At 47.7% G+C, this 70,622-nt stretch overlaps 3 protein-coding genes across 5 annotated transcripts in view; 2 read left to right on the top strand and 1 right to left on the bottom strand.

The window, feature by feature from the left end:
• On the top strand, positions 45,409 to 62,361 carry XYLT2 (xylosyltransferase 2). Of its 2 annotated transcripts, none has more exons than XM_018064889.1 (11): positions 45,409 to 45,543; positions 52,226 to 52,715; positions 52,991 to 53,166; positions 53,461 to 53,663; positions 54,126 to 54,206; positions 54,408 to 54,624; positions 54,710 to 54,886; positions 55,187 to 55,449; positions 55,737 to 55,932; positions 56,526 to 56,859; positions 61,633 to 62,361. In XM_018064889.1, exons 1-11 carry the CDS (start codon positions 45,409 to 45,411, stop codon positions 61,638 to 61,640), a joined length of 2,280 nt encoding a protein of 759 aa, XP_017920378.1. In that variant the 3' UTR covers positions 61,641 to 62,361. The 2 variants fall into 2 exon arrangements, with proteins under 2 accessions (XP_017920378.1, XP_017920377.1); XM_018064888.1 differs by lacking the exon at positions 61,633 to 62,361 and adding an exon at positions 58,327 to 59,478.
• On the bottom strand, positions 65,500 to 70,561 carry MRPL27 (mitochondrial ribosomal protein L27). The gene is made up of 4 exons (XM_005693669.3): positions 70,475 to 70,561; positions 68,316 to 68,447; positions 67,831 to 67,898; positions 65,500 to 65,907 (listed from the first exon to the last, which is right to left on the bottom strand). The coding sequence occupies exons 1-4, from the start codon at positions 70,512 to 70,514 to the stop codon at positions 65,701 to 65,703; spliced, it is 447 nt and encodes a 148-aa protein (XP_005693726.1). The 5' UTR covers positions 70,515 to 70,561; the 3' UTR covers positions 65,500 to 65,700.
• The window catches only part of EME1 (essential meiotic structure-specific endonuclease 1), a 6,537-nt gene continuing 6,375 nt past the window's right edge, over positions 70,461 to 70,622 (top strand). Inside the window, exon 1 of one of the 2 annotated variants that reach the window (XM_005693667.3) lies at positions 70,461 to 70,619. The gene's annotated coding sequence lies outside the window, so the exon portion shown is untranslated. The other variant, XM_013972393.2, reaches the window with a different exon arrangement.

Here is a 70,622-nt window from a genome sequence, read left to right as displayed (position 1 = left end):
TAGTCCAAAGGGTCGCAAAGAGTTGAACATGCAAGAGTTGAACACGGCTGAGTGACCAAGCATGCATCTGTACCAACACTTATTTTCTGATTTTTTGATAGTAGCTGTTGTAATGGGAGTAAGCTAGCACTTCTCAGGAGTTTTGATTTCCATTTTCTTAATGATGAGTGATGCTGAGCATCTTTTCACACGTTTACGGTTTATTCGTACATCTTCTTTGGAGAAACATGTATTTAAGTGCTTTGCTCGTTTTAAAAGAAAGTTTTTTGCTCTTTTGTTGTTCACCTTTAGGAGTTCCATAATATATATTCTGAATATTAATCCCGTATCAGATACATGATTTTAAAATATTTTCTTCCATTCAGTGAGTCCTTATTACTCTACTGCTGTTGTCTTTTGATGCATAAAGTTTTTGTTTCATGAAGTCCAGTGTGCCTAATTTTTCTTTTGTTATCTGTATCTTTAGTGTTATATCCAAGAAATCGTTTGTAAAGGTTTTTCCCTATGGCTTTTAAAAAATATTTTTAGGTCTTACATTTAGGTCTCTGATCCATTTTGAGTTCATTTTTGTACATGATGTTAGGTAAGGGTCTAACTTCACTCTTTGGTATGTAAATATCCAGTTTTCTCTGCACCATTTATTAAAAGATTGCCCTTTCCTCCATTGAAGGGCCTGAATTCCCTTGTCAAAAATCATTTGATCATATATGGGAGGGTATATTTCTGGACTCTCTATTCTATTCCATATTTGTTTTTACGCCAGTGTCACACTGCTTTGATATCTGTAGCTTTGTAGCAAGTTTTGAAACCAGGCAGTGCGAGTCCTCCAGCTTTACTTTTGTTTTTCAAGATCGTTTGGTTATTTGGAGTCTCTTGAGATTCCATGTAAATGTCTCTTGAGATTCCATGTAAATCTCTTAGTATCCTAAGAGGTTTTTCTTTTCTGAAAAAAAAAAATTGGGGGATTTTGAAAGGGATTACATTGAATCTATAGCTTGCTCTGGGTAGGACTGACATCTTAATTTTATTAAATCTTCGTGAGATGTGTTTCCATTTATTTTCTTTAATTTCTCTCTGCAATGTTTTGTAGTTTTCATTATACATCTCTTTCACCTCTTTGGTTAATTTCTAAGTATTTTCATATTTTTGATATGATTGTAAGTGGGATTATTTTTATGATTTCCTTTTCATTTTTTTCATTGTTGTATATAGAAATGCAGCTTATTTTCGTGTGCTGACTTTGTATCCTGCTACTTTGCTACTTTGAATTTGAAACCAAGCAGGACCCTATGGTGCCCTCCCAGGTACAAAAGCATTTCTGTCTGTCCCTGGAGACCCCAACACACACCATTTCTTGTTTGGGGGAAGAAGAATTCAATCTTCTAGATCGTCCCTGAGTTCCTTTGGGGTTCCAAATGGCATATCCAAACAGCTACTAATTAGAGGAATGAGGGAATGCAGAAAGAATCAATAGTGTGACAGTGTGGCAGGGTCCCAGTTCCTGCCAAGAAACATACATAACTATCTGATACATATCTCTGAGCTCTTCTATAGGACCTGAGGCCCCCACCCAGGTGGGGATGATAAGTTTAGAGTATAAGCACATGGACCACAGACTGGCTGGAAACAGAAGGAAGATTTCTGGAACACCACTCTGTTACCTCACTACCAACCAATCAGAGGAAGGTCACACCCTGCAGACCTCTCTCCAAATTTTGCCTATAAAAACTTTTCCCCCAAAACCATCAGGGAATTTGGGTCTTTTGAGCATGAGCTGCCCCATTCTCCTTGCTTGGCTCTTACAATACCTTTCTCTGCTCCAAACTCTGATGGACCTTTCCCTGGTGGCTCAGACAGTAAGGAATTCACCTGCAGTGCAGGAGACCTGGGTTTGATCCCTAGGTCAAGAAGATCCCCTGGAGAAGGGAATGGTTACCCAGTCCAGTATGCTTGCCTGGAGAATTCCATGGACAGAGGAGCCTGGTGACTGAACGACTTTCATTGTTTTCAACAACAAATTCATTTATTAATTTTATCATTATTTTTTTGTGGAATATTTGGGGTTCTCCACATATAAATCAAATCAGCAAATTTGGAAAACTCAGCAATTGCCACAAGATTGAAAAATGTCAGTTTTCATTCCAATCCCAAAGAAAGGCAATGCCAAAGAATGTTCCAATTGCTGTTGAGTTGCACTCACTAAACATGCTAGCAAGGTAATGCTCAAGATCCTTCAAGCTAGGCTTCAACAGTACATGAACCAAGAACTTCCAGATGAACAAGCTAGTTTTAGAAAAGGCAGAAGAACCAGAGATCAAATTGCCAACATCTGTTGGATCATAGAAAAAGCAAGGAAATTCCAGAAGAACATCTACTTCTGCTTCATTGGCTATGCTAAAGCCTTTGACTGTGTGGATCACAACAAACTGTGGAAAATTCTTAAAGAGATGGAAATACCAGACAACCTTACCTGCCTCCTGAGAAACCTGTATGCAAGTTAAGAAGCAGCAGTTAGAACCAGACATCAAAAAACGAACTGGTTCAAAATTGGGAAAGGAGTACATCAAGGCTATATATTGTCATTCTGCTTAGTTAAATTCTATGCAGAGTACGTCATGCAAAATGTTGGGGTGGATGAAGCTCAAGCTGGAATTGAGATTGTCGGGAGAAATATCAATAAACTCAGATATGCAGATGACACTATCCTAATGGCAGAAAGCCAACAGGAACTAAAGAGCTTCTTGATGAAGGTGAAAGAAGAGAGTGATAAAAGCTGGCTTAAAACTCATCATTCAAAAAACTAAGATCGTGGCATCCAGTCCCATCACTTCATGGCAAATAGATGAGGAAAAAGTGGAAACAGTGGCAGATTTTAATTTCTTGGGCTACAAAATCACTGCGGACAGTGACTATAGCCACAGAAGTAAAAGATACTGGCTCCTTGGAAGAAAAACTATAACAAATCTAGACAGCATATTAAAAAGAATGCAGAGACATCACCTTGCCAAATATGGTCCATATAGTCAAAGCTATGGGTTTTTCCAGTAGTCATATACGGATGTGAGAATTGGACCATAAAGAAGTCTGAGAGGCAAAGAATTGGTGCTTTTGAACTGTGGTGCTGGAGAAGACTCTTGAGAGTCCCTGGACAGCAAGGAGATCAAACCAGTTAATCCTAAAGGAAATCAACCCTTAATATTCATTGGAAGGACTGGTGGTGAAGCTGAAGCTCCAACACTTTGGCCACCAACTCATTAGAAATGACTCTGATGCTGGGAAAGATTGAAGGCAGGAGAAGAAGGGAGAGACAGAGGATGAGATGGTTGGATGGCATCACCAACTCCATGGACATGAGTTTGAGAAAACTCTGGGAGATAGTAAAGGACAAGGAAGCCTGGCGTGCTGCATTCCATGGGGTTGCAAAGAGTTGGACATGATTTAGAGACTTAACAAACAAACAAAAACCATATAACATCATGTCATTTGTGAACAGAGATGTTTTCAATTCTTCCTTTCCAGTTCAGGTGATTTTTATTTCTTTTTCTTGCCTAATTGCTCTGGTTAGAACTTCCAATACTACGTTGAATAGAAGGGACAAAAGCAGGCATTCTTGCCTTGTTCCTGATCTTAGAGGAGAAGCTTTTAGTCTTATGCCATTGACTATGATGTTCCCTGTGGGTTTTTAATACATAGCTTTTCATTATATTGAGGTGGTTACCTTTTCTTGTTTGATGAGTGCTTTTATGGTGAAACGGTGCTGACGTTTGTCAAATTCTTTTTCTGTATCAATAAAGATGATTGTTTTTTCCTTTCGTTCAACAAGTGTAGTGTATTACATTGATCAGTTTGCATATATGAAGTATCCTTGCTTTCAGGAATAAATCCCACTTGATCAAAATGTATAACTTATTTAATATAGCACTTAGTTAGGTTTGCTACTATTTTGTTGAGAATTTTTGCATCAGTGTCCATAAAAAAACATTGATCTATAGTTTTCTTGTAGGCTTTTTGGTCTGGCTTTGTTATCAAGTAATTCTGGCTTCATAGAATAGTCATTTAAGCACAGAAAGTTTACCCTTTTCTTCAGTGTCTTGGAAAATTTTGAGAAGGATTGGTATTGGTTTTCTTAAAATATTTGGTAGAATTCACCAGTGAAGCCACCAGGACCGTGGCTTTCTTTGTTGGAAGATTTTTGATTACTGATTCAATCCCCTTACTAGTCATAGATCTATTCAGATGTTCTGTTTCTTCAAGATTTAGTTTTGATAGGTTTTGGGTTACTGGGAGGGGAGGAAGGAGAGCCACAACAATGGCTGGCCTCATCTTTATACCTCTAAGGTCAGAAGCAGAAATCAGCAGTTAAAGCGCAAATTCCTGGTTTTTGGTAGACAGGGTCCTTTAGGCCCACTCTGGTTTCTGCAAGCTATTTGCACACTGCTCCAGGAACATGGACACAGCTGCCTGCCACCTGGCTGAGGATGGGGGATGGGCACCTGCTACTGTGCTAATAGGTGAAACTGACTGAAATTAACTATAATTTACTGTCTGAGCCTTCCCTTGGAAGTAGCAAGCCATTAATAGATTCCAGAGCTCCAAAATGGTTATATCAGGCAGATTCTGCCAGTGCAATTATTGTCTAAGTAAGGAGACACCTTCCTATTAATTCCTGCTCCATCATCTTCCTAGAATCTTATCAGCAGGATTATATTTTAATAATATCCCCTTGAGGATGTTCAATTGTGTTAGCTGAGATTTGACCAATAATTTATTCAAAACTTGCTTTAGTTTCCTGCCAACATTTTTTTCAGAACAAAGGATGTTAAGAACTTTGATTAGAAGCTCAAGAAGACTATTTTGTATTCAGGGCAACAGCAGAACTTTGATTAACAATTAAACTCCAAACTTGTTATGCTACACATTTTCCCCCATATACTTCGTCCCCTAGGACGAAGTCTCTAAGGAAACTGCTCCTCCCATAATGACTATGGGACTGGGGAGCAGCCATTTTTCACAGTGGTCTATCTCTTTGGCCACAGTTGACTGGTTCAGGGGTGGGCACTGATCCAATTTAGGCCTATGAGAGCCCTTCCATGAGAATTTTGGATATGAACTCAGGGAGTCTGTCTATAATATCTAGATTGCTCAGTTAAGAAAGCTGCTAGATGGAGAACCTAGAGCTTCTGGGACCCTTGTTAGTCACTACGTGAAGAAACTGTTTACCAAGTTCAAGCTCATACTAGTCATCACAGGACAGGTCAGTAAATTGAGAGATGAGTTGTTAGGGCAAGGAATATGGATTTTATTAGGAAAGCCAGCAGACCAAGAAAGTAGTAGGCTAGTATCCCAAAGAAACTTCTTCCCCAAGTTAGAATTCAGCCTTCTTTTATACTCAAAGGGGAGCAGGTTGCAGACTTCTATGTGCCTGAATCCTTTGTTCTTGCAGCTGTTTACATGGGTCTGATCACAATTGTTTCTATAAACCACCAACAAGACAGTTGTTATTTTCTGTCTGCAATTTTTTATTCTCTATATGAATGGGAAAGTGTTACGCCTTGAAAGGTCAAAGCCTTGAGAATGGGCTATCATGCGTATTTCAGACTATAGGCAGCATTCTTTTACAAAGGTGCACAGCCAGCATGAGTAAGCACAGGCAACAGAGCACAAAGGTCAGGACCAAAGGGATAGATCCAATATGGAATCAGGGTTACTCTTCACTGTTACAAAACCTGGTTGCGTGAAAAAGAGGTCAATACTCAGAGGCAAATGGAGACAAGAGACAGGGTGCTGAGGCCCATCAGATGCCTGCAGAACCCAGAGAACTCTGGGTTCTCTGGGTATGCCTGACTCCATTTGTTCCTGAGGTCCCGCTGCCTTCCCATTGCCTGTCTACTCTACCTTCTTTGGCAACCAATAGCTATACATCTCACATTTTGTTCAAGCTAGTATGAGCTGGCTTATTGTCACATGCGACCCAGAGAACCCAGAATAGACTGCTTGACCAACTCCCTCACTTTACAGATGAAGAAACAAATTCTGGAAAAAAAAAAACACACAAAAAAACTATGACTTCCCTAAGTATAAGAGGTTAGTGGGTGGCCAGGCTGCAATGGTGGTGCCGTGTGGCATTTCCAACACCCAGGGGAGATTCCCAGTGGCCTCAGTTGGAGGGAAATATATCCAAACCTCTTCCTATCCACAAAACAGAGAGGAAAGGATAAAAATAGACCATCAAAACATAACTGGAGGCCTGGGACCTGGGGGTTGGCACAGGAAATTGAGAATGAGAAGAACAAAGCCAGACTTGGTACAGGGGAAAGCTAAAGGAACACTACACTGTTTGTGCTGAACTCGCATGCAGGGAAGACAGGGTAAAGGGAGTCTTCACCTCTTTGCAGAATACTCGTGCAGGATTCAGATTCAGCCGAGCTAATAGATCTCCTCCTAGCCAAGGCTCAAGGGAGATCAGATACCCACCCAAGTGTTGGCCACCCATGGGTTCGCCAAGCCTTCCAGCCTTTTGAAGTCACCCTTACCTTTAATATAAAATGGGATGGTTTGAAGGGGGAGGCCCAGATGCCCTTTCTGTTGAGTTGCACAACCCCTTGCCAGCTCCTTTAGGTCCTGAAGTTGACCATTTCTTCTTGTTCTCTCACCCCACGCTAGTCACAGCCCTCATTCCTGCTTCCCACATCCCAAGCATCTCTGACAAAGTTGTGTGTATGTGGATTTCCCTGGAGGTTTGGGATAACAGAGAAGGGGAATGGGCTTTGGCAGGTCTGTGGGAGTTTGGGGTTCTCCTGGGCCATGTGATTTATGTGGGTAACAGAGTGGTCACTGCTAAACAGATGTCTCAATAGCCTGGATGGAAATGTGTAGCAAGACGGAGTCTGTAGCCAAGCAAGAACCTGGCTCTTGAACCACAGTGTTAATTAGAACCCAGTGACCTGCTACACTGAAAGCAGGTTTTATAATCCATGAGTCAGTCATATAGGGAAGAAGTAGCAATTATTCAGGAAGAAGTGGCTGCAGGGAACAAGCTGTTGAGAACCCCTTAGAGTTACTTGTTCATTCTCTCAGTGTCTGACTCTTTGTGACCCCATGGATTGCAGCACGCCAGGCTTCACTGTCCTTCACCATCTCCTGGAATTTGCTCAAACTCATGTCCATTGAGTCAGTGATACTATCCAACCATCTCATCCTCTGTGGTCCCCTTCTCCTCTTGCCTTCGATCTTTCCCAGCATCAGGGTCTTTTCTAATGAGCTGGCTCTTTGCATTGTCCTCTGGTATCCTCTGAGTCTCCCACAGTCCAATGGTACATCAGTGGCTTCCCAGGACAAAAGGCAATTTCTAGGCAGGTCCCAGCCCCACCGTCTGCAGAACCTGCCCAGGGGGTCACATCTCACTTGTGTACATGACGTGTGCTAATCATCCTGACCTCAATTGTGTAGCCCTCCCACCTCAGGAATACCGCACCTGTTATTTCCCTGGGCCCTGCCTGAGGCTGGGCTTCTTTTCCTCTCCTTGTGTTCCCAAACTCCAACCTGCAGCCCCTCTGAAAATCGTTTTAACTCCATTTATCCAAGATATTCCATTCCTTGGAGGTCTTATCTTCCATGAACAAACATATTCATCAAGGTGCTTTTCTAATTCAGAGTACTAGTTATTTCTATAAGTCAACTCTGCCCAATTCTGGACCACCAAATGCAGTTCAGAAGCCCTGTACTTTTAGCAAAAGTTTCTAAATAGAAAAAAAATGTCCCCTGCCTCCAAAATGTCAACCTGATCCCTTGTATGGTCACTCTACTTCCATACCTCACACTGGGACATGTATTCTGATAATGGAACAGAACCTTTGAGATAAGAAGTACCCTAGAAAAGCCAGAGTGTACTATCATCAAATCTGTTTTCCATGTATCTACCCCTCACATCTAAAATGTAAATAGATCCATTCCTTAACTCTCCTTTGTCTGGGAAGCCTCAGGACTCCAAGGGTAGTCAGAGTCTCAGTCACAGAAGAACGCTCTGGGGAGCCTTTAGAATCCCAAGAATAAACTGTGAGAATCTGATGAGTTGAATTTCAAGGGTTCCTAACAGTCCTTCAGAACTCCTCAGTGGCAACAATCTATCTGTTCCCACCAGGCTCCTCAGAGGCCCTGGACACAACCTGCATGCCGGCTACTGATTACATTCCTCATTGGGCCTTCTCCTTTTCAGCTCTTATTTGGTGCCTGCTCCACCAGGATGCCTGGGGCAGACCCACAAGTCTCATGGAGTCACTCCAGCTCTGTCTCCTATTGGGGGCCCTTCCAGTCCTGGCCACGAAGGGTAGGACACCCCACTTGGCTCTGGCCTCCTGCAGTGAGCAGGGTCCATACCCCCCCTTGAGCAGGTGGCAAAACACCTGGCTGGTGATGGAGATCTTCTCTTTCTCACTCCTTCCAAAATCAAGGTCAACCAAAATCAAGCCCTGATGCTCTGCTGTTCTTCACTCAATTTTTTTACATTTTGCCTCCTTTATGGAAAAGAGTCTTAAAGCTGAATTTCTGTAGCCGGGATGGACTGTTCAGTTCTGTAGTGTGGCTGGAAGGCAGGTTTGAAACGTGAGGTCTGTGGACCCCCAGTAGCTTCCTGGACAGAATTCAGGAAGCCTGTGAACTGAAACGGGAAAAGGATTACATCTTGATTTTCACAAACCTCTAACTGAAATCTGGCATTTTCTTTATTATGAACGTTGGCAGCAAGCCATGGCAACCAGCAATACCTGTGGATTTGCCACATAGAATCAGATATTGTATATCACCTTATGGTCATCGCAAGTATCTTGAAATATCATTTATACTCAGAAGACTTTAAGATTGGAATCATTATTAGACTATTATTATTTAGTATTTTTATTGAAAAGTACATATTTTATCACAGTTTTAGTTATTGCATTTTAATACAATTTGTGTCCTTTGTTCCAATGTCTTCTATGTCATACATTTAAGGTGCATTTGTGCATTATTCTGAGAAGGGGGGGTCCAGAGAATTCACCAGATTGGCAAAGGGGCTCAGGACAAAAAAACAAAAAGTATCTCTGAACTCTGGGGAGAGTCCAGGCACAAGGATATTTCTGGAAGGAATTCTGCTTTTTGTAGGGAAAGCAAAAGTTGTTTGCTTTCAAGGAGCACCTGTTTATGCAAAGAGACCTCTGCATCGTAGCAAAGAAGGCCTGAGAGTTCCGGGCAGTGGTATTTCTATGGGGTTGTGACAAGCCTCTCCTTCCATGTACCTGTACCACCCACTTGGTCACCTGCCCTTCAGTTCGCTCAGCCTGTGCCCTCACGTTCCCATCGCACGTCTTTTACCCCTTGTCACTTGGTTGACATGTGTCTATTTGTTCATTACACATTTCCGTCAAGGTTCTGTCACGTGGTCTCGTGCCTGGCATGGTGGGTCACACGCCCCTCATACGTCACCTGTGTGTCCACGTATGAAGTTCACATATTAGTTACCTGTCCTATGGGGTAATATTACCCTGTCCTGTTGGGTAATAGTCCCCTCATAAGACTTCCCTGGTGGCTCAGATGGTAAAGCGTCTGTCTACAATGTGGGAGACCTAGGTTCGATCCCTGGGTCGGGAAGTTCCCTGGAGAAGGAAATGGCAATCCACTCCAGTAGTCTTGCCTAGGAAACCCCATGGACAGAGGAGCCTGGTGTCCAAGGGGTCGCAAAGAGTTGGACACGACTGAGCGACTTCACTTTCTACTTTCTTTCTTTCTTTCCCTCATAGGTCAGCATGTGTTTGACATGTAGCTATCAGGGTAACTCATTCAACATTCAGCTGAAAATCACTAGTCAACATATAGGGCTTCCCCTTGTGGCTCAGCTGATAAAGAATCTGCCTGCAATGCGGGAGACCTGGATTCGATCCCTGGGTTGGAAAGATACCCTAGAGAAGGGAAAGGCTACCCACTCCAGTGTTCTGGCCTAGAGAATTCCATAGACATATAACAAAACTTAGCAGAGTAGTACGCATATAAATAAACAGCATAATGCATAATCAATTATATAGCGTGCTAGAGAGTGACGAGTGATGTGGAAAAAATAAGACAAGGGGAGGGGGAAGGGTGTGGGGGGCAGAGTGGATACAACTGTAACTTGGGAGGCCAGGGTGGCCACTTGAAGAGTTATTTGAGCAAAGACTTGAAGGAGGCAACTAAGTGAGCTTTGTTGATATCAAGGAAATACCTAAGGAGAGGGAACAAGAGGTGCCAAAGCCCCAAGGTAGGAGCAGGTCTGGAGTGTTGGAGGAACATTGACGAGGCCAGGGTGCCTCTGTGGAGGGAATCATTGAAAAACAAAAGGACTCTGGAATTCCCTGGCAGTCCAGGGGTTCGAACTCTGCACTCCCAATGCAAGAAGCACGAGTTTGATCCCTGGTTGGGGAGCTAAGATCTCCTGTGCTGCTCAGTTCAGTTCAGTCGCTCGGTTGTGTCCGACTCTTTGCGACCCCAAGAACTGCAGCACACCAGGCCTCCCCGTCCATCACCAACTCCCGGAGTTCACTCAAACCCATGTCCATCGAGTCAGTGATGCCATCCAACCATCTCATCCTCTGTCATCCCCTGCTCCTCCTGCCCTCAATCCCTCCCAGCATCAGGGTCTTTTTCCAATGAGTCAGCTCTTTGCATCAGACGGCCAAAATATGCTGCACAGCAAGGCCAAAAAAAAGAGAGAGAGAAGAAAGCAAGACTGAACTAGTTTCTCAGTCTCAGTGAATTCAAAGTTTTGCCACTACCATCGCCTTTAATGCGGTTTAGCACACGCGTCATCTGTGACATGGGGTCTGGGCCAGCTGTCCCAGGCAACATGGCCCGTTGTCATCCCAGGTCACTTTACTACATTCTGATGGGTTTAACCTCAAGGAAACAAACAAACCCTTCTCTCTGTAAATGGGGAAAGAAAATAAGAATGGGCCAGAAAATGAGAATTGCGTCATCCAAGAGAGGCATGGGCTTCCCAGGTGGTGCTAGTAGTAAAGAATCCCTCTGCCAGAGTGGGAGACACAAGAGATGTGGGTTCGATCCCTGGATCGGGAAGACCCCCTGGAGCAGGGCATGGCAACCACTCCAGTATTCTTGCCTGGAGAATCCCATGGACAGAGGAGGCTGGTAGGCTATGGTCCGTGGTGTTGCAAAGAGCTGGACGCAACTGGAGTGACTTAGCATGCACACACAAGGGACACATAGGGTTGTATGAGAAGGGTCTCAGTTCTGCCACTTAATAAGCCGAGGGACAGTGGTCCCCATGCTGACTTCACTGAATCTGCTTCCACATATGTAAAATGGGGTGATAACCCCCACAATTATGAGGCCAGGTTGCAAAAATAAACTCCCTGCCCCAGCCCCAGCCTGGCATTCAGGCCAGCTCAGCACGTGTCCACACCCTCCTCTGCAGGTCCTCAATGACGTGCAGATCAGGTGCCAGGTGAGATCTCTGCAGGGCTTCTATTTTTAGTCCTGAATTCTTCCGCTTAGAATAATGCTTTATATCTTCCTGGAAAAAAAAAAAGCTGAAGCCTAACCCTAAACAAATAAAACACGTGAATTAGAACTGGCACAGTTCTCCTTGTAACCGAGAGGACGAGGGCAAATGCCCACTTGACTCTCTCCGTTGCTGGCCGCTGCCCTGTGGGACTCCTTGTCCTCTGCTGCCATCACCTGGAAGAGAGGGGGACTGTAGAGACGTGAAGGGACAGAGACTCGGAGAGGGCCACAGCAGGGACCCTTCCCAACACCAGCAGCGCATCTCACATGAAGAGGGGTAGGCTGTTGCTTGAAAAGCTAGTCTTCAGGCCAATTTCATCACCCAGAGAGGGCTCAGTGTGAAGGGTGGGGGTCCTAACAATGACAGACCTAGTCCACCTGCTTCCCCAAAAGAGAAAACAAAGACCAGGCCAGATGTGTTTTTCCCAAGGCTGGACTATAAATTGGGGCAGAGTCAGGATTTGAACCCTGAGCCGTGAAATCTACATCCAGGGTTACTTTAGCGTCTGGCTGCTCAGGGTATATAGTCCTTGGACCAGCTGCCTCTGTATCCCCTGGAGCTTGTTAGAAGAATGTAGGATCTCAGGCACCAATAGAAACCTAGCGAATCAAGCTCAGCATTTTAACAGATCCTACAGCCAACTGGCGTGTATGTCAGAGCATGACTTTGAACACACTGTCTTACGACTCTCCTAGGAGGGTATATTAAGATGCTTTTATATCCCTAAATGGAATACTCCCGTAATGAAATTCAGATAATATAGGAAAATTTAAATTGGAAAGAAATAAACATTTAGAAGGATATTTATACATATTCTTCTAAACATATGCCATTACACACATACACATTTTTACAAAAATCAGATTGTATTCTAAACACTATCTTTGCTTTTTGCTTCAGATTCTTTAGTATGATTTCTCTTTTGAAAGAGTGCCTGCTCAAGGAATATTTGCAAAATGAAAAAATGGAATAAAACAATAGTTATTGGTGTGTTAGTTATCCATTGCTGCATTAAAAATTACCCCCAAACCTAACAGCTAAAAACAACAAACATTGACTATGTCAGGGTGTCTCTGACGACCAGGGTCTGGGAGTGGCCTGAAGGGTGATGCTGGCTCTTGGGCTTCCAGGGCACTGACGGCCAGCTACAGTTAGACACGGTCACCTATAGACTGTCCGCTCCCCCTCTGAGCCCTCACTGTCCCTCTCCTGACCACATACGATAGCCACGTGTCCTGTCAGTCTCCCCACATCTGTCCTTACCCCCTTCTCAACTATTCTTCCATCTACCAGCCGGAGTGAGCTTGGAAAAGGCAAATCCAACCTTGCGGCCCCTACTTAAAATCCATCCATAGTTTCCTGTGGCTCTTAGAATAAAGTATAAAAAAATTAAATAAAGAAAGGTCTACAAGGCCCAGGTGGTCTGGCCCTATGGACATCCCCACCCTCGCCTCCCGGCCGTGTCTCCTTGCTGTCTGTGGTCTAGCCACACCATCCCGCTCCCAGCTCCTCCTGTGTGCCAAGCTTTGTCCACCTGGTATTCTCCCCAGATGTGGTTCCCTCTGACCCGCCTTCCATCCAGGCCCACATACCACCACACTCGCAAGAGTGCGGCGCACGCACAGGCCACTGACCAAGCTGCCGCTCCATCCCCCAGCGCCCAGAAAACGGTCAGCCCTCAATAAATATTGGCTGAACTTCTGTATCTCTGTTATCTTTTATGCCCTGTACTAGTGGCAGATATTTCTCCCAGGTTGTGATTGCCTTTAACTTTGCCTATCGTTTCTTTACCCTTCAGAAGTTTCACAGTTTCATGTGGTCAAATCAGTCAGTTTCTTTTCAGGGATTTTTCTGTCATTTAATGCACCAAAATTCCAGAGTTTTGTAAGAGCAGGTGCCTGAGCAAGGGCCCAGATCTGAGGAATTCAGACTAGGAGGAACAGGAGCTGCTGACACTGATGGAAACTGGCTAAGCACGTAGGTGGGGTCAGGTATGTGGTGGCTGAGGGGGGCGTCAGGCATGTCCTGGGCCTGGCATTCATGCCCTACCATTTTCCTCACAATTCTCACCACTCCTCTAATGGGTCAAAACAGTATTAACACCCAACCCACATCAAGGGAAAGCAGGTCAGACCTGCCACTAGCCAGATGCTATGTTAGGCCCTGGGGAAGTGACATTTTAAGTAAGAATTAAGGGAGGAGTAGTAGTTTATTAGGTGCAGGCATCTGGGCGCACAGTTCATGTGAAAATTTGCCTGGAAGAGGGTTCAGATAGAGGGGACAGTATCTGCGAAGAGCCCAAGGTGGGGCATGTCGAGGTGGCATTCATTAAACCCTCTGCAATCACTGGTCCCTTGTCCAAAATCCACTGATGTGGCAGGAAGAGGGCATTACCGACCCAGATGTATGGCCATGCTCAGGGGGCTCTCAGCCCAACCTCAGCTTGCAGAGAGGACAAGACCACGCAGCTCTGGTCCTGCTGTGCTTCTCTGCTTCTGCCCCGAGAATGAAGGGCAAACCAAGCACACGACAGCAGCATTCCGGCGAAGCCCTTGTCCTCGGGTCCTCGGTTCCCCAGCTGGCTGTCCTGTCCTTGGCTGTGAGAAGGGGCAGCCTTGAACTGGGGCAGTGCAGGGCCAGGTGCAGCTCAGCCTTGCCCAGCCCTCAGCCCAGCAAGGTGACATTGGGAGGGGAGTCTCTCACTCTCTTCAGGGACAAGTCAGAACATAAAGACTATACTCTGACTCCCAGTTGTCGGCAGGAGCCAGGCCTTGTGATTGCATGTTCCTTGCAATCTTAGGTGGTAGGTGTGTTTCATCCTCACTTTAAGGATACAAACTGGAGTCTCAGAGAGGTTCTGGAGTTTGTCCAAGGTTATTCAGCTCCACCTGGGGAGTCCCAGGATCAGGACCCAGATTGTCTGACTCTAGAGCCCATGAGGGAACCAGGATGCCTTGTAGTCTCCCAGACCACGATGGAGGAAAGGTGTCCACGGTCCAGGGGTGGGCACATGTGAGGCAGCACTGCGACCTCAATGCCTGGTACCTCGGGGAGGAGCCTGAGATCAAGGACTTTGACTCCAGAAAGGAAGAGCTTCGTAGGGATACAGGGAAGTAGCTGTGCAGATTTTTCTCATAAAAGTACATTCTCTGCCCCATTGCATTGCTGGAAGAGAGCTATTTTAGTAGCAGCAGAGCTGTGTGGGCCCAAATGGCTTGCAGGGAGGCTGGTAAGCCATGTATGGACAAGGCTGGGGAAACACTGAAATGGGGCTCTTAGAACAAAATGTTAGGTGTGAGGAAGGTTGATGTGGTTTGGGCTGGTGACAGCGGGCAGGAGACCATCTCCCAGAAGGAGAAGGTGCCAGTGCAGGGCATGAGGGGCATAGGTGTGCTGACAAAGAAGGGAGCGAGGCTGCCCCCCCCTGCAGCGGGAGCCCTGCTGCCTGCCTGGTGGAAGGGGCCTTGGAATGTAGACTGCAGACAAATGGGGGTGAGAGTGAGGTGAAGCCACTCATAGAGATCTAGGAACTGTGACAAGCATCCTGCACTCATAAGCTGGGGCACTGAACGATTCCCGGAAGTATTTGTGCATATTTACAAAAGTCCCTTGCTTCCAAGTTGGAATCAAGACTTATTTGGCAAAGAATGTTGTCTTGGGGAAGGAGACTGATTGCCCAGAGACAGGAACATGTAGGTAAATTCGTTTCTCAGAGCTCTCAAACAGCTTATTTGTTGGTGGCTCTGGTATTTTTCTAAGACAAGTAATTGAATTGTTGAAACTGTGGAAACGAGCACTTGTATAAACTTTGGAAGAATCTTAATGCATAAGTCCGGGGGTTTGTGTCAGTTAAAGCTTGTATATATATAACTAATTTTAAACGTGATAAAATTGGGGCTTACATAATTTTTGTGTGTGTGCCAAAAGATTTTCTTTGCAGAAAATACAAATGTAGTTATGCAATATAATTTTTAATTGGAAAAGACTAGAAATATGACCTGTATTAATAGATTTGTTTTATTTTAATTAATTAATAAATTATTTTTAGAGCAGTTTTAGATTTATAGTAACATTCAAGGGAAAGTACAGGAAGTCCTCACATGCCCTGCTCACTCCCCACACCTGCATTTTCCCTGTTGTTAGTATGTCACATTATCAGGAATATTTGTCACAAATGATCCAAAAATTGATGCATCATTATTCCCTGAAGGGTCCACATTATTTACATTAGGGTTCACTCTTTGGCATACATTCTATGGGTTTTGATGAATGTATAAAGACACGGATCCAATATTATGTTCTATACAGAATAATTTCACTGTCCTAAAAATCTTTGCTCCACCTATTGTACATAGATTTTAAAATGGAAGATTTTAGATTTAAGATATTTTCTCCTCCACTTTCCCCTAGAAAGTAGAAATTATATTGTGTCCCCTACCATGCCGTGTCTACCCCCTCCCCATTCTATTAATAGGAAGCAGGACAAATTGATTCTTCACAACCTCAGAAGAGGTGGCCAGGATATGCTCAACCCCTCAATCCCATATGGCCACTTGGTGGACCCTGAGCATGAATACCCTCCGATATTGTAACGGAAGACAGTCACCCACAGCTTCAGCTCAGGGGCTCCTGGATGGATTCCACTCACTTCATCCATATGCTGGGGTCGCTTTCGGTTGAAAGCCACAGAAATCCAACCCAAACTACCTTTAGCAGAGAAGAAAGTTAAGTACCACACAGCGGCCTGGATTTAGGGCTGTCCTCTACCAGGTAAGTTCTCTGTGGTGTCTGGCACTTAGAGATTCCACTCCCAGCAGCACCTTGATCTTGCTGAGGTGATGATGCTGTTCAGCTTTCATGAGCTGAGTGGTTTGTCTTAATCTCGGAGAGCTGCATGCTCTCCAGCTGGGTTTGCCTCCGGGTAGCAGTCAGGTTCTCACATCCCTCCTTCCTTGGGTACATTTTCTAGTTGAAAGTGTAGTTCCCTTGCCTAATCTCTGTTACGTGGAGTTGGGTTGTCTTGTAGGGAGCGGCTGGCTCAGTGCGCTGTCTCCAAGAGCCCTGGTGGATTTTGACCCAACAGCCTCATCCTTGCCACAGAGAAATATTTAACTGTTCCTGTTAAGCTGAACAAGCAGGGCTCCTAACGAACAGTCATTCTAAAGCAGCTTAACTGTGGTTTCCCACTGCCTTTCAATCCTCCCACACTAGCTCTTCCCACCTTGGCTGAAAACCAACTCTGACGAGTCTGGTCATCCTTTCTCCAGTCCCTTCAAGTCACAAAAAAGGTCACTTTAGTTATTAAAAGATCAAATTCCATAAAATACTGGAAACACCAATCTTTCTTTTAAGGAGACTTCTCTGCACGAGTGAAATCTGTGTCTGGAGAGAGGCAGGGCCGCTGGCTTCTGCTGCTTTAAGAAAAGGCTTGTTGCCCCACCTGCTGGGCACCCCGTCATCTCCTCAGGGTTTGTCTCACTGCCCACTGCGGCCTCACCAGGAGCAGACCCCACAGCAGATGTCTGTTGATGTGGGGGTGAACAACTGGCCATGGGCATGCCAAGAGGTACCGCACATACCTGGCCCCTCTGCCCACCCTTGCTGCCTCCCCTGCCCTTATTCATGTGTAGGCCAAAGTCCACTGCAGCCTCTGCTTCCACCCTGAGAAGACTTTTCCCTCTCCCTTTTTGCTAATTGAGATTTCCTTTCCAACCCCTCCAAGGGGTGGAGCTCAAGGTGACCCCCAAACCTGGGTTGTACCTCAAGATGACCTCCTTAACCTTCTCACTGGGACTTACAAGGGGTTTTTTTTTGTGGTTGGGGCTCAACACTCTTCCCATCTAGGGGAATCTCCCACCTTAGTGGAGAGTTTGGCTCCCCAGCCTCACTCACACAACATACTGATAAGACAAAGCTGAACTAACTGCTTCACCATGACCTGGTCAGTCACCACCTTGCACAAAACTATTGGAACCAATAAATTTAGCAAGGTAGCAGGATATAAGATTAATATACAGATATCCGTTGCACTTATTTATACTAACAGTGAGATATTAAAAAGAGAAAAAAAATCCCATTTAAAATCCCATCCAAAAACAAAGACTTCTCTGGTGGTCAAGAAGCTTGCCAAAAGTATCATGCATCTTTGGCTTAAGAGGCTCTGATCAAGAAGATCCCATGAATCCTGGGACCAGACCTGAATAAGGCTGGCAAGTTCCTCCCTTGCTGACCCACAGTGAGAATATGGTGGCCAGCGTTGATGATGTTCACAGTCAAGTTCCAGATGAAGAGGGTGCTGTGTCTAGCAGTGGTTATTGGCCATGTGAAGATGACAGATGATGAGCTTGTGTACAACATCCACTTAGCTGTCAACTCACTGGTGTCATTTCTCCAGAGAAACTCGCAGAACCTCTGGGCTTTATACATTAAGAGCACCATGGAGCTTTCTTGGTGGTCCACTGGTTAAGAATTCACCTGCCAAGGCAGGGGACATGGGTTCAATCCCTGGTCCAGGAAGATTCCACATGCCACAGGACAACTAAGCCTGTGCACACAGCTACTGAGCCCATGCTCTAGAGACTGCATATTGCAACAAGGAGAGCCACTTCAATGGGAAGCCTGAGCACGGCAGCTGGAGAGGAGCACCCACTCGGCGCAACTAGAGAAAGTCTGTGCGCAGCAACAGAGACCAGCACAGCCAAAAATAGAGAGTACAGTGGTTACTCAGTTAGAGAAAGAAGACCACAAGAAAGCCCCAGTACCTGTACTAAGGCACAGCAATAAACCATACGCCCTCCATTACAAAAAAAAAAAAAAAACCCTATGGACTGAAAGAAGATATTTGCAAATAATGCAACTGACAAGGGATTCATTTCTAAAATATATAAACAGCACATACAGCTCAATATCAAAAAAACAAACAACCCAACCAAAAAATGGTCAGAAGATGTAAACAGACACTTCTCCAAGGAAGACAAACACCTAGTCAACAGGCATATGAAAAGATGCTCAACTTTGTTAATTATTAGGAAATTAAAACCACAGTGAGGTATCACCTCACACCATTCTGACCATTACCAAAGTCTGCAAGTAATAAATGCTGGAGAGGGTATGGGGAAAAGGGAACCCTCCTACACTATTGGTGGGGATGTAAACTGGCATAGCCACTGTGGAGAACAGTATCAGTTCAGTTCAGTTCATTTCAGTCGCTCAGTCGTGTCCGACTCTTTGCGACCCCGTGAATCGCAGCACTCCAGGCCTCCCTGTCCATCACCAACTCCCGGAGTTCACTCAGACTCATGTCCATCAAGTTGGTGATGCCATCCCGCCATCTCGTCCTCTGTCATCCCCTTCTCCTCCTGCCCCCAATCCCTCCCAGCATCAGAGTCTTTTCCAATGAGTCAACTCTTCGCATGAGGTGGACAGTATGGAGGTTCCTTATAAAACTAAACTTAGATATATGATCTAGCAATCCCACTCCTGGGTCTATACCTGGAGAATACAAAAGCTCGAATTCAAAATACATACACCCCAGTGTTCATAGTGGCACTCTTTACAACGGCCAAGACATGGAAACAGCCCAATTGCCCATCAACAGTTGATCTGTTTAAGAAGATACTAATAGATATATGATGGAATATTACTCAGCTATAGAAAAGAAAGAAATGTTACCATTTGTGGCAACATAGACGGACCCTAGAGAATATCATGCTAAGTGATGACAGAGAAAGACAAATATAACAGGATGTCATTTATATGTGGAATTTAATGCAAATTAATCGGTATACAAAATATAAACACACTCACAGACATAAAACAAACTTATGTTTACCAAAGGGGAAGGAAGCGGGGAGGGATAAGTTAGGAGTATGAGATAAACAGAAACAAATTACTACACATAAAATAGATAAGCAACAAGGATTTGCTGTATAGCTCAAAGAACTGTGCTCTCAGACTGTGGTGCTGGCAAAGACTCTTGAGAATCCTCTGGACAGTAAGGAGATAAAATCAGTCAATCCTAAAGGAAATCAACCCTGAATACTCACTGGAAGGACTGAGGCTAAAACTGAAACACCAATACTTTGGCCACTTGATGTAATAGCCAACTCATTGGGAAAGCCCCTGATGCTGGGAAAGATTGAAGGCAGAAGGAGAAGAGGGCAACAGAGGACAAGATGGTTGGATGGCATCACCGATTCAATAGACATGAACTTGGACAGACTCTGGGAGATGGTGGGGGAGAGGGAGGCCTGGCGTGCTGCAGTCCATGGAGTTGTAAAGAGTTGGACATGACTTGGGATTGAACAACGACAAAGAACTATATTCAACATCTTATAGTAACCAAGTGTGTGTATACATATACACATACATTTGAATCATTTTGCGGTACACTTGAAATTAACACAATATTGTAAATCAACTATACTTCAAAAAAAATTCACTTCCAAGACTATTTGCTATGGCAGAAATGGGGCGGGGGCAGGGCAGGCAGTGGTAAGTTACCAAGGGAAAAGTAGATAAAAGAGAATACACAGATGATTAAAAACAGAAAACAGGGCTGGCACGGAATAATGATCATAGGGTGCATGAACGGCAGTGTATGATTAACTCAAATTTCTGCATCTAAAGCTTAAAAATGGGGGAAAATAAAAGCAAAGGAGGGAGGAAGGAGACAAGGAAGGAAGAAAGCTGGTCTAGGAAGGGAAGTGTATGAATAGGGGCTGCCCAAGGGTGCCCAGCCTCTAGTCCAGACAGACCAAGCCCGTGTGGGGAAGTCATTGTCTCAAGGGGTTTCTCAGAACCTTCGTCACATTTTTATGAAAATGAGAGGCATGTCAAGAGATTGTACAAGGTCCTCATTTCCCAAAAGGATTCCAGAATTTTAAGGCCACTACACTTGACACCTTTGATTTTGGGATGAATTCAAGTCCAAAGACCCAAATGGAGCCCTGACTTTGCATTCAGCCAGGCGTGAATCATCCAACAGATGGTGGGTGCACATTTAGAAATGAGCCGGTGCACCCTTGGAGCTACCGAGGCTCCTGAGATGAGTCCTGCCCAGCTAAGCTGCCATCTTCAGGGAGTGGCTGGGGGACCAGGCAATGTTTGCGTTCAAGTTTTCTGGCTGCAGGGAGATGTGGTTCTGCAAATTCAAGCAATATTGGAGGAAGGGGCATTATGTGGCTACTGCCAGGAAATGAAAGCAGATACTGGGATCTAGCTCGGCTTCTCTTCCCCTTCCTGGGTCCCTCATAGTCTTCCCAAGCACCTCTTGTTGTCTCTCTGCTTCTCACCTTTGACCTTTTCATAGACAGAGGCTTTCATTGGATTGTTCAGTTACCATCCACAATATGGTGACTTCTGACTGAATTAGCTTTTGGCTCAGTCACTGTTGGCTCATCCAGGCAAACAGTCCTGCTGAAGCACAAGGCTATTTTCTTTTTTTAATATTATTTGTTATTTCTGGCTGCACCAGGTCTTTGCTTCTACGAGAGGCCTTTCTTTAGCTGCGGAGAGCGGGGGCTGCTCTCTAGCTGCAGAGCATGGGCTTCTCATCGTGGTGGCTTCTTTTGTTGCAGACCACAGGCTCTAGGGGAGCGGTCTCCATAGCTGTGACACGTGGGCTTAGTTGGTCCATGCCTGTGGAATCTTCCCAGACCAGCAATCAAACTTGTGTCCCCTGCATTGCAAGGTGGATTCTTAACCACTGGACCACCAGGCCTTGTGGTGGTCATTTTCTTATGCATGGATGCCTGGAACTGGGGTTTGTGGTCTGCCTAGGAGATATATGATGGAAATAGTGGTTCTTAATGTACTAAGTATATCTCTGTATCAAACTGCCAACATCCCCTGGATCATAGAAAAGCAAGGATATTCTAGAGAAACATCTACTTCTGCTTCATTGACTATGCTAAAGCCTTTGACTGTGTGGATCCCAACAAACTATGGAAAATTCTTAAAGAGATGGGAATACCAGACCACCTTACCTGCCTCCTGAGAAACCTGTGTGCAAGTCAGGAAGCAACAGTTAGAACCAGACATGGAACAACGAACTGGCTAAGTGATGACAGAGAAAGACAAATATAACAGGATGTCATTTATATGTGGAATTTAATGCAAATTAATCGGTACTCAAAATTGAGTACGTCAAGGCTTTATATTGTCACCTTGCTTATTTAACTTCTATGCAAAGTACATCATGTGAAATGCCAGGCTGGATGAAGCTCAAAGTGGAATCAAGACTGCTAAGAGAAATATCAACAACCTCAGATATGCAGATGACATCACCCTAAAGGTAGAAAGTGAAGAAGAACAAAAGAGACTCTTGATGAAGGTGAAAGAGGAGAGTGAAAAAGCTGGCTTAAAACTCAACATTTAAAAAACTAAGATCATGGCATCCAGTCCCATCACTTCATGGCAAATAGATGGGGAAAATTTAGAAACAGTGACAGACTTTATTCTTTTGGGCTACAAAATCACTGTGAACAGCTACTGCAGCCACAAAATTAAAAGATGCTTGCTCCTTGGAAGAAAAGTTATGACAAACCTAGACAGAGTATTAAAAAAGCAGAATCATCATTTTGGGGACAAAGGTCTGTCTAGTCAAAGCTATGGTTTTCCCCGTAGTCATGTACAGATGTGAGAGCTGGACAATAAAGAAGGCTGAGCACTGAAGAATTGATGCTTTCATACTACGGTGCTGGAGAAGACTCTTGAGAGTCCCTTGGACTGCAAGGAGATCAAACCAGTCAATCCTAAAGAAAATCAACACTGAATATTCATCGGAAGAACTGATGCTGAAGCTGAAGCTCCAATACTTTGGCCACCTGATATGACGAGCCGACTCATTGGAAAAAACCCTGATGCTGGGAAAGACTGAGGGCAGGAGGAGAAGTGGGCAATAGAGGATGAGATGGTTGAATGGTATCACTAACTCAATGGGTTGAGTGTGAGCAAACTCTGGGAGATGGTGAAGGACAGAGAAGCTTGGCGTGCTGTGGTCCATGGGGTTGCAAAGAGTTGGAAACAATAGAGCAACTGTACCACAACAACAAATGTGCTTTGCTGAAACTGCTTTTAAGTTTTAAACTATTTTAAGGTTGTTCCAACTGACCCTTAAACAACACAGGTTTGAACTGCATGGATCCACTATGCACAAATTTGTTTTCCAATAAATATGTCCACAGCACACATGATGTGGAACCATGGTGACAGGGCCAACTATGGGACATGAGCACCCCTGGATTCTGGTATTGGGGGCAGGCCTGGGAACCAACCCCTCAACAGTTACTGAGGGACACTGGCATTTATTTCGAAAATTTTTAGGTTAACTCTCAATTTGATATGCATTTAAAGAGATGCTTTCAGTGGTTCCCCGGGTGGCTCAGAGGTTAAAGCATCTGCCTGCAATGCAGGAGACCTGGGTTCGATCCTAGAATGGGAAGATCCCCTGGAGAAGGAAATGGCAACCCGCTCCAGTACTCTTGCCTGGAGAATCCCATGGACAGAGGAGCCTGGCGGGCTACAGTCCATGGGGTCGCAAAGAGTCGGACATGACTGAGTGACTTCACTTTCAGTGGTTTATATTTTGCTTCTTCCACATAAATCTTTTGAATTGCTTATGGTAAATGTGACTTGTTTAATGAGCTAAGTTAGTGGTTTTTCAGGATGTAGATGGAGCATGACAACTTGCCAACAGACAGCCAGAGAATTTAGGTCCTTGTCACTCTGATGAACATGTCCTGGCCTGGTTTCCCATGAGGAAACTTTTTGCTTCATCTGATAACCTTGCTTCTATATTTTGTTTTTAGCTTCAAGTACTTGTCTGAGCATGCCTGTTTTTCCAAAGGTGACTAAAAACACTTTTTGAAGAGGTATCCTTCACAAAAGTTAATAACAGAAAGCATTGCATCAAAATTCAAGACATGAATATAATCAAAATCACATTGTATTTCCTGTTGGTCTCTGAAGCAGACATTTAGCAAGTCTTATCTTCAATAGGACATTGAATGCCTGTCATAGAAAATTATCTTTAAATGATTGCTCAGAAAGGAAATACAAAAAGCTCTCATGTCATTTATTATTCATGTGATTTATGTTAAGCTTCTCAGTAGAATGATGAAAACATGCCAATAAATTAGTTCAAGAAATGATGCAAAATTAAATATTAATGAAGTGCTCAAACAAGCACCAATTACACTGCAGTATAAGCTTGTAAATATTTCCATAAGTAATTCTCACTCCATATTCAGGTAGCACTGCAGTCCAAAAGAGAAGAATCATCGTTCATTTATACAGAAACCTCTTTTATTAATAAATTTTCCAATCTACCAGTTTAATCCTAGCATCTTGTTTTTAAAAAGGCAATAAGCCTTTATTATTTGCGCTTAGATTCATAGATCGTGGATAGATTCTTCATCTCCTTTCTGCTTTCTGCAGGGTCAACCTCTCCCTCGGGGTGATGGACCCTGGAGGCACGACCTCTCTCTCGCCCTGTCAGGACCAGAGCACTTCATCCTCCCAGCTGCTGGGAGGACTGACTGTGAAGGCTTGCAGCTGAATTCTTCAGGCATCGTGTCATTTTAGTAAATGCTCAGCCTCTATTTATTCCCCTCCAAATACTATCCTCTGTCTCTCTCAAGGTTATATGGCCTCCCAGTGACTGGTTAGTACAGTGGTGCAAAGGCCAAGTCCTCTTCCCTAAATCTAAGATGACTCTGCCGGGCCGCCTCAGCCCCAGAGCTTCTGTGGGACAACTGCATTGCAGGTCACCTCCTCCTGCTCAGTCCTGCTTCATTTACCCTCTTAATATTATCTTCCCAAAACCACACCCTGATAAATTTCTGGCATGAAAATCTCTACCACAGAATCTATTTCTAGGGACCCAGAACTATGATGATTGGGACTAGCAGTGATTTTAGGGAGCAGACTCTAAACACAGGAGTTTGAAGCTAGAAGTGAAGTGGTACAATTGGTCAGACTTCACTGGGGATGTACTGGGGTGGGAGACTGGTGGAAGAGAAGGCACTGGCGGAGGCAAATTCCCAGCATTTGAAGGGTTCAAGAGAAGTCGCAACATAAAGGCTGTGGAATCACATGGCTGAGGTTATCAATGCTTGAAGAAAGACAACGAAAGCTTGAGGATGCTTAATCCAATTTAAAGCAAAGCATGGAAGTCTCTTTGGCAGCACATACAGAGACTCTCATCTTCTGCAGCTGGAGGGTCGGGCCCGGAACATAACTCTAAGCGGAATGGAGCTCAGGAGAGTGTCGTCTCAGTGAAGACAAGTCTGCTCTGCCAAGACAAGTGAGACTTGGAATGGGAACATCTGGGTCAATGCACTTGAAAACCTTAAACCTCCAGATTCCACTGAACCCTCTAGACCTGCAGAAATGCCCTTTCCTCCCTGCTGAGGGCTAAACTACCATCTTGCTTGAAAGTGATGCGGGAGCCTCTGCTTTGTAAGACAGGAGACATCCCCTTCCAGGCCACCAGATGAAGAACTAGAGTCAAGTCACAATAACATCCAACGAAGGAAGAATTGTAAGAACTTGCCAATATGCACTGATAGGAGTCAGAGAGTTAATATGGAAATGGACCCTGAGGATAAAGACCAAGGAGGCAGAAAACGAAGTTTGATTAGAGAGAATTTATTAACATGGAGCACTCTCCTATGATACAGGACTTCACTCCCTGGCAAGAGCCCCAGGAGAAGTGCTAGGCTAGCTCTTTGAAGCCTGCGAATAACAATGGCCCGTGAATTTAAAAAGCCCAATCCGCCACAGTGGTGGTAGAAGAAGGGATCAAATGGCTCAAACAGGAGGGCCTGCTAGATGGGGTTATCCTATGGAGGGCTTGCAGACTCCCCAGATGACTGTGTCCTCTGGGAGAGCACACCGGATACTCTTAGCCAAGCTGGTAGAAAGAACACAAGCATCGCTGAGAAGCTCACTCCAGTTGTATTCTCCATAGGCCAGAGCTGGGGGTTGGGAGATGCCCTTACAGATCAGTGCTCCCTGATAATAATGGGGATAAGAGGAATCCAGAAGAATAGAGGCCAGAGGGTAGCACTTACCTGTCGGAAGTGGCTATGATTCTCATAAAGAGCAGTAAGGACAGAAAATCAGTAGGAGAGCCATGGAAACAGTTAACAGGACACGGTGTTCGACACATACAGCCGGAAATAGTGCTCCTTCAGTTCAGTTCCGTTCAGTCGCTCAGTCGCGCCCGACTCTTTGTGACCCCATGAATCACAGCACGCCAGGCCTCCCTGTCCATCACCAACTCCCGGAGTTCACTCAAACTCATGTCCATCAAGTCAGTGATGCCATCCAGCCATCTCATCCTCTGTCGTCCCCTCTCCTCCTGCCCCCAATCGCTCCCAGCATCAGGGTCTTTTCCAATGAGTCAACTTCGCATCAGGTGGCCAAAGTATTGGAGTTTCAGCTTTAGCATCATTCCTTCCAATGAACACCCAGGACTGATATCCTTTAGGATGGACTGGTTGGATCTCCCTGCAGTCCAAGGGACCCTCAAGAGTCTTCTCCAACACCACAGTTCAAAAGCATCACTTCTTCTGCACTCAGCTTTCTTCACAGTTCAACTCTCACATCCATATATGACCACTGGAAAAACCATAGCCTTGACTAGACAGACATTTGTTGGCAAAGTGATGTCTCTGCTTTTGAATATAGTATCTAGGTTGGTCATAACTTTCCTTCCAAGGAGTAAGCGTCTTTTAATTTCATGGCTGCAGTCACCATCTGCAGTGATTTTGGAGCCCAAAAAAATAAAGTCTGACACTGTTTCCACTGTTTGCCCATCTATTTCCCATGAAGTGATGGGACCAGATGCCATGATCTTCGTTTTCTGAATGTTGAGCTTTAAGCCAACTTTTTCATTCTCCTCTTTCACTTTCATCAAGAGGCTTTTTAGTTCCTCTTCACTTTCTGCCATGAGGGTGGTGTCATCTGCATATCTGAGGTTATTGATATTTCTCTTGGCAATTTTGATTCCAGCCTGTGCTTCTTCCAGCCCAGCGTTTCTCATGATGTATTCTGCATAAAAGTTAAATAAGCAGGGTGACAATATACAGCCTTGATGTACTCCTTATTTAAAAAAAAATCAGCCACCCCAATAAAAAGCCATAATCCCTTGTCTAGCTCCCAGCTTAAGGTAATACCTGGGACCTGCTGAACAAAGAAGGACCTTTATCTGCTGGCAGATGTGCAGGGTAAGGTTCCCCCAGGTCCTCCCCAGGAAGGTCTTGGGTGATTACTTGAGTGATCACGTACTAGGGAAAGAGAATGACCCAGACCTCTTTCAAGAACTATTGGACACAAAGTCCAAGTTGACATTGATACCCAGAGATCTGAAGAATCACCATGGCCCTTGTTAGAGTGGGGACATACTGGGTCATGTAATGAGTGTAGTCCTAGCGCATGGCCAGCTTTACAGTGGGTCCTCTATGTCCATAGACCCACCTATAGTTATTTTCTTGGTCTCTTAATCTGTAATTGGAACAGGCACAGCTGAGGGTTGGCAGAATCCTTGCACTACTTCCTTGGCGCATAGGGTAAGGGCCATGATAATGAGGCAAAGGAAAGGCAAATGTCTGGAACTGCCTCCCACCCAGTCAACTAAAAACTATATCTTATCCTGGAAGGAATGGCAGAGGTCAGACCTGAAGGGGAGTCTTCATCCTTTCTCCCATTTAGTGCGCCAATCTAACCCCTCTTTCATCAGCTGCTGCTGAGTTGTGCCTCCTTAGATCACATCTATGGATGCCACCTTCCCTGGAGAGGGCATGGCAATCCACTCCAATATTTTTCCCTGGAGAATCCCATGGAGAGAGGAGCCTAGCAGGCTACCATCCACAGGGTCATAAAGAGTTGGACATGACTGAAGTGACTTAGCACGTAGATGCCACCTTGGGATAGAGGCTGGGGGGCTTAAAACCCCCCAGGAGGAAAAAAACAAGTTTGGTTCATGGGTGAGTTGACTTGTTATGTGGGTGAAATGGACTACTTCTGCCCTATAGCTGCACGCAGGGATGGTCTTGGAAGGACCATCCAGGGAGGAGAACTCTCAGCTTCAGGGGCAAATCTAGTAGTCAGTCCACTTTGTGTACAAAGAGAATGACCTGAAGTAAGAATGTACATGGATTCAAGGGTAGTGGCAAGTGGTCAGGGACCTTGAAGGAGAAACATTGGAAGATTAGGAAAAAGGAAGTCTGGGGAAAAGGCATGTGGATGGACGCACGGGAGGGGCACAAAGTGTGAAAATTTTGTATGGTGCTAATGTGATCAGTGAGAACTCGCCTTCCTCCCACCCTCCACCACTAGGGGCTGGGATGCAGCCAATCCTTCCCCAAGCCAGAGGGAGCTCGACGGCCAGAATAGCAGATGTCCACTAAAGTGACAAAGTTATTTTTGGAAACAAATAGCCCAGAAAAATTTCCCTAGGTTTATACTTCTAAGACAGAGTTGAGGGGTTGTTTTGTCCAGGTTCTCACCAAGAGGTAATTAATCAGTCTCCACTGAACACTTTCAAACAGGCTGCTCATTACCTTTCCAGGTGACCTGCCTCCCTTTAGGACAGTGCAGTCACTCAGCAGTTTCTTCTTCTGTAGCAGGTTGGGATCTTCTCCTCCTACCCTCTAAGGAAGGGTACTGCCCCTTCCCATCTTAAGGCTCCAAGCTAAGCTAGGATCTAAAAGAAAGTATTTTGGTAGGAGAAGTGACAGATGCTTTGTTAGCAGAATAACCAGTGAGGTTATGCTTGGAGAAATGATCCGTTTTAATAGGAGAAAGAACTGTTTGGTCAATATTTCCCTTGGTGGGAACTAAAACCCTTTCCCTTACACACAAAAGACCTCCGCTACCATTGAGAGAAAAATTCAGAAGCAGATAGATAAAATGACCCTGAGACTGGTTGAGGGCAGAGGGTGGAGAGGAGAAACCAGAGAGAGTGAGCTTTCCGAAGCTCATAGGGTTGTGCTCAATGGAAAAAGGAGTAAATTTTTCTGGAGGCTCCAGTAAATTTTCTGGACAATCTGTAGGGTAGATTGTCTAATGATACAGTTTTACTTTCCCAGACTTTCAAATTTGAAGGGTTATACTTACCTTTAGCTTAAACCAGCACTAATTATTTTTTAGTGTAACCCAAACTTCTTTTGGTAGAGCCAAACTCATGGCAGTTCCCTGGGGGTAAGCTATTGGCATTAATCAGAAGGGTGGTGCCGGTTACCCCAGTTTTTGACAAGTGCCTTCTCACATAAGAGGCAAGGTGTAAATTATCCCTTCTCTGGGAAATGCCCTTGGATATAAAATTTAATTTTTTTAATTTTTTAAATTAAAATTTTTTTTAATTTAAATTTTTTTTTTAATTTTTGGATATCAAATTTTAAAATACTGTTCATCAGGCTCAAACAGTTTCTATTGAGTATTTCTACAAACATTACAAGGTGCAGCCACAGGCATGGCACCAACTCCAAACCAGCTGGCAACTCTGATGTGCCTCCCTGAAGCTGGCTGCTGCAGTCAGCTGAAATTGTGAAACCAAATCACATCAGAGGAAGACTGCTTACCCAGAAGGAGAGATTTATTTTGTTGTTTAATATTTAAACAGTTTAACATGCCTCCCAATAAATTGTCTGAATGGTTCAGAAAAGAGCGTGTAAAAAATCACATGCAATAAATCCCTCCTTTTTTAACATAAAGAAATAGATGCATAGATTTTATTAGCAGAGCATCTGTTTCTGTCTGTCTACAATTAGCAAGTGTTTAGAGAATCCTGGTTTGAAGGGGCATCCGCATCTCTCAGTCCCCGGCCCTGGGCCTCAAAAGCCTATAGGTACAAATGAGGCCACACCGTCACTAACACCCAAACCACAGAAGTCCTTTGCCCTGGCCGGCAGCACCTCGGAGGCTTGGCCACCCTTCCCTAGAGTTTCTGAAAGAGGGGCCTCAGCCTCTCTGTGCCCAAGGACAAGCCTCTCTCTGAGGCCTCCTCCGCAGGATGCCCAGAACGACATGGCTTCTGGAGCTCTGCGGTGCCTGAGGCCTCTCCTGATGCCCTCAGTCAGCTAGTCTTTGCTGGGGGACCCAGAGCCCTCAGGCCATGAAAGCTGAGACCAGGGGATGCAGGAGCAGCGGGACAGTGACGTCCATAGCTCCACACCACGTCCTGTCGCCTGGACTTCAGAGAGGCAGACAGGTGTCCGGGAGTCTCCTCACATTCTTGAGCGATGGCCCTGCATCTGTCTCCACCAAGGTCCCAGACCAATTCCTCCTACTCGGCCAGGACACGCAGCCACTCCATCCCTTCCCCTCTCCTTCCCCCTCACTTTCTCCCTCTTTTCTATTTTCCTGTGCGTGTGTGTGTGTTCCATGAGGGCAGGGATTTTTTTGGCCTGTTTCATTCACCATTTTATCTTTATTGCTCAAAAGAATATTCAGCAAATAATAGATGCTCAAGAAACTCTGTAGCTTGAATGGGGGGGGAAAAGTGAAGCCAAGAAACCCTCCTGCATTCTCCTTCAGCACAAAAGCCCATACCCCCGTGCGTATCCTTCCAGACAGAGCCCACAGAGTTCCCAAGCCACCAATTTCACAGCTCAGCCAGGACACCCAGCTGCATGAGGATGCTGTGGTCAAAACTGTGTTGTCAGCATGCACTGGCCTCGACATCCTGGGTCCACAAATGGTCCACACAAGTCTCAGGAACTCCAGTTCCCGTCCCACTCAACTACAGAAGGTCCAGCCTCCTCAGACATTGCATGGGGATCCCCAGGGATCCTTATGCCACCCTGTGCTCCTTGCTGCCTCACCTGGCCTCCTGCCTCTACTGCTGCTCTGCTCTCTACCCACCCACTGCCTGTTTTGCCACAGCCTGCTCCCAGCCTCCCTCAAGCCAGCTCTCCTCATGCCTGGCACTGGCAGGGCAGCTGCCCTTGGGTGCACGGCTCGGCCTTGGCCACCACTCCAACTCATTCCTCTCCTTGCTCATCAACCTGCAGCCCCTTGAGCCTTCATTCTGTTCCAGGAGTATAGCTGGCTCACTTCTGCTGCAGGGCTTTTGCTCATCCTGGGACACTTAGCTTCAGGATCTTTGTTGGCTGGCTGGTGTCTTCTCATCTAGTGATCCTAGCATTGCTCCAGGAGGTCTTCTCTGAACGAACCATCTACTAGAGGCCCCAGCCCATCTACTAGGGGCCCCAGTCCCCACAAAACCTCAGCCTCTTTTATGGCCTTCATAACATGTATCACTGTCTGACTAGTTCTCGTTTATTATGTATCTCTCTTCGGTAGACTGTGGTTTGGTTTTTGGTGTAGTCGCTAAGTCGTGTCCGACTCTTGTGACCCCATGAACTATAGCCTGCCAGGCTCCTCTGTCCATGGGATTTTCCAGGCAAGAATACTGAAGTGGGTTGCCATTTCCTTCTCCAGAGGATCTTCCCAACCCAGGAATTGAACCCAGGTCTCCTATATTTCCTTCTCCAGGGGATCTTCCCAACCCAGGAATTGAACCCAGGTCTCCTATATTGCAGGCAGATTCTTTACCAACTGAGCTACAAGGAAAGCCCTTGGTAGACTGTAAACCCCATGAATACAAGGGCTTTGTTTGCCACCGTATCCCAACTTTTAGAATGTTAGTATTCAATTAAAATTCACTGGAAGTTGAATGCTGAATATCCTCCCTACTTGGAGTCCAGGTGAGGTTTCCCTCTCCCAGCTTTAGGCCTATCTCTGAGCCTCTGGTATTCCACAACAGGATCTGGCTCTTCCCAGCCTGCCTGATGGTGGAATTATTTACATCCTCAAGGGAGACCCCACAGCAGTATTGTCTAGCTCTTAGCCCCAGCCATCCCAGATAGAATTCTCCAACATCAGGACATTTTCTAGTGATAGTCATTAGGCATGAAGGTTGTTCTGTGAGAGCATCAGCAGTCTGGTCAAAATCACACCATGCCAAATCCAAGCCAGTTTCCTTTGCTCAGTCAGAGTAAAGACAGGGCCAAGCCTGTGAGCTTCCTCAGAGCCTAGGTGTCCTGATCTGCGGGCATATGAACCACATACATACATACACAAAACACAGACCATCAAAGTCCATTCTGAGAAACTGAGGTTCAGTTCTACACAAACATGTACCTCATTAACGTTTGGAAGCAGACCGCCTACTTCACCTCTGGGCATGGCTTGGTCACTGACTTGAGGGGCCTCCCCAGGAAAAACGAATGGGAACTTGCTGGTCATTCATGTAACTCATATGCCCTCTTGTGTTTTGCCAAGAATAGCAATCAGCCTTGGCACAAAGGTGACGTCAAGTGTCCAACTCAACTGCTTCTACTTTTCAGAAGGCAAAGCTTTCAGGTCCTGCCATCAAGGTTTCCCAAGGCCTCCAAGCCTCCATGCCACCTCGTTACAGCCCAGGTCCGGCCTTTCTGTCATGAAGTACTCTTCGCCTGCATCATTTCCTCTGGTGTACAAACTCCAGGGACACTTGATGACCTGGGAATGGCTTTAGCTGTTTTAGCCTCTCTATGATAATTAATCAAATGCTAAAAGCACAGAAGATGACTCTTTGTTTTCACAGTCAGAAATCAAAGGGGAAGAGGAAACCTTTTAAAATCAGAGCAGACCAGAATAAGAGATGCTGGCTGCCCGGAAAGTCCCCTCCACTCAGCAGGCAAGGGCTGGAGGCCAAGTGACTTGGGGATGATGGGGTGAGAGTGCATCCCTGCAGCTTTCATACCACCCCAGTGCACTCTGGGTGCCTGGCTGGTCACACCTGGGCTCAGCCTCCCAGAAGCCCTGAGAAGCAAGCTGGTGGCTCCATGAAGTAGAGAAGCATGCCAGCACCCTACAGGAAATTCCCTAAAGCCTTTCATTAACTTATTTGCAGCAGTTATGTCTTCTTGAGAATTTAAAAGTGATAAAAAATTTTTTTCAATTTTTCCCCTTTTCTAAAAATCTATCAATGGAGGAGGCACTGAGTCTCCAGCAGTGGGAACTCAGCTCCTGCTTTCCCTTATTCCTCTGGCTTATGACATCTGAAATAATCATTCCCATTGTGTTCCCTGTCAGTTTCCTCCATTCCTTTAATCTGAGCCTGAATGATCCTCTGGGAAAGAGTCATACAAGAACTCTTCCACATAACATGAGTCCCTTGTTTATAGGAAAAAAAAAAAAAAAAAAAGGTGGTATCTCCTTCTCCTGAGTACAAGGTCATTTGAGGAAAAGGTTAGGAACTAGGCAAGTGGATATGAAATGGTCAAGTTCCTCACTGATGAGAGACTGGAGAATGTGGTGTTAGTACCTTAGGCAAATGGGCTCCCTACTCATTCACACCTGAACTAGGCTCTGCCAGCAGGCCCTGACACATTGCCTGCTTCAGGGCCAAGCCAATTATTGCCAGACAAACAGCAGCCCAGAAAACATTCTGAGAAGGAGCTGAGCCACATCCACTCATCTGATTTCTCTGAGAATGAGTGGAAGACATTGTCCCCCACCCCTGCCACTCCCGCTTCTCATATCTTCCCACATGGAAAAATGAAATCAGAGAAATCAGGATTCCACCTTTACAGTCACCCTGGGCAGACAGAATTTCCTCTGTAAGGATGAGGCAGGGAAACCTCATAAGATCTGGGAAGATTCTGCAGCTCAAAAGTTAAACATCCCCCCTCCCCAAGGTTCTGAGGAAGCTGCCTCCCTGGGGGGAAAACCAAAAATATTTACTGTTGCACAAGATTTTAAAAAAAACATCTGAGTATCTGATTCAGATTCTCAATAAGATTCCAGGAGACTCTGGAAAAGATCAAGAAAGTAGAAAATATCACAATAAAGAGGCAGAAATCTGAGAGCAGGAAATGCAGCAGAGAGACAGAAACCACAATAGCTGGGTTAAAACCCATGATGAGCGCTGTAAATAGCAGACAAGACACTGGAGAAGATAAAGTGAACATGGTCACGGGTGAAATGGTAAAGAGATGAAAAGGAAGAGACAGGTAGTTAGACACAGGGGATATACCTGGGAATAACAGGAATTCCAGAGGGAAAAGGATACAGCAAAAGCAGTAATCAAAGACACGGGAAGAGGAAACGTTTCTAGCGCACAGAAAGAACTCAGTTGGAATTGAGAGTATGTTCCGAGTCCTGAGCTAAGTTCATGAAAAGAGGACCACATTCAGACACACTGTGGTGGAATTCTCCAAGTAGAAAAAGTTAAGAAAGTTTCTGGAACACAGACACACAAACACACCCTTAAAACAGGAAACTGAAGGAGGAGATCTAACTCTTAGTTCGTATCCTCAGTTCTGTTGTCTGCTTGCTTGTTTTTTAAAGTAATACGCCCTTAAAATTTTTTTTAAACAAACTTAAACTGGGGAGAGGGGTGATAAATAAGGGTCTTACAGACAAATGGGCAGTAAAAACAAACAGCCTAAATTAAAATGGTTTCAGATTTCTCACAACATCTAGAGAAGTAAATGTTAATTTTTAACCTCAATTTGTTAGAAATACATTTTATTGTTAACATACATAAATAATATATACAATATTTTAACAGCATAAAGGATATAAAACTTTAATTTTAACTTTAATTTTCTCACTCAGATTTCTGGATGTTCATGATACATGATAATTATCTTTACTACATTCAATGCACTTTGATGTCTTCTATCCTTGTCTGGGTCATTTTATATATTTTTAAAATGCACTGACAGTCTACTAACTTGAGTGGATTGTGACCATAGTTTGAAATATACTGATCTAGAAAAACCTAAAGGAAAAGCCATGTTGTCATTCATGATGAAGGTAACAAAAAGACCTCAGGTGCAGACTTTGTTTAAAAAATAATCCCTTCCAAGTACTCTTCTTGAATAAATGTATTCTTCTTGAAAATGTATGCTAGGACACAGGGAAAAAACATCAGATGCAAAAATTCATAAATGAGAAAAAAATCCAGCTTGAAGCACCTTCTTAGAGGTTTAGGGGGAAAACTTTCATACATTCTCCCAGAAAAAGTGACAGTGTGAATCTAGCATCTTTTTTGGCAATATCTTGAAAAAATTAAAGTGTGCATACTCGACACAATCTTGGAAATCTAAAAAGAAAGACACCAGTATGTAAGGATATATGAACTATGATGCTTCTTGTAGCAATAAGTATAGCGGCAAAATAATTAGCAATGGCCTCTATGTCCAATAACAAGTTAATGGTTTAATAAATGATGGTTCATCTATGCTAAAGTAAGGTGGCACCGTGGTAAAAGAATCTCCCTGCCAACACAGGAGATGCAAGAGACATAGGTTTGATCCCTGGGTCGGGAAGATCCTCTGGAGAAGGAAATGGCAGCCCAGTCCAGTATCCTGGCCTGGAAAATCCCATGGACAGAGGAGTCTGGTGGGTCACAGTCCATGGGGTTGCAGAGAATGGGACACAACAGAGCGCAGACAAACGCACGCATACACACATGAGAAAGTAGTTACTATCATAGCAATTTCTAATCAATTAGCTATCATCTCATTTCAAAATAAAGAGGGGGAACTTACTAAAGGGTTTGCATCTGACTATTTGTGTGAGCAGAGAGAAAGATGTAGAAGGAAAAAAAAAGAAAATTGTCAAGGCTGATTAATTCTGGGGGGTGGGAGCAGTAAGGAAAGAAAGGGAGCTCACTGGCTCTTTGGAAACACTTTGCAACGGGCTTGTTGCAATAAATATGCCTTACTTTGAAGTCCCTAACCCACTTTAAAAATCATCAGGCTTCCCAGGTGGTCCAGTGGTTAACAATCAGCCATACAGTGCAGAGGACACCGGTTCAATCCCCTGTCTGGGAAAATCCCACGTGCTGCAGGGCATTTAAGCCCAAGTGTCATAGCTACAGAGCTCACGTGCTGCAACTACAGAAGCATACTAGATTCCACATGCTGCAACTAAGACCTGGCACAGCCAAACAAATAAATAAATTTTTAAAAATTATCCTTTTGGTAAAGGACATTAGACCTAACTTATAACTTATGGTTATAACTTAGTTATATAACTTAAAGTTAAAGCGTATACGTTACTCTAAACAATTTTTTAATAGTTTCAAATTGAAGATTCAGAAAAAGTAATTTTCTTTCAAAGGTATTAGCTATTATAAACAAAAATGATGGACTTTATAACCCCAGATAAAATTAAGAAATAGTGGGAACCAGTGGGGGAAATTGTGATCCACACAAAGGCTTTGGCATAGCAATAAAGCAGAAATAGATGTTTTTCTGGAACTCTTGCTTTTTCCATGATCCAGCGGATGTTGGCAATTTGATCTCTGGTTCCTCTGCCTTTTCTAAAACCAGCTTGAACATCAGGGAGTTCACGTTTCACGTATTGCTGAAGCCTGGCTTGGAGAATTTTGAGCATTACTTTATTTTCCAAATAGGAAAAGGAGTATGTCAAGGCTGTATATTGTCACCCTGCTTATTTAACTTATATGCAGAGTACATCATGAGAAACGCTGGACTGGAAGAAACACAAGCTGGAATCAAGATTGCCGGGAGAAATATCAATAACCTCAGATATGCAGATGACACCACCCTTATGGCAGAAAGTGAAGAGGAACTAAAAAGCCTCTTGATGAAAGTAAAAGGAGAGTGAAAAAGTTGGCTTAAAGCTCAACATTCAGAAAACGAAGATCATGGCATCCGGTCCCATCACTCCATGGGAAATAGATGGAGAAACAGTGGAAACAATGTCAGACTTTATTTTCTGGGGCTCCAAAATCACTGCAGATGGTGACTGCAGCCATGAAATTAAAAGACGCTTACTCCTTGGAAGAAAAGTTATGATCAACCTAGATAGCACATTAAAAAGCAGAGACATTACTTTGCCTACTAAAGTCCATCTAGTCAAGGCTATGGTTTTTCCAGTAGTCATGTATGGATGTGAGAGTTGGACTTATGAAGAAGGGTGAGCACCGAAGAATTGATGCTTTTGAACTGTGGTGTTGGAGAAGACTCTTGAGAGGAGTCTTCAAGGAGATCCAACCAGTCCATTCTGAAGGAGATCAGCCCTGGGATTTCTTTGGAAGGACTGATGCTAAAGCTGAAACTCCAGTACTTTGGCCACCTCATGCGAAGAGTTGACTCATTGGAAAAGACTTTGATGCTGGGAGGGATTGGAGGCAGGAGGAGAAGGGGACGACAGAGGATGAGATGGCTGGATGGCATCACTGACTCGATGGACGCGAGTCTGAGTGAACTCCGGGAGTTGGTGATGGACAGGGAGGCCTGGCGTGCTGCGATTCATGGGGTCGCAAAGAGTCGGACATGACTGAGAGACTGAACTGAACTGAGCTGAGTGGGGGAAAATTTATTTTCCACAACAAGGAGCAAAATATAAGTTCTATATGGACTATGACCATTGAAAGTAGTGAAAGTGTTAGTCCCTCAGTCATGTCCCACTCTTTGACGGACTGTAGCCTGCCAGGCTCCTCTGTCCGTGGCATTCTCCAGTCAAGAATGCTGGAGTGGGCTGCCATTCCCTTCTCCAGGGGATCTTCTTGACCCTGGGATCAAACCCTGGTCTCCTGCATCCGCAGGCAAATTCTTTATTGTCTGAGCCACCAGAGAAGCCCACGATCAATGAATATCATATCAAAAACCTCTGAAAACCTTTAGGGTAAATAAAAGCAGGATTAATAAAGAATTCTAATTCTTGTTTTCTAAATTATTAGAGATGACAGTAACCAATCTGTACAGCACTAAAAAGAAAATTAAGAGCCAAATGTGTTAGGGCTAAAACTAAGACCCAATATTAAGTGCTGCCTTGATTCCTGGTGAAACTGAGAGGGCCTTCAATGGCCTAACTCTAAGTTTCCCTCCCCACTCTGCTCCCTCCAGTAGGGTCCCTAGTTAAACAACCCTCTTTATCAAGGGGAGCAGGATAAGGTCCTGCTTAATACCCAGAAGTAGGCTTCAGTTCCCTCTCACCTGCACGATTATTCAAATAAGCCAATAACAGCCTCTCATGAAAACCAGGGTTCATCTCACACTTTTGATACTATAATGTGCACCTCCCCAGGCTGTTCACTCTGTTTCTGAGCATAACCCCCAGATGGCCCTGCAGAGTGTGCTGTGCCCTCCTGTCCTGGACAGTAAATATATATGACTAACAAACTGCCCAGAATTGGGTATCAGGTATTCAGCCATCCCTGTAACTCCAGAGTAGTAATCTTTCCCACACCAGTGGAGTGAACAGGAGGTGATTAAAACACAAGAAGTTTTTTTTTTTTTTTTAAAGCAGAAGGCATCAAATTAGTTGACAAAAACTGTGCCAACCCTGGAACTGCAGAGAGAAACGGAAAATAGGAGATTTTATCAATTCAACAGTAGGTAGAAAAGGAGGGGAAAAGTGGAGAAAAAGGATGGTAAGCAGAAAATATAGCATAACAGTAAAAGAAAGTCCAAATACATAATTAATAGCAATAAATATGACCTGCTTAAGCACACTTAGGAAGATACACATTACCAGGCTGGGTACTTTTTTCTATATCTGGAATAATCTCAGCTATTATATCTTCAATATTACTTCCCTGCCATTTTCTTTGTTCTTTATTCTGTAAGTCCTATCGGACATATTTTGGAGTCTCACCCTCCTGCTCATTGAACTGCTCTCTTTTATTTTCAATCTCTTTATTTCCCCTTGCTGCATTCGGTGTAGATTCTTTAGAACTATCTTCTAGTTCACGAATTTTATCTTCAACTACATCCAGCCTAAAACTCATCGTATCTTTGAGATTTTTTAAATTTCATGACTACCTTTTTATTTCTGAGGTTTATAATTGCTTACATTTTGTATCTATATGTTCATTTCATTTTCATCTGAATTTGAGCATCCTTATTTTCAAATCTTTGCAAGTTTAGTCCAAAAAGTAACTTTCAGCTATAATTTTATACTTAGGTTGTTGAGTTGGCTGTCCTTTTTGGCATTTGATTTCTTCATGAGTTTATGCGCTTTGGAAATTTGGTTTACAGGCTCATAATGACTGGGAGGTTTTGATTCTGCTTTGTGCTCTATTTCTCTTCTTTCTTGTCTTGTGGATTTAGTTTTATGGTTATATCCACAAGATTAGTCCAGAACATGACTTTTGAACACAAGGTCACTGTGAACTTGTGCTCTTCATTAATTTGGGGGTCCTGTAGATTCAGGCACAGGGTTGACTCAGTTCTTGGTTATGAGGGTATCTTTCCTCTGCTGCCTCCTTGGGCTTACAGTTTTGGCCACAGTTCCTGAGAGCTGGTCGGTTATCCTTTTTATTTTAGCATCCATTCACAGGTAAGGGGGCCTCACTCCAATCCCTGGTTTCAGCGGGAAACCAGGCTAGTTTGTCTGGCTCTATCCTCTAGATAGAGCAACATTTTAGCAACATTTTAGCTCCCATTACCCCCACGGGTCTTTGGCTTTGGTCTTACCACCAGTTGGTTCTTCTTGTCTCCTGAGATGTTTATCCTATTTTTAGCTTGTTTATGTATTTTGAAACTTTTTCTCTCATTTTTATATGTTTAGAGCATAATGGCTATGTCAAAGCATGAACTTTACACTTTCTTCTTGTTAATGTTTAAGTCACTTGGAGATAGAGTTTCTGCTTCTCACAATGGAAACATACTAGCAGATGGAGCTTGGGGGTAAAAGAGCTGAGCACTGATACTTAAATCCTGGGAGTCCAAGTAATGGGCATTCTGTCTGGGCTTAGGGGCCTGGGTAAGTCTTCCCAGGTGTTGCTAGTGGTAAAGAACCCACCTCCCAATGCAGGAGACATTAAGAGATTGGGGTTCAATCCCTGGGTGGGGAAGATCCCCTCCAGGAAGGCCTGACAACCCACCCCAATATTCTTGCCTGGAGAATCCCATAGACAGAGGAGCCTGGTGGACTACAGTCCATAGGGTCGAAAAGAGTACGTCATGACTGAAGTGACAGCAGGAACACACCGCAAGGGCCTGGGTAGAGATGTGGAAAACCCCATCAGAACTTCTAATTACAGACCAGCTTCCTACAGCGACCCCATGTGGCAGTAACATGATTTGCAGGAGTAGAAGGTCCTACCCAAAGTGCTTTCCTACTTCCCAGCTTGGAGCCAGGAGCCTGACACCTCCTTTGTGAACTGCACGTGGTCACCACAGGCTTTTTAGACAACTCAGAGGGCTAAAGAGAAAGATAATACTGGATATGGGCTCTCAGCTGGCTAATTAGAAAACTGAAAGAGCTATGACCCTTTCATTTTGGAATAATCCATACTGTTGACATGCAATACATACAAAATAATGGAGAAAGGAAAATAGGAGAGATGTAGCGGAGCATTTAAATTCTTCTTCAGAAAAAGACTCATAAATTCCAATATTAACCCCCCAAAAAAGAAGTACAAAATTCTGAATAGATAATAACCAAGAAGAAAAAATAAAATAGAAGTTACTGAAGAATTAGCTCCCTACAAGACTCCTGGGTTTTATACTTTTGTTGGCAAGACTTTTCTAATGTTAAGAGACAGCAGTGTCTATTGTTGTTATTATACAACAATCCCTGCTGCTGCTGCTGCTAAGTCGCTTCAGTCGTGTCTGACTCTGTGCGACCCCATAGACGGCAGCCCAGCAGGCTCCCCCGTCCCTGGGATTCTCCAGGCAAGAACACTGGAGTGGGTTGCCATTTCCTTCTCCAATGCATGAAAGTGAAAAGTGAAAGTGAAGTCGCTCAGTCGTGTTCGACTCTTTGCGACCCCATGGACTGCAGCCTACCAGGCTCCTCGGTCCATGGATTTTCCAGGCAAGAGTACTGGAGTGGGGTGCCATTGTTGCATAAATTATTTCAAAACACAGAATAAAGAAATAATGCACCTCAATTTATGTTATAAACTCTAATTCTTAAGTCTGGAAAAGAAAATCATAGACCAGGGGTTGCAAATTCAAGTGTTGATAAGCACTAGAACCGAATATAATTGGGTGAAGTTGACTGATGTGTGAAATGAGAGGGAAAAGTGGGAACTACAGGAACAGGAGGGTGTGCACCTCTTATTCAAGAATTCAAAATGAAATGCTTCAAAACACTGCTCTGGTCACATAAACAAGTCCCATGGGTCACCAGTTTGCAGCCTCTGGTATAGGTCAATCTCTATTATAAAATAGATGTAAAAATTCTAAATAAAATACTAGCAAGTTAAACTCAACCTATACTACAATTTTTAAAAAAATCTACTAGGATTGAGTTACATTTACTCTAAGGGATGCAAAAATTCTTTAATATGTGGAAGTTATTTTTAAAACAACCATCATCTTGGGATTTCCCTGGTGGCCCAGTGGCTAAGACTCTGCTCCCAGGGCAGGGGTCCAGGTTCTATCCCTGGTCAGGGACCTAGATCCCACATGCCACAACGAAGGCCTGATGCAGCCAAATAAATAAAAATAAATTAAAAAAAATAATAAAACAGCCATCATCTCATATTAGAAAAACACATATGATTATTTCAATAGATGTTCGAACCTAATACCTTGGCAGAGGCCCAAGAATCCAGAGCTGGGTTGTGTTGAGCTGGCCAAAGATGTCCCAAAGGTAGCATCTAGGGGTAAAACCAGGATCATGTCCGGCAGACAGACAGCCTAGCCAAGTGTCAGTCCAAAGAACTGGACAAAGATGTAGAAATTAGATAAAGGCAAGAAGACAGGACCCATGGAGATGCTTGGGAAGCGTAGCCCAGACACGTTACTGCAGGGACCTCCCTGTGGTCTGGTCCTGAGCCAAGTTTGAGCTCTAGCTGCTGGAGTTAAAAACATCCAGCATCCACATATCATAATATTTCTCCTAAAGCTAAGGTCTAAGGATAGTGCCATCATATGAGAAAAGACATATCACAGAAGCAGCCCAGTTTAAAACTAAAACTGCTTTCCTTTCCTGCTCTGATTTTCTGAGGAGTCATTTTGTACTTTCAAGACTTTCTACAAAAAAAGAAACAAAATGCACAGAGAAAGTTATAAGGGAACCTGACAGAAGAGGGGATGGTGGGAAGCAATGAACCTTGTATTTTTTATGGGCAAATCTAAATCGATCAAGGCATGTTATACCACAATAACCAATTTATCCTATTTTTTATTTTTCAATATTTTTGGCTGCATTACACATCTTGTGGAATCTTACTTCCCTGGGCCCCTGCAGTGCAAGTGTGGAATACTAACTACTGGACTGCCAAGGAATTACCAATAATCCATTAAAAAACAGTAAAATCTATACAGGTGCTGATAGAGTGAAAAGGAATAAGTGCGAAGTCAGGACTCGACACCTCTACTTCATACCACACACAAAAAAAATTTCAGATGGATTAAAGACTTAAATGTAAGATGTAAAATAAATATCGTAGGAGAAAATATATGAGACCGTATATCTTACCAAGAACCAGAGAGACCCAACCTGAAGAGAAAGTGAGAAGCTCTAAAAGAAGAGGGACATAACTGATTCCAAGAAAAGTTTTCTATTTTTAGATCTTAAAAAATCAAAATACAGTGATAAATTGAAGAAAACTTTCAATTTCAAAAGGATGAAAACCTCTTAAAATTGATAAGAAAAAAACAAACAGTGCAATAGCAATAGAGAGACTCATGAAGATTATGAAGAAGCAATTCTGGGAAAAGAAAATCCAGTCAAGAAACCAGCTGAGACACTCCTCAGCAGAAAATCACAAATAAACAACTAAGGCACTCACTTCTCACCTATCAAATTAGCAAAAATTCAAGTGATAATAATTGCTGTTGGAAGGGATGCCAGAAAACCATACTTTCATACAATGCTGTTGGAAAAGTGAATTGTCACAACTCTTTGGAAAAGCAATCTGGAAATAGCTATCAGCAATTAAAATTCCCTTTTCCCCAGTAATCCCATTCCTAGGAAACACTACGACTTCCCTGGTGGCTCAGACGGTGAAGCGTCTGCCTACAATGCAGGAGACCCAGGTTGGATCCCTGGGTTGGGAAGATCCTCTGGAAACACCACAACAGAAGTGAACACACTAGTGCACAGGGACTCGTGTGGAACCACGTAAGGGAATGGCTACCCACTCCAAGGAAAGGCTGTATCAACAGGTGGTTTTCTTGGGGCTTCCCTGGTGGCTCAGATGGTAAAGAATCTTCCTGCAATTCGGGAGACCGGGGTTTAACCCCTGGGTTGGGAAGATCCCCTGGAGAAGGAAATGCCAACCCACTCCAATATTCTTGCCTGGAGAATTCCAAAGACAGAGGAGCCTGTCAGGCTACAGGCCATGGGGTCCCAAAGAGTCTGACATGACTGAGGGACTTTGACTTTCGCTTTTCATATTTATTATAGACTTGCGTTAGTCACAAAAACTGGAAATCAAGTGAATGTTCATTCAAAAAAGGAGTGGCATATTATGCAGCCATTAAAAAAATGGGTTAGACCTGTCCCATCCATCCTGAGGAAATTTCTCCTATGTGTTTATGGTCAAGGGAGAAAAGCAAGATACAAAGTGTATGTAATACGATTCAACTTTTAAAATATAATGACACATCTCACCCCCAAATAAAAAACCCATGTGTGTGTGTACGTGTGTGTGTATGTGTGTGTGAACTGCTACAAAAGTGGAAGGAAGAAAGGAAAGAAGGAAGGTAGGAAGGAAACCAGACTGTTAACATAGTGGGGAAGGGGAAAGAAATACTTAAAAGTAAGTTTCTATATTTAAAAACTGTGTGTGCAATGTGATGCCATTCATGGAAAATTCTACACACGTAAAGAGATGGGAAAAGGATCATCACCAAAATATAATTGACGATTGTCTCAGGGAGTGGGATTGCAGGTGACTTTTATTTTTTTCCTTATTTTTTTTCTATGTTCTAAATGTTATATAATGAGTACATATCATTTGCACAATCAGTGGAAAATAGGACTTCCCTGGTGGTCTAATGGGTAAGAATGCACTTGCCACTGCGGAGGATGAGGGTTCAGTTCCTGGTCTGGGAAGATCCCGCATGCCAGGGGGCAGCTATGCCTGTGAGCCACAGCGACTGAGCCCAAGAACCCTAGTGCTCACGCTCAGCAACCAAGAATATCCCCCGCTCACCACAAGCAGAGAAAGACTGAGCACAGCAATGAAGACCCAGCATAGCCAAAAATAAAGAAATACATTTAAAACTCAGCGGCAAATAAAGTTATTTTAATTGTTGAGTGCATGGGGACTATGGACAGGTAAACAGTCCCTGGGAGACCTGATTGAATGAGCACACAGATCTATATTTAATTAACGTATCAATTGCTGGTATGCCAACTGAGGTTTTCCAAAATCTTGAAGGGTAGTTTCTTTTAAGTAGCCTGTCATCTGAAACATTGTTTACAACTCTCCCACTTAACTAATGGTGAGGAGTACAACAATTACAAATACCAAAGGGGCAGGAGATAATGAAAGAAGGTTTTACTTGCTGCAAGTGCCATCAAATAACTACATCTCCTGTATTCAGAATTTCCTCACCAAGCTTATCTCCTGGAAACTTCCAAACCCTTTTATCATTGCCTTCAAGCTTTTTTTTTTTTTTTAATCATCTCTTTTTCCAGACCTCTGTGTAGTGATTCTTAAAATCTTCATTATAAATCGTCAACCTTCGCTTTGCTCTTTTGATCATTTCTTTCTCAGGGAACTTGGCTTCACCACCTGGCACGGACCTGGTTATGCTGGGCATACCCTGCTTCTTATCCCCTTCCCTCTCTCAGTGGACCTGACACGTTTAGGGGAGCGCTGCAGGGGTTCAGGCCTTTTCTATGCCCTGCTTGAACACGCCAGGCTTTCCAAAAATGTTAGGATCAGCTGATGAAACAGGAAGTAGGGCTTCATTTGCTCTTTCTTTCACAGTATTCATTGAGCATTGCTGGGTGTCCATCGCCGAGCTAAGGATTCAAAAAAGAGGCCATGATTCCAGAGAAATTACAACCAGGTATGTGGGCAGTGTTGGACTGTCCTGTGCCGGGGAAGCACTTGGGAGGATGCCACGGAGGAGAAGGGGAAGTGAAGCAGAGGAGCGGCTGCTAGGGCCGAGCACGGGGGAACAGCACGTGCAAAGGTTAGTGGTTCTCCAGGTGTGCTCCCAGACTAGCAGCTCAGCATCATCTGGGAACTTGTTGAAAATTCTGAAACTCTGGGAGCGGGACCAGCAATCTATCTTATCTATTTTATCAAATCCTGCGGATGATTCTGACACACCCTAGAATTCAATAACCACGACTCAAGTAGAAGTCTGAGGATGCTGAGGATAAGAGGGAGAGGAGAGAGGAAACAAGGCTTCGTGAAGGGCCTCAGAGGCCAAAGGAGTCAGACTTTGCCCCGTAGGTGCGGCTTCCAAGGTTTTTAAGCAAGGGCTGTGGCACTTACACAATCGCTCCCAACTCGGCGGTTGTGGGCGCTCTAGCATTCTCTGCGTGCACGAGGGCCGAGAGGGAGCTGGTCTCGGCGAAGCTGAGTTCCTCCACCCCACCTTCACCCCACACCCCACACCCCACACCCCACACCAGGCGGCGAGTCAGAGAGGTGAGGCCACAGCCCTCTCTGCACTCTGGTTCCATGGGCTTGCCGTTCGGAAGGAGGTGAGAGCACGCAAGCGCTGGGGCACTGACGAAGACAGGCAAGGAATCACCGCGCGAGAGGCCGGCGGCCCGTGGGACAGCTAGCTCTGCGGGCCCAGGCTCCGCCCCTGGCCCGCGGGGCGCGGCGTTTCGGGCCTGCGGGCCACGCCCCCGGCCCCGCCCCGGCGCGCGCCAGGCCCGCCTCCCTCGGGAGAAGCCGGTTCTGCTCGCGCCCGTGCACGCGCCCGCGGCCGGGTTGCAGGGCTGCGCGCGCGCCCTGCGTCCGGGGCAGGAAGATGGTGGCGAGCGCGCGGGTGCAGAAGCTGGTGCGGCGCTACAAGCTGGCGATCGCCACGGCGCTGGCCATCCTGCTACTGCAGGGCCTAGTGGTGTGGAGCTTCAGCGTCCTGGAGGACGACGAGCCGGGCGAGGTGCTCCGACGGCCGGGCGGGCAGGCGGGCAGGCCGGGCGCGGGGACGCGCGGGGGCCTGGCGGGGAAACGGATGGCCCCCGCCGGGGAAGTGGGGCACGGGCCGCTTGCGTGTTGCGCACGGGCGGCCGCCTGGCTCGGGGCCTCGGACCCCTGGCGCCCGTTTCCCAGGCGGGCCGGGGGCCCGAGCGCGGGGGCGGTGCGTGACCCGGAGGACGGGCCGCGGGCTGGCAGGGGCCCCGGCCGGGAGGAGCGGGTCTTGGTGGGGTGGTCTCCAGCCCCGCGAGCAGTGAAGGTCAGGCGCAGGTGGCGGGGAGCCGGGCCAAGAGGCGCGGCTGGGCCCGAGCCGGCTTGGAGGTGGGGAGCCCCAGGCCAAACTTTCTGAAGTTGGGAGGGGGTGGGGGTGTGCGCGCCTTGGGCGGAGGAATGTGCCTAGGGACCCCGGGCAGTCGCGCCGACCCGCCCCTCAGAGGGGCACTGGCCAGTTAAGAAGTGGAGTCTGAGGGTGGAACTCAGTCTGGCAACTGAGAAGAGGGAGGGAGACCCCGAGGGAGAAAACTGGAGTGCCCCTGAGGCGTGGCTTCTTCAACCAGGGGTCTGAACCACCTGCATGGGTCTTCTGGACAGGATGGCAGGGGAATTGAGCTGGTGAATTGGCCTCAGGACATTAGGGAATTGGAGACTGGCCCTCTTTGACCGTAAGAGAATGGGGACAACAGCAGCTAGTTTAGCAGAGCCCCAGGCCGTGGAGCAGGGCCAGACCCTATCCTTCTTAGTCCCCAGGTCCTCCTTCTGAGAGTCTCTTGGCTGATGTGGTTTTCCCTGGAGGATTAGACATGTCTCTCCCAGTGTGATCAGGAGGGTCCACTGGGGTCTGAGACCATCCTGGAAGGTTGAAGAGGATAAGTCAAACCCTGACGCTAAGCTGTGGACCAGAGGACAGGGCTTCCCCGCCCCCACCCCGGGGTTTTGGTGGACTCTGAGTCAGACTCTCTGTTCTGCTTGCCCCATCCTCTTGGGCCTCTTCTCCTGGCAGGGTGAAGGCCAAGGGAGCCCGGATACCCATTTTTCCTTCCTGCATCTGGGCAGTATGGAAGGCCTAGTGTGGAAACTGGGAGAATCGCTGCTTTTGCCTTTTTTGGGGAGAACCAACAGACTAGGATGGTGAGGGGAGCTGGGACAGAGTCACATGAGATCGTAACTCCAAAAGGAGCTGAGGTTAGGGGTCAGGGGAGGCTGACTGTGACATCTGAAGGGAGTGAGCTTGTTCTCTGTGGTCCAGTAAGTAGCAGGAAGGTGAAGAGATGATTTTGGGGGCACATGAAACATTCTAACATGGAATGGGCTGACAAGGAGTTAAGGAGCCTTCTGACCCTGGAATATATGTGAGTAGGGGCTGGGGACCACTTTGGGGAGGGGCATGGCAAAGCACCCAGGGCTTCTCAGACCCTCTGCTACATGGCTATGTGAATCTTGGAAGGGCTGAGAGATTGTTCAGGCCTCAAGGTCTCTGCTGCCGTGCCTCCAGCCTGGGGTGGAGGACTGGTGCAGTGCTTGGGATCCTGCCTCCTCACCTCCTCCTCCAGCTTCCTAGCAGAACCGGATAGGGGAATCCCTGGACCAGAATGGAATAAAGATCCTTGATAACCTAAAGGTTGTGCAGTCCAAGCAGCCATTAGTGCTTGGAGCCCTTCAGCAGCCACCTCAGGGCAGCCAGGCAGCATAATAAGTATTTAGGAAGGTGGGTGCTGAGTTGGACCACCCCACCTCACCGTCCTATGTCCTATTCCAGCCCTGCTCCTGGTGAATAGTGTGACCACTGTCTAATTACCTAACTTCTTTCGCATGCGTCCTCGATGGTATCTGCCCCCCACACCAGGATGGGAGCAATATCACCTCTCTCATTGGTAATGCCTGCGAAGTATTTGCAGGAGTTGCTGGCACATGCTAAACCATCAGTAACTATCTTATTATTATTTCACTACTGCACAGTGGCAATAAGGACTCATTCATTCATTCATTCAACAAATATTAAGTCCTACTTCATACTAGGCACTGTGCTAATACTGGGGATACAGAAATAAATAAAATAGATGATGAGGCCACGGCCCTTGTGAGCAGACAGTCTGCAAGGAGAGACTGACAGTGAAAAGGAAACTCAATAGCAAGAGGGCTAATTTAGATAGGTGGTTGGGGACGGCTTCTGCAGGAAGTGGCCTGTGAGCTGAAAGTCAGCCTAGGGAAGCAGTAGGCAGAGTTCAGGCAGAATGCCCTGGGGAGAATGGGCTTAGCTGGCTCCTTTCAAGAAATGGGAAGGAGGGTGTGGTGGGATCCCTGGAAGAAGTTAGTCCAGGGCACATCCTGCAGCCCGCAGTGAGGGGCTGGGGTTTTATTCTAAGTGCAGTGGGAGAGCACTGAAACCAAAGGGGTCTAAGCAAGGATGAAATGAGACATGCACTTAAGATGCACACTCTGGCCTTGTGTGAGGGCTGGGTTGGAGACCAGAGATGACCATTAACATCCAAAGAGCCATTTTATGGTTTTCAAAGCTTTCACAAACATTGTCTCACCGCTTACTTTAAGCACGGTCTGAGAAGTCCAAAGGTGGTGGATCAGCATTGCTGTGTTCTCTGTCTCTGGGACTCAAAGAAGGATTCCAAGGAGAAGCTACAGAGCCAGGAAAGGACTTTGAATTCCTCCTCAGTGAGGAGAGGGGGCCTCGGAGGCCAGAATGCATCCAGGCAGACGTCAGAGGGCCAGTCCCCGTGCTCAGTAATTAGAGGGAACTCTGACTTTGGGGCAACTTTGGGCAGCTCCTGTGGGGGTGCAAGTATGAGGCCCTGCTGCTGCACATATAAACATCCTTGGGATGAGGCAATGGGAAGGGGCTGGCTGCCTACCAGGGCCTCCCCGCAGTTCCTCACTGCTGCCTTCTGGTCCCCCAGCCCCTCTGGAATTGTCCTTCTCAGGGTCAGCCAGCTCCTGCTGCAGTGCAGGACATCAACGTGCCCTCTCCTCCCACATCCTTCCCCCACCACAGCGAGCCTGGCCCTGTGCCCCAAGCCCTGCCCTCCTGACCAGCTTCCTCACTCACGGATACTGGCTTCCATCTTGAGAACCCACAGCTCCTTTGCCATCTCCACCCACCTCAGCCTGAGAATGTCTTTCCCTGCCCAGTGTGTGTCCAGGTCCGACATCACCAGTTCACATACACTCAGTTCAGTGGGACTGCAGCCACCTTTCCTAGGGGCTTCCCAGTGCAGGGTGCCCTCCCCAACATGGGTACAGAATAGAGCCTGTTGCCTCCTCCCCACTCTGCCCTCCCTCTTGCAGGTGTCTCTTCTCAGATGGAGACAGACATCCCCAGTTCTCACTGGGCACCTCCCAAGAGACCAGAGGGCTGGCTGGGTGCCTGGCACAGAAGGCTGGGGTGCCAGGGTATAGGGCTGGGGCTCTGGCCCTAAGGCATCTGCCATGCTCTGACAGAGGAGGAGACGGTGGTCCTAGGGAGGGGAAGGACAGGGAAAACTCGACCCAGTGGTCCAAAGTATCTGAAGGCCTTGGCTTCTCTCCTGATTTCACATTTAACTGTCTCCTAGTCCCCTTTCATTAATATTAGTAAGGATGACAGCCTTTACTGAATGCCGAGCCTGTGCCAAGAGCTTTTCATTCATTCATTCAACAAATATTTACTGAGGGAATTCCTTGGTGGTCCAGTGGTTAGGACTCTGCACTTCCACTGCCAAGGGCATGGGTTCAATCCCTGGTCTGAGAACTAGGATCCTGCAAGCTGTGTGGCATGGCCAAAAGTTATATATATATACATATATATATATATATATATATGTATATATATATATATATATATATATATATATATATAGAGAGAGAGAGAGTCTTCCATTGCCAGACATTCTTCTGGGCTCTAGGAATACATCAGTGAACAAAAACAACAAAAAGCTCTATCTTCATGGATATTGCATTCTTGTAAGGAGAGAGACATAGAGTAGCACAATATAAATACATTTATACAGGGACTTCTCTGGTGGTCCAGTGGCTAAGACTTCCAATGCAGGGGGCCCAGGGTTTGGGAACTAGATCCCATGTGCTGCAACTAAGAATTTTGTGCCGCAACTAAAGATCCCGCATGCCACAACTAAGACTCGGTGCAGCCAAATAAATAAATATTTTTTAAAATACATTTATACATATTACATTATCTATATTATACCCTGTATATACATTATATATATAATGTGTATATACATTATATAAACATTACACATATACATAAGTGCTGTGGGAGAAACAGTGGAAGATGAGGGGAGCTGGAGTTTGGCCTTGGCGGCCACAGTGGCCAAGGTGGCCTACTTGAGAAGATGCCACCTGAGCAAGGAACTGGAGGCAGGGGGTGTTGGGACATCAACGGGAGAACATTCTAGGTACAGGGGACAGTGAATGCCAGGTGGGAGGGAGGGGCACTGAGAAAGCCATTACTTTAAGACTGGAGGAGTGTACACATGAGAGGTTAGTAGGAGATAAGGTCAGAGAAGGGAGGGGGTCTGCCAGACACAGCTCACATTGCCTTTGTGGGTTCATGTAAGGGCTTTGGGCTTTGTCCTCAGAGCAGAGGGTGGCTTTAAGCAGAGGAGTAGGGAGATGGGACTCATTTTAAAGGGAACACTGGCTGCTGAGAATGGACCATAGGAAACCAGAGTAAGAGGGCTTCCAGGCAGGGGAGGTAATGACGCAAGCAGTGAGAAGTGACCAAATTCTGGATGTACTTTGAAGGGAGCCCCAACATGTGTACTGATGATGGAGTATGAGGGAAACGAGGGTCCAAGTGATGCCCCAGTGTTTTTGGCCTGAGCAACTTGAAGGGTGGACTGGCCCTTAACTGAACCAGCTAACTGGTCATTAACTGAAGAAGGAGCCGACTGAGGGGAGATCAGGAGCTCACTTTTGGATTTGTGGCTTGAGAGGTCTATCAGACTCCCAAGAGAGGCATCAAGGAGGCTGGCAGTTAGACAACTGAAAGTTCAAGGGAGCCCCTCTAGGCCGCAGAGGGAAATTTGGGACTGAGTGAGGTCACCTGGAAAGCCCAGACAAGGAAAGGCCCCACAGTGGCCTTGGGAGATAAGGCAGGATCAGCCAAGAAGACTGATAAGGAGTGGCCACAGAGGCCACACCAGGGGGACACCAGCGGGCATCCTGGGGAGGCTGCTTCAGAGGCTGTGGTCCAGTGAGTCCTGCTGCTGGAAGGCCAGGCCAGAAGAGGACTCACACAGCAAGTGGTGAGAGAGAAGGGGGACAGCTCTTTCTAGTTGCAGTATTCAGGCTCCATCTCTTGGACACTCTTCCCTCCTGTATTTGATAGTTGAGGGAACCTGCTCAGAGAGGGTAGGTGGCTGTGGGGAGTGACAGAGCTGAGTGCAAAGCCCTGGTGACTCCAGAGCAGTCACACGGAGCCCCTCACTCCTCCGCCCAGTCTGTGCCTCATCCAGCAGACACCAGCCAGACACCCTACATGCCAGCCACTCCACTGGGCACTGGGGAGACGGAGCTGACACAACAGCCTCTTCCCAAGGAGTTGGTCAGCTAGAAGAACGTTCCACCCTAGGCAGATGGGACGGCCTCACCCATGGAGACTCCGCTAGATCTTGAAAGATGGATGGAATTTGGTCAGGCAGGGAAAGCTGGAACAAGTGTGGCTATGCACACTTTCAAGTGTGGCCAAGTCATTAGGGAGGTTCCTAGGTTTGAGAAGAGGCTGCAGGAGCCAGGAAGTGGGGTGGAGGCTTTCCCTTATCTCCGTTTTCCCTTCGAGAGCCACCCTGCCACAAGGAGCGATGAGTCGCCAGACTAGCTGCAGGCGCCTTCGCGCCCTGCCTCAGCCTTCCAGCCACGGCCAGACACCTCCTCGGCCACTCCCAGCAGTAGGACCAGGGCTTCCGTCTCTAGGCCGTCTTTGCCCTGGAGCTTCCCGCTAGCTGGTCGAGGCCCCCTCCAAGCCAAGCTGTTGTCTGAAGCTCTTCCTTCCCCCTCTGCCCAGATGTCAGGCCAGCTTGGCCATCTGAAGGCTTTCCCTGCAGCTGCCTGCTCCTGCTACCTCGTCATCCAGAGTGTGACCCCCCAGGGAGTCCCCTGCACTCTGACTGTTAGTCTCTGCTTCCCAGAGAACCCAACCAGCAATGAGGTCTCAGATTTCACCTCTATCCTCTCCACCAGGCAAGACCCCTTTGCTCTGTTGCAGCTTCAGCACTCCCATGTGGAAATACTGTAGATGGCAGAATGCTTTTTCCTTCTGAAGAGCATCATCTTATCCCAGTGAAGCCCGGTGGGAGTGCTGGATGGACACTCTTGTCTGTAGGGTCTCTGCATCTCTCTCTTATTCATCTTCCTATTTGTGGAAAGAGAAAGTGGTATCTGAATCCAAAGGAGGCTCAGTGCCCTGTGATCTGTGTGATGGAGGGGATGTGGATGCGATGGTGCCTTGGGGGAGGGTGACATTTCCTCCGCTGGCTGGTCAAAGAGACCTCCCAGCAGAAGTGCAGGGTGCTCAGGCGAACAGTACTTTTCTAGATAAAGGGTGGCAGGGGCTTCTAGGCCTGAGCCAGCAAGAAGCTCAAGGAGCAGGAGGAGACTGACTGTCCTAGTGACTTGTGTTTACTTATCTTTTACAGAAAGGAAGGCAGAAGAAGCCACGGCCGCTCGACCCTAGTGAAGGCTCCAAGGACACAGACAGTTCAGCTGGGCGGCGGGGCAGCGCAGGCAGAAGGCATGGGCGCTGGCGGGGCCGTGCCGAGAGCCCTGGTGTGCCCGTGGCCAAGGTGGTACGGGCAGTAACTAGCCGGCACAGAACCGGCCGGCGGATCCCCCCCAGCCCACCCCCAGAGGCCCCAGGCCGCCAGAACCTGAGCGGGGCAGCAGCTGAGGAAGCGCTGGTTGGGGCGGCTGGCTTCCCACATGGAGACACAGGGAGTGTGGAGGGCGCCCCCCAGCCCACAGACAACAGCTTCACGCCCAAATGTGAGATCGTTGGCAAGGATGCTCTATCCGCACTGGCCCGGGCCAGTTCCAAGCAGTGCCAGCAGGAGATCGCCAACGTGGTGTGCCTGCACCAGGCCGGGAGCCTCATGCCCAAGGCTGTGCCCCGGCACTGCAAGCGGGCTGGTAAGAGACAAGCATAGGCAGAGAGGTGGTGGCCCAGGAGGGAGGGCAGGGATCCTGCCCCTGTTTCTCAGGGGTGAAAGCCCGGAAGGGCACACCTCACTGCCCAAGTTGGTGATGAGGGCACTAAGTGGCAGAGGTGGGCCTGGGGCCCGGGAGCATCAGGCTGTACGTCTGGGGTTCTTCCTTTGGATGGCAGGCAGCTCCCTTTGCCCATCTTGCCTCCACCCTGTGACCTGGGGCGGGACCTTACTGATGCCCCTGTTCTCTACTCTTAGGAAAGATGAGCCCTGGCATCCCGTGGGATGAGGTCCGGGCCCAGCAGCCCATGGATGGCCCCCCAGTACGAATTGCCTACATGCTGGTGGTTCATGGCCGTGCCGTCCGCCAGCTGAAGCGTCTCCTGAAGGCTGTGTACCACAAGCAGCACTTCTTCTATGTCCATGTGGACGAGGTACCTGCTATGGCCAGGGAGACAGGGCGTCTGAGTGGGGAGGGCAGAGACCAGATCGTCATGGACAGACAGTATCTCTGACTTGCTCAGGGGCCCAGAGGTAGGAGAGCCAGGCATGGGGGAGCAGCCAGCACCAGGTGACGGGCTGCTTCAGAGCTGGAGCCCTAGCCCGTGCTCTGTCCGTTTCATGTCGCTTGCACTCCGCCCTGGGGTGGGGCCGGGTGGGGAGGTTGTAATGCTGGGGGTTCATCTTCCACTGCTGAGTTTCCACCACCACCACCCCACCTCCCACAGCGCTCCAACTACCTGCACCGAGAGGTAGTGGAGCTGGCCCGGCAGTATGAAAACGTGCGGGTAACGCCCTGGCGCATGGTCACCATCTGGGGCGGGGCCAGCCTGCTGAGGATGTATCTGCGGAGCATGCAGGACCTGCTGGAGGTGCCCGGCTGGGCCTGGGACTTCTTCATCAACCTCAGTGCCACTGACTACCCGACAAGGTGTGGGGTGCTGCTCTGAGCCCTGCAGATGGGAGGTGGGCCTCCTCTAGGATTTGGGGTTCCAGGGTCCTGACGGACTTCTTCCCTCCCCAAAGCCTCATTCTGGGATCTGCACACCTCAAACATGATTCCTTGGCCCCAGCAATGTTTTAGAGGAATTGTTGAAAGATGATATGCGGGTTGTAAGGGATAACAGATGGGGAGGAGAAGAAGCCAGAAGTCTGAACCAGGATCTTGGGTCAGACAGGAAGGGGTGGAAGAAGGATGGGGTGGTCTTTCTCAGGGACCTCAGACACTCACCACTCCAGAGCATCAACCTGGAGTAGGTCAGTTGGCCAGAATGGCTCTCAGTAAGAAAAGGGGCCAAGGAATGAAGATAAAGAGTGCTGGAGGGATCTGTCTGCTCTGGGCTGGTGACTGAGCACTCTCACACACGCTACGCACATGCCATTTTCTCTCCAGGACCAATGAGGAGTTGGTGGCTTTCCTGTCCAAGAACCGGGACAAGAATTTCCTCAAGTCTCATGGCCGGGACAACTCCAGGTAAGGGGATGGTGGAGGATGCTCTGGTCCTGAGGTCTCGCCACAAGCCCTATACACAGGGGGCTTGGTGGCCTCAGCCCTGGCTTGCAAAACCTCCAAACCAATCACAGATTGAGGAGTGCAGTGCTGATTCCTGGAAAGATGAGAGCCTGGATTCCACCCTGCAAGATCCTCAGCCACAGGCCCGTGTGCCTCCCACAGGTTCATCAAGAAACAGGGCCTGGACCGGCTCTTCCATGAGTGCGATTCGCACATGTGGCGTCTGGGCGAGCGGCAGATCCCAGCAGGCATTGTGGTGGACGGCGGCTCGGACTGGTTCGTGCTAACTCGCAGCTTTGTGGAGTATGTGGTGTACACAGACGACCCGCTTGTGGCCCAGCTACGTCAGTTCTACACATACACGCTGCTGCCAGCCGAGGTGGGTGACTGGGCCCGCCCCCAGGCGGGGGAGGGCAAGCGGTGGGTCCGGTGGCTCACCCTCCACCCTGCCCTGCCACCCGCAGTCCTTCTTTCACACGGTGCTGGAGAACAGCCCAGCCTGCGAGAGCCTCGTGGACAACAACCTGCGGGTCACCAACTGGAACCGCAAGCTGGGCTGCAAGTGCCAGTACAAGCACATCGTGGACTGGTGCGGCTGCTCGCCCAACGACTTCAAGCCGCAGGACTTCCTACGGCTGCAGGTGCTTCCCCGGGACCCCCAGTCTCTGGCCCTTGATAGAGCCTCACTATCCAGAGCCTTCATAGCGCCTCACCCCAGCTTTTTGCTGGGTGCTTTCTAGGGTCAGAAACAATCCTGGGTGGTCCAACCAGATAATCTGGGGGACCCTCACCGGGAGCAGCCCCTGGGGGCAGGGGCTAAACTAGCAGCAGGAAAAACCCTCGGCAGCTGATCTCTAGGCAGTGCTGGGAAAAGGCGCCTCCCCTGCTGTGCTCTCTGGGACCTCCAGACCCCTTCACCCTCCTTGCCTCTCCCACTCCAGCAAGTCTCCAGACCCACCTTCTTCGCCCGCAAGTTTGAGTCCACTGTGAACCAGGAGGTACTGGAAATCCTGGACTTCCACCTATATGGCAGCTACCCCCCCGGCACCCCAGCCCTCAAGGCCTACTGGGAGAATACCTATGACGTGGCTGACGGCCCCAGTGGGCTCAGCGATGTCATGCTCACTGCTTACACCGCTTTTGCCCGCCTCAGCCTGCGCCACATCACCACTGCTGCGTCCCCCCTGGCCAACCCACTCTGCAGGTGAGACCTCCTTTTGACATTTTGCAGACTCTCAGGATGTAATGCCCTATAAGGAGGACAATCAGAAAGAGACAGCCCCTCTCCCAGGGAGCCCCCAGCCTGAGGCAGAGAAAAAATGCAAATAAAACGAAGATGGCAAAAGCCAGGCACATAGGATCTGTGGGTGTGAGATCTGGGCAAAGAAAGCACCTGGGGATGGGACTCCCCTAGAGCCCCCTTCCTGGGACTCCAGGCCAAGTCGGGTGTGCTGATGGCATCTCCCTTTCTCCCTGCTGGAACCTTCTTAGGTTTGAGCCCAGGGGCTTGCCGTCCAGCGTGCACCTGTATTTCTATGACGACCATTTCCAGGGCTACTTGGTGACGCAGGCGGTGCAGTCCTCAGCCCAGGGGCCGGCAGAGACGCTTGAGATGTGGCTGATGCCCCAGGGGTCGCTGAAGCTGTTGGGGCACAGTGACCAGGCCAGCCGGCTCCAGAGTTTGGAGGTGGGACAGGTCCTCCCCTTGCCTTCTCCTGTTCCCCAGCAAGACTCAGGGTAGTGGGGAGAGAGGGACAGACACTAAGGGAGGGCTGAGGATTGGGTTGCCTTTCAGGACTGGATTCCTGGGTCTTCTTTCCCAGTGATGGCAGCCTTGGGATGCACAGAGGACATGCAGTCAGCGGGGAGGGGACCGTGGTTCCACCACAACGCAAGCCTGTATTCTACACTCAGGGATTTTCTTCTGTAAGGAGTTGGACATTCCAGTCGGGCTGGAAGATTAGGCTTTTGAGTGTCTCCTTGGTCTCTTCTTGGAGGCCTTTGCTCCATGTGGGGACGGTCTCTGGGCAGGACTTCGAATCTCATTTCTGCCTTATGCCCCCAACACTTCAGAGCAGGTCAGAACAGGAGCCTGGAATGAATCTCAGAGCTTGTAGAGATGTTAACAATCCCAGTCTGAGCCCATAATTTTGCAGAGGGGGAGACTGAGGACCAGAAAGAGACAGTGACTGGCCTGATGTCCCACAGGAGTTAGAGGGGGCAGCAGGTAGAGAGGAGGACTTTCCTTCGGCGCCTCCCCAGCTGCCTCCTTCCCTACAGGTCGGCACCGAGTGGGACCCCAAAGAGCGTCTCTTCCGGAACTTTGGGGGGTTGCTGGGGCCGCTGGACGAGCCTGTGGCCATGCAGCGCTGGGCCCGGGGCCCCAACCTCACAGTCACCGTGGTGTGGATCGACCCCACCTACGTGGTGGCCACATCTTATGACATCGTGGTAGACGCGGAGACGGAGGTCACGCAGTACAAACCCCCACTGAGCCGGCCCCTGCGGCCAGGGGCCTGGACTGTTCGACTGCTTCAGTTCTGGGAACCTCTGGGTGAGACCCGCTTCCTCGTGCTGCCCTTGACCTTCAACCGCAAACTACCTCTCAGGAAAGGTAAGTATCTAGTTCTCAAATGATACCCAAGAGTCAGGCAGGATATGCAGACAGGTGATCCCAAGAAGCTAACCATCAGAGTAGGGGAAGGTAGCAGATTGTGGCTTTGACCATCCCAGAGCCCTGCACTCTGGCATCACGCTTCCCAGGCAGGCAGACCTGGCTTTAGAACACAGCTCTGACACTTTAATTGGGCTTTTATTCTTGGCAAATTACTTGGCCTTCCTGAGCCTCAGTCTTATTACATGTAAAGTAAGAGAAATACAATTGTTAGAGACCTCCTGGGTACGTGGAACATAGATCCACTCAGATTGCTCCAGGGGAAAGGGGGAAATTATTGGAAAAATGTGGGCCTCTCCCCGACAGAACTCAGGAAATGACTCAGGTCCCACTGGGACTCAGACGTGCTTTCTGTCTCTGGGGCCACCCTGTCCCTCATCCTGCTCTCTGTATCAGCCTCAGGCTTCTCAATACATGGCCTCTCAGTGCAATGGAGACTGACCAGGGCCCCTCAATCCACAAGTTCCACATTCTTAGGACAGCAGATCTGATGTTGGTCATCTTTCCAGTCCATCGGTAGCCAGGTGGTCACATAGCTGAGGCTAGGAGACAGACTCTAAACTAGGCGTAGGCTGTAGGTTCCTGCAGGGGGCCCAGTACAAGTGACTGCCTTCTGGGGGCTATTGTGGTGAATATCTGGGTAAAAGTGGCTGGTACACAGTAGGTGTTCAGTAAGTAGGTAGATGTTTTCTTCCTCCCGCCATGTCCCGTCACTGAGAAGCTGGGTCAGAGCAGAGGTAACCCAGAGAGGACCGGGTCCGGGGTGGGGCAGTGGCCATGGCAGATCAGAACAGGCAGCCCTGCTCTCCCAGGACTCACACACAGTCTGATGGAGGAGACGAAGGGTGGGGTGGTGGAGGCAAGCCTGACAGCAAGTGCTGTTGGAGCTGAGCCTTGGAGGAGCTGATTTTTATTGACAGTGAAGGATGTCCTAAACTGAGGGAACAGTTAGCAGGTGTCTGGTGCATGAGTAGAACGGAGGGTGGAGGGGAGTCGGATGCCAAAGGAGGTGGGAAGGACAGCCGGCCGAGTAAGCAGGGCCCGCAGCCTGAAGGCCTGCGTCCTAGGCTTCTGAGGGCTCTGGAGGCCACTGGAGGGGGTTGGAAAGGGGCATGGGCGGCACACACCAGACCATGATCAGAAAGTAACCCTACTTCCTAAAGTACCTTGAACCCACTGTTTTATTTAATCCTCAAGTTAGGAATTAAGGGATTACTGTCTTGATTTTATAAAACTAAGTTTTACAAGCACGGAAAGTTCTGTGGATTAGCCTAGTCACTCAGCAAGATGTGGCTCAGTGGTAGAGTTGGGACAGGAATGACTGGGGTGCCCAGACCTGATTCCCAGGGTCTGGCCTTCGTGAGATCGTTTGGGTGGGGCATGCTTACTCCTGCTCTGCACCCCCAGATGATGCCAGCTGGCTGCACGCTGGGCCACCCCACAACGAGTATATGGAACAGAGTTTCCAGGGCCTGAGTGGCATCCTGAACCTGCCTCAGCCAGAGCCCGCGGAGGAGGCTGCCCGACTACATGCAGAACTCACGGGCCCGGCGCTGGAGGCCTGGACAGATGGGGAACTAAGCAGCTTCTGGTCTGTGGCCGGAGTGTGTGCCCTGGGCCCCTCCGCCTGTCCCTCCCTGGAGCTCTGCAGACTGACCAGCTGGAGCTCTCTGTCCCCGGACCCGAAATCGGAGCTGGGGCCTGTCAAAGCAGATGGGCGACTCAGGTAGCAGGGTGCCAGCCAGCGCCTACGGAAGACCCGGGAAATTGCACCTTACAGATGACGGAGGGCTGTCTCCCTCACAGGCAAGAACCAGAGGCCCAGGCTGTACACCCATGTCAGCCATCAAGAACCCACAGATGGCAGGGAAGGTGGGCATAGTATTTACCACTGAAATGGCTCTGCTGGGGACCAGATGTTAGCAGGAACATGGGGAGAAGGGCTCCAGCTTCCTCACCTTCTCCTCTAATTTTTTTCTTTTTTAAGAAAAATGGGTGGTGGGGAATGAACTGGAAACAAAAGATGTGCAATAGGGCCCAGAGCAGCCCCAGGAAGTGGGCCAAGGCTCTGGGGAGCAGGGGCCAGACAAGCCCATCTGCTGCTGCTCTGGAGGAGGCTGGGCTTGCCTCACTCTCTAGGGCCTCACCGCCCAGCTTTGGCCTGTGGTGCTCACGGCTGAGGCTCTGCGGGGCTGCAAGTGCTGCGGCAGGCTCTGATCAGAGAAGCACTGCAGAGCTGGGCTCTAATGGGTCAGCCTCTCCTCTTGTAGCCAGGGGACCATAAAAGAGGGGGCGGGGCTGGCCCTAGGGCTTTCCAGCACACCCTGCCCCTTGACGGGAAAGACAGGGCACCAGGCCTGCTGAGACCACTGCAGTCTCCCAGGTACCCAGAACTGCAAGCAGGGCCTGGGCTTCTGCCCTGGAGTGGTGAGCCCGCAGGAGCGACATGGGAAGAAGACTCCTCCAGGGCTCTCAGGAGAACCTGGAGCAGCATTGTGCCTGAAGCGCAGTGTGAAGCCTGAAATATGCAACAGAAGAAATATATCTCTCTCTCTCTCAGCGGAGCCTCTGTGTTTTTCCTCCTGGGTGTCAGAGAGCCAGCACTGCTGGGCTGTCTTCTAAAAGTTTTGGCTGGTACTTTGGCAGAAGGTGGATGGTCTTAATTGCCCCAGAGTGAGAACAGTTTAAAGTCCACCCAAGAGCCAGAAGGGACACAAGAACCCATAATCCAGATCCCTCTTTTATGAGGGGTAAACAGGCCCAGAGAGGCTCAGAGACTTCCTCATTGCCACCCAGTGGGCCACCAGGTGAGCCAGTTCAGTTCTTCAGGGTCCTGACCCAGCACTTCCTCCCTTGCTGCCAGGCCAAGGCAGAGGCTGACTTCTCCATCTTGGCGTCACCAGGGCCCATCCCAGAAGCCTTTGCTCTGTTTCCTGCCCATATGCATGGGCAACCTCAAGAACAGAGGCAGCCAGTTCCAGCCAGGACCCGGTGGCTACCACTGCCCCCTTCAGAAGCAGGAGCAGCAGTTGCATGGGTTCCTAGCCGCTGCCTTAGGACCTAGGAGGGCCATATTGGAAAGGCTGGTCCAGCCTCCCTCCGTTTCTCAAGCCCTTTCTCCCTTCCTACTTTCCTGCCATTGTCAGCCATGGCTCAGTATCAGTCCTTCACAGCTTACTTAAGGTGGGAAGAAGGGTGAAGTCTTCTCAGAACCTTTAAAATCACCCTATCCAGTCATGCTGGCCCAGTCAGCTCAGCTTGGGAAACAAAGGGCTCAGTTTGAACCCAGGCTGCCATATGTCAAGTTTTCAAAGCTGCCAGGAGAGGGCACCACTGTCCACCAATGGCAGTGGTGGGATTTTCCGTCTGTTCAGCCACTGCACTGACCTTGCGTGGAGTATGTCATTTAATCCTCACAACTCTTTGAGGCAGGCAATGTTTAGCAGGCCAGGAAAGTGAAATGAACCCAAAGTCAAAGCTATCAGGTGGTGGCTGCAGGCTTCAGAAGCAGGCAGGAGGACTCCACGGCACTCTGTCAGTACACTTCTCTTACGCTGCTAAGGCAGGTAAAGAGGAAGAAGCTAAGAGCAGGAAGTGCAAGGAAATAGTGTTTGGGTTCAACGGCTGAGATGATTGCTTTTTTCTGGCTCCTAGTGAACATCTGAAGCTCTGATTTGGTTCTCTAAAAGGTTTGGTTATACATCAACCTTTAGCTCTATTAAAAACCGTGTAATAACTAGGTGTAGAGTATCATGGACAAGCAGCATTAGACTCTGCTAAAGGTGCACAGGCCAGGCTGTGGCTATGCTGTCGTTGGACTGGCACAACTGTTTAAAGAATCTTATTTTTTGGAACTTAGGTGGGACGTGTCCTGTTTCAGCCCCTGCCACTCCTGTCCAATTACACCAAGTCCAGGTTACTCCGTCACCTGCTGTGAACATTTTGAGCTTAGCTCAGTGGATAGCGATCCAAACTGAGGGTTCTGAGTTAGCCAGTCTGAGGCGGCAGCTCAACACTGGTATGGGTTCAGAGCTCCCCCTGGCAATTCTAATTTGCAGGCTGGCAGAACCAGAAGTCCCCCCACCTCCGCTGATCTGGCTGGTTTGTCTTGGTCCCTTGAGTTAGAAGCAATGTGGGACCGGGAGTAGGCTTCACGACTCCGGACAGGTTCAGAGGGCCTCCCCAGTCCTCTCCCCTGTCCAGGTCACTGAGGCAAGTTTGAGTGCAGCTTCTCTGACTAAACTCCTGGCTGACTGTTCTCCACCCTCATCCTTCTGTAGGGATAGCTCAGCCCCAAGGCTTGAGCTTTTTGAGGCTTTGAAATATTCCCCTGGTTGGACCCCTGGGGTCTAAATTAGGGCAACAGCCAGGTGGAAGTGTGGTGGGGGAAGGTGGCAGGGCCCCCAGAGCTGCACAAGAATCCCTTTGGAGGGAGGGAAAGAAACTGGGAAGTCTTTCCTGTTTTGTGCCTGGTTTCCAGGACAACCATGGACACTTCTATTCCATTAGAGATGGAAGCAAAGACCAGAGGACAGCCAATTGGCATCTGTCGCCCTGTTAGCTGGGCCATTGGGAAGCAGGGGGCGGGGCAGAGTAGGGCTGGGAGGTGATCCCAACTGAGAGGTGCATAGATCTGGGTGAGTGGAGCTGCCTTGGCTGTCTTCTGAGGTTAGCAGAAGCCTAGCCTGTTCCTGCCAACCCCTTCTTCTGCAGGTTTTTGAGGGACCCTCCTGGATGCCAGGGCTGCAGAGCAGAGTTTCATCTATGGGACCCTAGGTCCTGGCATGGTACAGATCAGGGGCAGAAGCTGAGAACCTAGAAGGCTGCTCACAGACACGCTGGCTTTGAATGAAGCTGCTCCCCTGGATCAAGGTTCCTGGGTTGGGGGTTGGCCCTGTGGGGATGGTGGGTTGTCAGGGTACAGGGGAAGCCTGTCTTGTGGCTGTCCTTCAGATTGTTTAAGAAAGTGCCCTTTCTTGGCATGCCTCTGCCAAGCTGCTCCCTGTGCAGAGGTTACCATGGCGAACAGTCTCCTAGCCTTAGTTGTGGCCACTGGTGAGTACCTCTTGCTGTCCCAAGTCACAGAGTTGGAGCAGATGCACCCTTGGCCCCTCAGCAGAGGCCAGAAGTCCAGCCTCTTCATCTGTAGGGTCACCAAGAGCAAGCCACTTGGGAAGAATGCTGTGTACAGTTGGTATATGAACCCTGAGGTCCCTTCCCTGCTGAGTTCTAGAGGCTGGGTGCCAGGAGTCTAACTTCAGACGCTTGAGCCCTCCCTCCCCTGACTGAATTTCTAAGGGTGCCTGCCCCTGCCACAAGCTCTTTCTCCTCCCTGAGTCTGTCCTCTGTAAACGCCCTTACACACGTTACTCCTTTCCTGTGCTGAAGGAAGACAGGATATAGCTGCTCTGTCCTCACAAATCTCTGCCATAGGAAATGGACGCAGCGGCAGAAAGGCAGCTGCCTGCCCCCCCTCCCCACCCCCCCACCCCCCCCCCCCCCCGTTTCCCATGCACAGGAACCTGATCCTGGTCCCAGCAGGTCATTCCTACCCAACTTCTGGAGTAGAATTACAGTCTGGGGAGGTGAGATGGGTTCGTGCAGGCCAGCCCAAGGCTGAACCCGATGTCTGGTGGCTCTGCAGGAGAAGTCCCATGCTGGTGTTTATCATGACCATCCTGCTGAGTGGCTATACCCACAAAGCCCCAGAGCTGCCCCATCCCCTGCTCTCATCAATTCTTTTGGAGCCCCAACCAATATGTAAACATGCCTACCCACTAACCCCTTACCTTCAGGGCCTCCTACCCCAATCACCACAAAAGGGCATCCGCTCTCTCTGCTCAGTATGGACGGGGCCTCTGGGTCTACTCTATGGACACTGATCTTCCAGTCTGGGTTCCCTCTGGGCCAAGGAAGTAGTGTTGAAAAGGTTAACAACATCCTGGCCAGCTCACTCCCCAGCCACTTTGGCAACAGGACCCTGTACTGGGAGCTGCTGGTGAAAACAATGGTCTTCCCAGCTCTCCAAGCAGTTGGAGGCCCACACTCTCCCTAGCTCCCAAGGGGAAGTCCAGAGCTAACTTCTGTGGGTGGTGACTACTGTACTGTCAGCCTTCTTCCCCAGTACGGGGCACCACATGGGATGCTGGGTACAAAAAGCAAAAGAAATCTTCGGACCTGCAGCCTCCCCAGTTTCAACCCCAACCCTGAACATCAGACAGAGAAGATGGAGAGGTAAGGACAGGTATTCTCTGACTTTCCCACAAGTGTCATCAGAGGGTGGCTGCCAAATTGTGAATGAATGAGCTTGTGGCTAGAAAACAGTAGAATTTATACCTGAGTGCATTTCCAAAATGCTGAGGGTCTGGGCTTTGTGCTTCGGACTGGTGGAGGAAGAGAATGAACAAGATGGGGGGAGGGGCCTGGGGACAAAAAAGGTTTGGGTTCTGCTCTTTTGCTCACTGACCCTAAACCCTGAGCTTCACTCTGAGTCATCTTTCATGGTTCCTAGGATACACCTCTCCCCTTAGCACCATGGGACCACCCCACCAAGGTCCAGGCAGTGGAAAGGTGCCGAGGCCCAGGGGATGCAGGTGAGATAGGACCCTCGGGGCTGCCACTTGGGATTTGTGTGTGTGTGGTGGGGGGGGGGGGGCGGTGCAGGGGAGAAGTGTGTGCCAGGACCTAGTGGCCAGAGGAAGGAGGGGAGGAAGTGTAGAGAGACTTCTTGGAGAGAAGGGTGTGTGGCACTCTGATCTGAGGTTCATCCTGGTGGGAAGGGCCCAGATGGCAGCTGGAGAACAGCTGTGCAAGCCTGCCTGGCTCCCTCAGTCACAGGGCTATCCTCAGGGTGGTGGGCTTGCAAAGCAGCTACCAGCTACCCCTGTGGGAGCCAGCTTCCCTGTCCCACTATGAGTGTTCCAAAGGACCAGCAGCAGCAGATGCTCCAGCTGACTGCCTGCACAGTGCTTTTGGCTCTGGGCCTGCAGGGAGGTTAATGTTCAGTCCTCCCACCCTTGAGTGCCCTGGAGAACTCAGCATTTTTTCCTTATTACTTTTTAATTGTATGTAAATGCCTAATAGGAGCCCCTGGGACAAGGAAAGATCACAGATAGAGAGCCTAGGATTTGGCTAGAGGCTAGAGGCTCCACGTCACCTCTTTGGTAAAGGATGGCAGATCCTAGTCCAGGTAAGTGATTTAGCCTGGGCAGGAAAAGTTTCCATGGAGACAAGAGCTCCAAGATTCAACTTGTCTCCAGGAAGGACCATCACTGGGGGAAAGGAGATACAGAAAGCAAAAGCCAAAGAGGGAATAGGAGTGTGTGGGCGGGGGTGCAGATGGGATTGTAAGGAAAGGGGTAATATCTTTGCTCTACTTCTCCCAGCTGCCATCCAGCTATAAGGAGGCCCTAAGGTCATATCTGCACCACCACCCAACCAGGGCTCTGCTCAACCACCACAGGAAGCAGCCAACTGCTTGCTCAGGGAAACACTATAGGAAGGAGCACTTCTTCCATCTTGCCCCTTCCTGCTTCTCCAAGGTACTGGCAGGGACAGCACCAAGCCTATGGAGATGCTCCCAGCAATCTCCTCCAGCTGGGCCTTAGCATAAGACCTCAACATACCCTGGGTCACTTTTGCAGGAGGTAGGAAATCTGGGGCCATGCCCCAAGAATCAAGGCGACAAATCCAAAGCAGACCTCCAGAATGAAGACTTCTCTGCCCTCTACCCCTGAAGCTCCTGCCTTCAGGGCAGAGAACAGTCCTTGGGAAGAAGCCACTAACTGTGCAAGTTCTCCCTGGGACTGCAGCCAACACCGCCTGCCTCTAACACCCAGGATGACTGTCCATCCCCACTGAGACTTCTTTCTTCACCCTTCCACTCAAGCCAAGATTTTAAAGGTCTTGGGTTGACAATGAAGGCCTGCTCTCAGCCCACTCTAGGACCAGAATGAGTATTCCTGAGGGCAGATTCTTTGCTGTAGTTTACGGTTTTTGATACACCAAGAATCAGAAAACAATGCCAGTGTGGTGTGTCTCTGGGTGAGAAGAAAGCAGCTCATTTGTCTCATCCCTGGAATCGTATCCAGTGATGTATCTTCCTCATCCCTGGAAGGACCTTAGTATTCCAGGCCAGATGGGGCCTCTCTGCCCTGGACCCACACAGGCAGGAAGGGATCTGCCACGTGACCATTTCTAGGGCTATTGCCCCAGTTCCCTCTGAATGTGGCTCCAGGAAAGAACACGACCACACTGGGTTTCTCTATTGACCCTTTAGCCCCTCCTACCCACTCTTTCCCAGCCTGACTTCTGTGGGATCCAGGAGGGGAAGGATCCAAGAAAGAACACAACCACACTGGGTTTCTCTATCGGCCCCTTGGCCCCTCCTACCCACTCTTTCCGCAACCTGACTTCTGTGGGATCCAGGAGCTTGTACACCCTCAAGTACAAGCTCTCCTCTTCCTTGTGGAAGAAGGAAAGTCCTTCCTCTGGAGTCCCCTCTTCTCATTCCCCTGTGTACACCTGAGAACATGAATAAACAGATCAATATGCCGCTCCATCCAGGTTTGTCCCCAAATAGCAGAAACTCGACACTAGCTAACTTTATTGTTGGCCCCAGATCAGGTCTCCCAAAGGGCTTCCACCAGTCACTTCAGAGTCTCCTGCAGTCACCGCCAAGCAGACTCCTTCACTGGGAGGCCTTGTCATCACTCCAACTCTTGATGATGTCTGGTACCATCCTCTCCTGTCACCTGGCCTCCAAAGGCCTCAACCAGGAGGTCAAAGCATAGCTACCAGTTTGAAGGTGCCCTCAGGCTTGGCAGGAACCACGTGGACAAAAGTCTTGTAGAGCACAGCCCCTTCGGGCAGCTTGGTGACCAGATCCACAGCCTCCGAGTTGCTGGGATTGGGCACGTAGACCTCCTTAGTGTAGCGGACTACCCCTTCCTCCAGGGCGTACAGGCATTTCTTCTTTCCCAGCCCCACCTGCAACACAAGGAGTAGTCAGCTGGACAGCCGGGGGGCCCATCCCAGGGCTCTAGGATAGACTCTTCACAAAGATTCAGGCCCTGGGGCCAAAAGGGAGGGTTCAGAAAGCTCCATACAAGGCTCCCTTTCCCTGTGGGCTTGGTAATGATTCCACAATAAAGGTGGGAAAAAAAAACTCCAATAGCCAATCCTAGTGGTTATTCAGTCCCTGAGGGTAATGCCTGGACTTCTATCTGTACAGGTGGCCAGAAGCCACACTGGACAGATGCCCAAACCAGGCCCAGGAAAAGGTCTAATCACTGCTCCTGGGAGCCTGCTTCTGGGAGGCTTACCATAACACTTGATGCAACATTTTCATCTATATGGTGAAGTTTAGGCTCAAAGCTACATAAATAATGCATATACTAATTAAACAAAAGTAATGATAAACGTTGGGACTTCCCTGGTGGCTCAGACAGTAAAGCGTCCAGGTTCAATCCCTGGGTCGGGAAGATCCCCTGGAGAAGGAAATGGCAATCCACTCTAGTACTATTGCCTGGAAAATCCCATGGACAGAGGAGCTTGGTAGGCTACAGTCCATGGGGTTGCAAAGAGTCGGACACAACTGAGCGACTTCACTCACTCAATGATAAAAGCTAATACTGTGTCATACTTACTGTGTGTAAGCACTATTCCAAGCACTATTATACACATTAACTCACTTAATTCTCACCTTGTGAAGTAGGTACTATGTCTAAATCTGATTTTCAGGTGAGAAATATGAGCGAAGAGATTAACATAAACTGTTTATTAAATATATACATATTATTAACTATACATATCTTAGCTGTTTTTTCATTTATCGAACTCGAGATTAGATATGTGGCAAATTTTATCCAGGCAGTCCTGCATTATTCAGCATTTCTCAAACTAAAAGAACAGACTCTGGTTCAAATCCCAGCACTACGACTTACTATGGTGTGATCTGAGCAAGTTAATTTACTTCACTATGTCTCACTTTTTTCAACTGTAAAATATGGATAAATATTAACTACTTCATAGGGTCATCTTGAGAATTAAATTAAAATTAATAATCAGAAAGAGCTTAAAATACTGCCCAGGTCAAAACATATTAGTTTTTATTACTGTTGTTGTTATTTTAGTAGAACTAAAAATGAACATAGCCACAGACTGAATGTCTCGAGTTCTTAAAAAAAAAAAGTTACTACATATACAGTCAATTCACATACAAATTAGCATTTTTGAAATAATTATAGGTTACCATCATTCTTTCTGTGCCTACTGAAATTGCCAAAACAGAGGTAAGAAGGGAGGAGGGAATAGAGTACAGGAGAAACTAAACTAACATTTTAAACAATGTAAAGAACAGAGCATAGATCTGTGTTACAGAACTTTCCTGCCTTAGCAAGTGATGCTAACTTGCTGACGCTGAAATTCCTGCCTGGTATGGACCTAATTTCTGGCCCATATACTGAATCCTATTTTATTAAATTCAAGTTGTCTTTCAGGGACCTAATAACAACTTTATGCAAAGGAGGAATTCTTAAAAATGAAAAAACTGAAATTAGTTTCTCAAGATTAAAAAATTATCTTAAATCACTAGAAATCTCCTCTTCCAAGAAATGGGGGTTAGGCAAAAAAGTGACCTGGGAGTCAGCAGACCTGGTTCAAATCCCAGCTCTGTCACTACCCCAGGAGCCCCTTTCTAAGTTTTTGGCATCCCACCTATAAAATACAGATGATACCTACCTACTCTCAGGATGGGAGTAAAGATGAAATAAGATAATGCAGGCCCAGGAATCAGCGCGATGCTTGGGGTTTGGTATGCACCCAACAGATGCAACTGTTATAATTACTGTGCTCAGGAGCATGGAGAGGTGAAGAAAAAGTGGGGGTGGAAGGAAGCACAAAGCAACTTACATGGGCACCTGGGTGCCAGCGGAAGTGGCGCTGAGTCGCAAGGATGTTGCCAGCGTGAACATAGTGACCTAGAAGAGAAGTCCACAAGTGCACTGCCTCTGGGTACCAACAATGAGGCAGACAGCAAGCTGCTAAGAAAACACAGTAGCCCCCACTTTTCCTGGCCCAAATGCTGCATACCAGCCTCTAGACCCGGCCCTGGAAAGGACCAACTCCCAGAGGGTCTGACACAAGCAGCCCACAACCCCTCCCTGGGAACCTCCACTCTAGTCACATGGCCAAGGTTCCCACCTATTTGCTCATCCTCAGCCCCTCCACCTTGCTTCAGGTCTTATCTGCTTCTTTAATTTGGAACTAAATGTTCTGGTAAGCAACATGGAGAGTACAGGGCTAGGCACTTGTGTGGTTTGCCTGCTCTTCAGAGGAATACCAGGGCAGCAAGGGAGGTTGCTAAGTGGGAAGTGGAAGGCAGGCCATACCCTTACCCTCCATTTTCTTGATGCCAAAGCGTTTGCCTGGAGACTTTCCACCAAGGTTCTTGGAGCTGCCACCTGTCTTCTTGGATGCATGTCTGACAGCAAGAGCTGCAGCCTGAGGAGGGCTCAGCAGGGCTGTGACTGCACAGAGAACAGAAATGCTGTTCCAACAGAGAGGCTTCCCAGGAGATTCTCGTTCTTTGCCTCAGTGGGCCATTTGCTAAGCTGAGAGGCGGCAGGGGGCATTTTCAGGGTAAGTGAAGATGTGTGAGCAGAAATGCCACGTGACTGTGTGGGTTTTCAGGGAATGTCTGAAGTCCTTGTATTGTCCACAGTGTAAGTGCTACATGAGTTGTGTGTGTGGCCTAGGGTTTGGAGGAGGGAGTAAAATACTAATGGAAAAAAAAAATACCATGTGTCCTGGGTTTTGACACATGCAGTCCTACTGAGGAGAAACAAAACCACAGAAACAGAAGCCAGCAAGAGGACGCCACAGAGCTGCCTGTTTCAGTCTCTCACCATTACACCCTCAAGATTCCATGCACTGTGCAGGGGCCAGACCACACAGCCCAACAACAGAACACCAGAGACAGGCTCCTGCTTTGACCTCACCCACCACCCTCTTAGCCACCCACCCATCCATAGCACACCAGATACTTGTAAACAAAACGGGCAGCCTCTCTGAGGGTGGCTCCTACAGGCCCCTGCGCAGTTCAGAAGGCCGGTCCCTTTGTTTGGCAAGCCCATTAAGCATAGAGAAGACTGATTGATAACCATGCCCTTGTTACTCTGACCTCTCCATACTCATTCCAAAGTGCTCAATGGTATTTATTTTAAAAAGGAAAGTGAACTAAAATTCATGCTGACCAGGATGGAAGCCCTGTGCTAGGCACAAGCCCTTGCCAGGACAAGCCCAGGATTGGGAATCCTTGCATTCAGGTCTCCAGATACAGCTGTGTTAATCAGGGTCATGCCAGAGTCTTTAGAAAAGTCCTGTGCGACCCTGGAGCCTGTCAGTTCATAGTTTCTAAAACCTAGGTTTCTGAAGTTTTAATTAGAACAGAGACTAGCTGGGACAAAAGGCCAGAGATAAGGACTTAAGAGAGACAACATATTAAACGCCCAGCATCAGGATCTACCTACCTTTAAACACCTCTACATTTGTTCACTTACTAAAGTTAAGAAACTGGACTTTGGCTTTACCTACCTTATCTCATTCACAAATCTTTCCCCTTCACCCTATACCCCATCCTCCTCAAAGAAAATGATGCTATCACCTACACAGCTGGTCAGGCAGAAGTCAAAGAGTCATTGTAGATGCCTTCCCTTTGCTAACCTCAGGTATGGAGGGAGTCCATCAGCAAGCTCTGGATTCTATCTCCAAAACAGATCTCAAACCCACCCATTTCCCTCCAAGTTCACTGACACCAACATCCTGATTAAACCATCTTTCATCAGGTCTATTGCTACTACTTCCATCTGCCTTCCTCATTTCTATTCCTACTCCTTTTAAGCTCACAGAGGAGCAAGAGCTTCCTCCTCAAAATGGAAAAATGGATCAAATCATTCTCTAGCCCCTCACTCTCTTGCAAAACCAGGCCTCCTACCATCCTTAAGGTCTTAACTTATATGTTACCTCCTCAGAGGGCTTCCCTGACTACCCAACCTAAAAGAAAAGACACAGACACATTTTTCCCTCTCGGTCACAGCACCTGTAATGATTCACAATTTTATTTATGTGCTTATTTTCTGGCCTATCTATTACAAGTAACTTTCCTGGGGCTAGAGACTGTCTTCAGCAACCCTCAACACCTACCAGTGTCTGGCACAAATGCAGACCTCAATCTACTGAACGAATGGATTAACTTTTTGAGCGCCTATGTGCCAACGATAGCAACCTATTTTTGTAGATGAAGGGATCTAAAGAAACCCAGATAGAGGAGGCCGCAAATAACAGCAAGGGAAACTGTAAGAGCAAGCCCGTCCAGGTAAGGTCACGTGCTCCACGCCCCAGATGTCACGTGATCAACGACTGCCCCGCACATTTCCCCCAGTCTCCTCCTTCCCCCAGGCTCCTCCACGGGGTACCGCCTCCACCCTCAGGCTCCCTGCAAGGTCTCCACTGCACTTCTACCCATCGCCCCGCAACGGCCACGGCGTCCGATTACCAGCAGTCCGGGTCCTCCACGCCAGCACCGCCAACGCCATGTTTTACGTACTCCCGCTTCCGGTGTTAGAGTTGCGCTTCCGCTACCGGGAGATCTATTTCCGGGTCCTGCGTGGCAGACGAAAGAGTGGCGCCACAAGTTGCTGGTG

The sequence above is a fragment of the Capra hircus genome, chromosome 19 (genome assembly GCF_001704415.2).
Source record: "Capra hircus breed San Clemente chromosome 19, ASM170441v1, whole genome shotgun sequence".
Lineage (NCBI taxonomy): Eukaryota > Metazoa > Chordata > Mammalia > Artiodactyla > Bovidae > Capra > Capra hircus.
This window is presented reverse-complemented; position numbering and strand designations above follow the sequence as displayed.

Bases quoted from the DNA above. Each gene is read 5' to 3' on its own strand.
- MRPL27 (XM_005693669.3), bottom strand. From the start codon at position 70,514: ATGGCGTTGGCGGTGCTGGCGTGGAGGACCCGGACTGCTG. The intron at 68,448-70,474 runs GTAATCGGACGC...TTCTCTGTGCAG, and splicing joins GTGGAGGACCCGGACTGCTG to TCACAGCCCTGCTGAGCCCT. The intron at 65,908-67,830 runs GTAAGTTGCTTT...CTTGTGTTGCAG, and splicing joins GCTGGCACCCAGGTGCCCAT to GTGGGGCTGGGAAAGAAGAA.
- XYLT2 (XM_018064888.1), top strand. From the start codon at position 45,409: ATGGTGGCGAGCGCGCGGGTGCAGAAGCTGGTGCGGCGCTACAAGCTG. The intron at 53,664-54,125 runs GTGTGGGGTGCT...TTTTCTCTCCAG, and splicing joins GCCACTGACTACCCGACAAG to GACCAATGAGGAGTTGGTGG. The intron at 54,887-55,186 runs GTGCTTCCCCGG...CTCCCACTCCAG, and splicing joins AGGACTTCCTACGGCTGCAG to CAAGTCTCCAGACCCACCTT.